The following is a 72,089-nucleotide window of genomic DNA, read 5'->3' as shown; positions in this document are numbered from 1 at the left end:
CCCAGTTTTTAATCAATTTAATTTGTGCCAGGTTACATTTTATATTGTTTCTTTTAATCAAAATGTTGTGAGGTACTAAGTCAAATGCCTCAGAGAAGTCTAAGTACAATACGTGAACACTATTACCTTTATCAAACAAATTTGTAATCTCAGAAAAAAAAATATCAAGTTATTTTGATGGAATCTATTTTCCATAAATCCATGTTGCTTTGCATTAGTTACATTACCCTCCTTTAATTCTTTATTAATCAAGTCATGTATCAGCTGCTCCATTATCTTGCCCAGGATCTATGTCAGACCTATAATTATCTGGGTCATACCATTTATTATTTTTAAAAATTGGCAAAACATTAGCTTTCTTCTAGTCTTCTGGAACTTTTCCAGTGCTCCAAGACTTATTGAAAAAAAAAAAAAACCACAACATTAATGGTCCAGCAATATCCTCTCCCAGCTCTTTTTAAACTCTTGGATGCAAGTTATTTGGGCTTACTGATTTTAAAAAGTTCTAACCTTTAGAGCTTCTATATTACTTTCTCCAGAGGTACTAGTCAAATGGACAAAGATATCAGCACCATATGATACTGACATGGGGTGTCCATCCCACGCAGGACTGAAAGGTGGCCAAGTAGGGTTGGCCAGGCTGAACCTGTAGGAGAAGCAAGGAAGGCTGGGACCTAATTGTTGATGGTGCCCAACTGAGGAGGAAATTTATAAGCCAAGAAGCTGGCAACAGAAGGGGGCTGCAGGAAGGCAAACTGCAGTTATTCCCTGAGAGGAGGGAATTGGGAGGATGGTGAACCCAGAGAGGGATGAATCCAAGAAGGTAGGGAAAGGCTCAGGAGAAAGCAGCATGATAGGATAGTGCACATCTTGACTGCTGACTGGAGGGCCTTTGAGTTGGAACCTGGAGTAGAAGGCAGCCCCAGGTTCCCCTGTCAGCCATTGGGGAAATGGCACAAGCCTGGCAGAGGACAGTGGACTGACTGGGACAGTTGGTCCTGGAAAAAAAAATTGTTATACTACCCCTGGAAGGGAAACATGTATGGTGACCCAGCCTGAGGGCTGAGCCATAAAGAGAAGGCTGCAGTTCCTGGAGCAAGGGAGGTCTGCAGGATGAGAGGAGGACTGGAAAGACACTGCTGGAGGAGGGTGCAACACGTGGCTGGAGTTTATCCCAGGCTGGCCAGGAGGAGGTGCCACTAGTGTTGAGTACACCCCATCACAGATACCAAAAACAGAACAGAAATATTTAACGAACACTTACTTCTGCCTTATTATTAATTCTACCACTTCCATCTAGTAATGGACCAATACCATTGTCAGGATTCTTTTTGTTCCTAATATATTAAAAAACACAAATCTAAAAAAAAAAAACCCAAAAAAACAAACCCACCTCTTTCTTATTGTCCTTAACTCTGATACATGTGGCATCTCTCTCATATAATACTAGCCAGGGAAGAAGCACCAGCGTTGGACTCCTGAATGATATTTGAGATATTACGATATCTTAAAGCAAGTTACAAGTCAGCCATAACAGAGCAAGAATAACAGTTAGATGGCATGCACTGGGTGACAAGATACAGCCACAAATAAAGAATGTTGGGTTGTGTGTGTGTGTGTGTCTTTTGTCAGTTCACTGACGTTCATGATGTAAGCACCAGTAGACGAAGAACAAACTGGTGGCTGAGAAAAGATTTTGGGTTTTTTTATGGTATACACAACATTTACAATATAAACAGTTTACCACATGCTCTTGCTAATTGTATGTATTTGAATGGGTCATCTAAATACTTTTATAGTTGCCCTCTTACCCTTAATAAGTGATTTTCATGTGATTTCACCTTTTGCGTTTCATCTTTATCTTTTTAAAGTCAGCAATGAAAGAATAAAAAAATGTGAATTTCAAAGAGGGTCTGACTAGTTTGTTTTCTGTTACACAAATTGATTTATAATGCCTGCAAAATGCATTTAACTGTGATACTTTATACTGTTTAAATGCCCAGCAGGCTCATTTCATGCTGCTACACTATTCCAGTTTTAAAAGCTTCTGCTTTATTTCAGTAGCTTTGACTGGCTGTATCCTTTGGCAATAGAAGGCTCACAATTATAACTCCTACAGTCTCCCTCAAAGTTATTAAAGAATAAACCAGGACTCAGCATTGTGAAGCATAATTCAAAGTAATATTCTGTCTCCTTGCATTTATAATTTAATAACTGATTAGTTTATTCTTTTATATAACTTCCTTTAGATTGCACATTTTCATTATGAATGCCCTTACACTATACCAATGAACAATTAAGGTAATAAACCTGCAAATATTCAGTGAGTTTTCCATTGAAACTCTATCTCATACATTATTTGTTATAGCTATGTTAAACTGTTTAGATTTTGACTAAGTAATTGGTTGATGCTTAAACTCTAAGTTGCTTAATCAACACACATGCTAATAGTGTTAACATGAAATGATGGTTCAGGCATGTAAATAGCATCAGCAAATAAGGTATATACTGAGGCTTTCTAAAGCATCCTTCACTTAGATGTGTTGGAGTTATGACACAAAAGATAGTCTGTATTATTCCAATGAATAAATAGCATCACTAAATATTATTAATCTTTATTCAAATTGTACTGAGCTGATTCTAGTGATATTTTTCCCATTCTAGTTAAAAGAAAGGAATTTAATCTGTTAGTGCCAGCTATTTTCCAGCCATAAATCCTGGCAAAAGCTATGATTTTCTCTGCTGCTTTAGAATTATGTTACAACAGGTAGGTTTATTTTAATACAGCTTGTAGACCATATCTGACTTTGCTTATGTGCTTGCTTATGTGCATCAGGAGATTGCATGTTCACATCTCAAACCAGAGCAGGACTCTATGGGCCTGATTTTTTCCTCAGGTTCAGCTAACAGAACCCAAGCTATGGGATCCCAGAGGTCAAATGTCCAGTGTCCACCCAGAGTCAGGCTACAGAAAAACAAACCACTCACATCTCCTGCTTGCTGGGGGGCTCTGCATCTTGTTTGCATGGGCCAGAAAGTGGACAGGGATAGCTAAAGAGGAGGTGAGTCTCCTGGGTAGTCTGTGCTTCAGGTGCTACTACAGAGATTTGAATCTTTCCTCAGCAGAGGGTGGCAGAGTTAGGGCTACTTGCTCTTCCCCAGGGGGAATTTCCTTAATCCCAAGAGCAGACTATTGGCTATATTGATATTGTTTCATTTGCACATAATTTCCATACCAACAGGAACTTTGCCACATTACAATTAGATCATACATACTATGTTTCAGATTTGCACTGGCAATTTTTTTCCCCTTTCAAGTGTACCATCCCTGGCCTCCGAAGGATCATTTCCTGGGCAAATTAATGCAGCTTTGCAAAAAACTAATATTTTACTTGCTTATCTATGTCTCCCAGATTAATGGGTACATTTTGCAAGACTAGTGCAAGATACTCTTTATGAGTGCTTTCAGCTCGAGTGCTCAGGTATAATAATGTTTGTAATATTTTCCAAACTGCTTAATATGTAACATTTTGTCTTCATAAAATTTTCTTTAGAGTTTCAGTATGATTTTTTACAAAGATCAAGCATAGTTGCAATTCAAATGAGTTTTCACTTAAGGGAAAACAAGTGAACAAGAAAGAATAAAAGTCAAGGCTTTAAGAGAGAGCACAGAGTCTATCTTCCCTGTAACAGGCCACATCTGAGCTGAACTCAAGATGGTGGCAGCCTCTGGCACACAGCAGACCTCTAGTAATTTAAAGATAAAACACAGATACCAAAGTCATAGCATTTATAGCCACACACACTCACACACACATACTTCATACTATAATAGCCTCAAATAAGCATCATCACATGCTCCCTGTAGGTTTGTTTTCCTATTGTGATATTTCATTTAAACATCATATATTTCCTCTTCCTAGCTCAGCTATTCTAGGTTTCTTTTTCATAATCTTCCTGCACTTATTCTAGGAGATGTTAATCTCTCATATCATTCCAATATTTCCTCCCCAAAAGTAATTTCTGTTTGATTCCTTCTCAAACTGAGCGGAAGGAAAGCAAAACAAAACTTAAACAGGACCAGCAAGAAGGGTTCTTTGCTAACTCATAACCAGGTGATATTATTTTACATTATACTTTCATCCCCTCTTGTTTCTGAGTGTCCTCTTCTATTGTCACAGCACATTTAGATTTTGAGCTCTTTGGCTCTTTTGATTTGGTTACTTTGAAGTGTCAAGCATATCTTAGAGTCTCAGCTATAAAAACAACCCCATCTCATTGTTATCTTGGCATTCCAGAACACCAAAAAGAGATCATTCTTTTTGAGTCAGGTGGATGCATGATCAATTTCCTTTGAATACAGGAGGCCTGGACATAGTTATCCCAGCCCTTCGGATTTTCAGTCATGTTTTGTTTGAGCCACATGCACAGTTACTTTCCTGGCTTTTTTATACTCTCTATGTACACTCTTTCTCACAGCATATCTATTTCTCAACTGGCTACCTGCAGCACTCTTTCATATGTGGCCTCCACCAGACTCCTCACAGTTTTGGGCTTCTCTTTCACTCATGATGCTCCATCTCTTTAACATGAACTACTGGGTCATGTCACTTGCTAAGATGAAAACCCTACCTTGTCTCTTTAATTCCTCTCTTTTTATAAATCATCTTGTGACAGTATACAATAAATGTGGGGTTTTTTTTAAATGTAGAGGGATCTTTGTATTAGGAAAAAAATAAACCTTTCTTCCCACTTAAATCTTCCCTTGTAATGGCATCTTTATGTCATCATCAGAGTCACCATTGATTTGCATTGAAATAGCTTCCTATAATCTCACATTGTGTAATGGCTCTGTAATAGGTGCACCATGGTGTCATATTGAAGCAGTTTCAGAGTAGTAATCTCACATAAGAGCATCATAATTTCACAAGCTAATGGGTAGGCTACGGCTGAAGAGACACTTCAATCTAGTCTTTCTATTTTCTAAATATGAAGTGACACCAATTCACATAAGACAGTCCCCAAAATGTCTTTTTAAAACATGTTTTATTTCTCTTGAACTCTGAAGCTTTGACAATGTATTTAATAAAATTGGGTTTGGATTTTTTAAATAAAGGTCATTGTAGCCCTTGGACACCAGCTCTGTACTGCTATCCTTAACCCTTCTGCTTTTCAGTTGTGTAGATATTCAAAAGGCTTAAACAAGCCAATACAGCCAAAGCACCCCTTTTGGTTTCACTTTTATAAAACCTCCCGCAGCTGAAAAACAGTGAAAACTGGCCAACATTTTTCAAAAGAGGGAAGGGACTGAGACTAAATGGCATCCTCCCTTCCCTCCAGATCTATGGAAGGACATCTGTGCAACTTGCATGTGCCTGGGACTCCGGAAAGCGTGGGGTGGATGGCTGTGAGGGGAACACATGGAACCAGAGAGTGACTATTCTGCAGCGTTATTCCCTAACACCTCAAGGGGTTTCCCTGTGTAAGATCAAGCTGGTGTTCTCTGGCATTACCTTACACAAATTTCCCCTCAGTCTACTGAAACCCACCTATGGTAGAGGGAGAAACTTTGGGTCAACTGCTGGCAAGAAGAAATGCAGCCTCCCTGTCTTAGTTTGCCCCAAGGTTTAATACAGAATCATTAGGTTCCCACATAAATGTTTCAACCATTCTTGGAGGATTCATTCCTGGGCTCCACATTACCTACATATCCCACTTGTGGGGAAACCTTGCCCCCCAAATTATGTTTCAAAGTTATCTCTGTAAATTAAAACATAAGATGTTTCCTGGACATTCTGTGTATTTTTTTTCTTGCAGAAAGAATCATTCTTCCTAGGTTGTGTGTGTTTCTAGTGAATACAAATATTTATTACACATACACACACACACACACACACAGAGTTTAGATTCTTGATTGGATTAAACCACCTGGAGATCAAGTAAAAACAGGTCCTGCATGATGTTTTGGGAGAGTCACATGGTAGCTTTCTCAAGACAGTTTAAGGCTGGATGAAATTCTTTTGCTAAATATTGAACATATTTTAATTCTGTGGGTTCAAATGCTTAACTTGTTCTTCTAAGGAGAGAAGTAATTAAAAGAGCAGAGGAAGTGGAAAAAAAAATCAAAAGACAGAGGATGGAAGATACAAAGTATAGAATAAGCAGAATAAAACAAAAACAAAAAAGAACACAGTTGAGAGAAAGACAATAGATTAGGTATACTAAAGAATAATTAAGAATGAGTGAAAACCAAACTAAGTGAAGCTGAATCTGAAGTTCAGGCCTTAAAAAAAGGAAAAAAAAAAAAAGATAATTACACCATCTTGAACTTCTATAGCAATTTGTACCCGAGGCTCTCATAGTGCTTTATAAATATTAATAATGAATGGGGCATCACAACAACACAGCTGTGAAGTCATCAGATCTTTAGAACAGTGATCGAGAGAGGGTCCTTGCTGAAACCAAAAGTTACCTCTCTCATTCTGGCTGTGGATGTGTAGATTGTAAACTTTGATTTTGAGGCACCATGGTTGTATCCCTCTCGGCTGCCCCAGTTTTTTGGCCTATGTATTTTATCACCATGATATTTAAGCTTCACATAATAGCCCAAGATGGCTCTGTGTGCCTTAAATGGAAGAAGCATCTCAGCTTGCCACAGGCTTTTGGCTTTTAATTTTTCATTTTCCAGTCTCACTAACTATGGGTTGGTTCTAGGAAGACAGCATTACTGGAAAAGACTGTAACAATGAGGTTTTTGAGTTTACACATAAACAAAATCAGATTAGTCTTGTAAGATTCCACAGCTAGTGGCCTGACATTGAAAGAACCTTACTCCTGAGATTCCCTGCCACAGGGCAATGTAGCTGAAGCATTTTGCTGGAACATATTGTCTTCAAGGGTCACAAAGGGATTTGGTGTCTTCAAGGCACATTGGTCCCAGCTCATTAAAAAATGCCTTGCAGATCTGGGCTAGGCCCTTCAGTTCACTTCAGAGAGGGGAAAGCTTCCATGAGAGGCGAGAAGTAGATCCACCACTTCACTGATCATCGTTAATCCTTGGTTTCTGAAATCCCTTCAGTGCTCCTCTGCCTTCCCATCTCTTTCTGCCTTTTGGGGGCAGACAGATGCTTGGCACCGGAACAGGAATCAGTCCAAGCAGAAAGGTAATCTCAATTTGACCCTCCATTTGTTCATTGCACAAGTCAGACAAGAATAGGGGACAAAGAGTGCAAGTATAACCTATCCTTGCAGCAATTTTAAAAGTCTAATGTCATGAGCCAGCACAAATGCCATGTGTAGTCACGATAATTTTCCAAAAGTTACCTTAACCTTTACTGAACCCACATGTGCTTTTCCATTGTATACTCATATATTATAATTCATTTTGCAGTATTCTTTAATATTTTAACTGAAGAACTTGTGGTTTTAGTTCAGAAGGCTTCTGAGAATCTTAAAATAGAAACTTCCTGGAATTTTTTTTACACTTCAAAAGATACCAAACGTAATATTTTATGGGAAAATGAACTTTGAAGTGCTGTCTGCTGAATCACTTCTGTTCATGTTTTGCAATTAGCTAAATATAAAAAATATGTTATTGCCAGCTTTACAGAAGAAGGTTTTCAAAGGGCTCACACTTTGAGTCCTGCATTCATTTCTGCTATTTCACAAAGATCAGAAAATTAAGAGGAATAAAAAGATAACAATGAGCATCCCAAAGGGTCTATATTTGGGGATGAAAAACATAGTACAAAAGTCCTTTAAATCTGACAGATGCTAATTCAAAAGGGTTGATTTAATGTTAGGAAAGTAAAGTCAAGTCAAAACTGTAAGCTGTCACCCATCCATAGCATGTATATTTTTAATAGCTAAAAATGGTTGAAAAAACTACACGATAATACATTAATTTGGTCAATTATTAATATGATTTTTTTATTTTGTGAATTAAATTGTATCAGATCAAGAGACACTCATTTTACATCCTGTATCCCAAAATTGCATAATCTCTGGGACATGTGCCCTTAATTATATCCTTACATCTGATTTTAATGTCACTCTTCTTCAATTGCATTTTAAACAAACAAACAAACGATACGCAACTTTATTTTGGTCACACCACAAACAAAGATGGGAGACTTATGTCTCATCTAATCATACAGACAAGGTAGGTTAGGTAATCTTTTATTGTATCAACTTCTGTGGGTGAGAAAGACTAGCTTAAGAGCTTACACAGAGCTCTTCTTCGGGTCTCAGAAATGTACTCAGAGTGTCACAGCTAAATACAAGTTGGAACAGATTGTTTACCATAAGAAGTTAACATATTTCAAGGGACTATTCAAGGTGAAGTGACCTTTTAACATCTCTCCAGTCATTGAGGGGAAAGGGAAATAAAATTAAAAAGCTGGGGAGGAGGGTTAATGGGTTATAGATTGTTGCAATCAGCCATAAATACAGTGTCTCTATTCAGTTCATGACTTTTAATATCTTGCAACATTATGAATTTAAGCTCCCAGGCTTCTCTTTTGAAAGTGTAGGTTTCCTTTGAGGATGAGGACTGAGAGATCAGATATAGAGTGATTGCTTTGTGATATGCTCTTTTATTCTTCTTCCATGTGAGTTTATTTGAGAGCATAGTGATTGTCTCATTTCACCCACATAGTTGTTGTTGGGGTATTTAGTACACTGGATGAGACACACTTTATCTAGTCATAGGTTTCAGAGTAACAGCCATGTTAGTCTGTATTCGCAAAAAGAAAAGGAGTACTTGTGGCACCTTAGAGACTAACCAATTTATTAGAGCATAAGCTTTCGTGAGCTACAGCTCACTTCCTCAGATGCATATCGTGGAAACTGCAGCAGACTTTATATATACACAGAGAATATGAAACAATACCTCCTCCCACCCCACTGTCCTGCTGGTAATAGCTTATCTAAAGTGATCATCAGGTGGGCCATTTCCAGCACAAATCCAGTTTTTCTCACCCTCCACCCCCCCACACAAATTCACTCTCCTGCTGGTGATAGCCCATCCAAAGTGACAACTCTTTACACAATGTGCATGACAATCAAGTTGGGCTATTTCCTGCACAAATCCAAGTTTTCTCACATTCCCTCCCACCCCCATACACACACAAACTCACTCTCCTGCTGGTAATAGCTCATCCAAACTGACCACTCTTCAAGTTTAAATCTAAGTTAAACCAGAACATCTGGGGGGGGGGTAGGAAAAAACAAGAGGAAACAGGCTACCTTGCATAATGACTTAGCCACTCCCAGTCTCTATTTAAGCCTAAATTAATAGTATCCAATTTGCAAATGAATTCCAATTCAGCAGTTTCTCGCTGGAGTCTGGATTTGAAGTTTTTTTCTTTTAAGATAGCGACCTTCATGTCGGTGATTGCGTGACCAGAGAGATTGAAGTGTTCTCCGACTGGTTTATGAATGTTATAATTCTTGACATCTGATTTGTGTCCATTTATTCTTTTACGTAGAGACTGTCCAGTTTGACCAATGTACATGGCAGAGGGGCATTGCTGGCACATGATGGCGTATATCACATTGGTGGATGTGCAGGTGAACGAGCCTCTGATAGTGTGGCTGATGTTATTAGGCCCTGTGATGGTGTCCCCTGAATAGATATGTGGGCACAATTGGCAACGGGCTTTGTTGCAAGGATAAGTTCCTGGGTTAGTGGTTCTGTTGTGTGGTATGTGGTTGTTGGTGAGTATTTGCTTCAGGTTGCGGGGCTGTCTGTAGGCAAGGACTGGCCTGTCTCCCAAGATTTGTGAGAGTGTTGGGTCATCCTTTAAGATAGGTTGTAGATCCTTAATAATGCGTTGGAGGGGTTTTAGTTGGGGGCTGAAGGTGACGGCTAGTGGCGTTCTGTTATTTTCTTTCTTAGGCCTGTCCTGTAGTAGGTAACTTCTGGGAACTCTTCTGGCTCTATCAATCTGTTTCTTTACTTCTGCAGGTGGGTATTGTAGTTGTAAGAAAGCTTGACAGAGATCTTGTAGGTGTTTGTCTCTGTCTGAGGGGTTGGAGCAAATGCGGTTGTATCGCAGAGCTTGGCTGTAGACGATGGATCGTGTGGTGTGGTCAGGGTGAAAGCTGGAGGCATGCAGGTAGGAATAGCGGTCAGTAGGTTTCCGGTATAGGGTGGTGCTTATGTGACCATTGTTTATTAGCACTGTAGTGTCCAGGAAGTGGATCTCTTGTGTGGACTGGACCAGGCTGAGGTTGGTGGTGGGATGGAAATTGTTGAAATCATGGTGGAATTCCTCAAGGGCTTCTTTTCCATGGGTCCAGATGATGAAGATGTCATCAATATAGCGCAAGTAGAGTAGGGGCTTTAGGGGACGAGAGCTGAGGAAGCGTTGTTCTAAATCAGCCATAAAAATGTTGGCATACTGTGGGGCCATGCGGGTACCCATAGCAGTGCCGCTGATCTGAAGGTATACATTGTCCCCAAATGTGAAGTAGTTATGGGTAAGGACAAAGAACAACGCTTCCTCAGCTCTCGTCCCCTAAAGCCCCTACTCTACTTGCGCTATATTGATGACATCTTCATCATCTGGACCCATGGAAAAGAAGCCCTTGAGGAATTCCACCATGATTTCAACAATTTCCATCCCACCATCAACCTCAGCCTGGTCCAGTCCACACAAGTCCACTCCTTTTCTTTTATCTAGTCATAAATATTCTTAGTTCATGTCAGATATGGAAAGTGCCATTATTATGCCAAAGTCAATAGGATGAAGTCATATGCTCTCTAGTAGACCAAGTGTGGTGTAAGTGTGGTGTGTGTGTGCTGCTATGTGGAACTGAAGCTGCCCAGGTTAAAAACAAAAAAGCTTAGACAGTCTAACTTTTTAATGCACATCCCCAGAAATGCTTTATTTTCAACAACAAAAAGAATCAATAGTTAGAGACTGATTGTTATACCAGGGAAAGGACTCAATCCCTGCTTATTATTGTACATTATTATCATTTGTATTCTAGTAGTGCCTAGAAGTCTCAGCCAAGATCAGAAACCCATTGTGCTAAGCATGGCACAAACAATTAGGAGGTGGTAGTTTGTGCTTCTGATGACTATATCCACTCTATCAATGACTCACTCTATGGTCTTGGTCAACTCACATACCTCTGTTTTTCTTCGTTTAATAGGAGGCTCCTGTTCATCTGTAGTAATACATACCTGTCTCACAGGGATGTTGAGAAGCTCATTTACTTGGTGTTTGTGAGACATTATAATCCACAGGTGAAGTATTAAAAGTGTCATAAGAGAGGACAATAGGATAGTGACATTTGCAGAAAGCCTGTGGACTGGAGCCAAGTAAATCAGCTGCCTTCCTTTTGTTCACATTGTAATATGTAAAATCTTACCCACAGCATTCTGCAGGTTTGTCATAACCTAGCCACATAAGTTATCTAGTGGAAGCTATTCAGTTTTGCCTCAATACAAGCAACAGCAAAACTATTTTCTGGGGTACACAACATACACATATTTTATGTCTATAAATGTTATATATTGTAATATAGTAATTGCACTGTAAGGACATCATTATGAGGTTTATTTATTTAGGAGGGTTAGGGGTTTTTTATACTCAATCTCTTCCAATAGACAGCAAGTACTGCAAAGATTACTGCTTCCAGAAACATTCATCAAGAGCTAACTACTTTTGCCTCCTTCCCACACTTCCTAAATAAATAACTTAGCAAATAGAATACAGCATTTCTACTTAGTTAATCTGCATATCGGCTACAGACTTTTAGACATACTTCTGTCTGATGCATTTGTTGTCTTGTGACAGATACCTACATTTTAACCTGATTAAATCAGTTTGATGCTTATTCCAGCAGCACATTCAGGGGGAGAAGAAATCCAGTCACAACACACCCACCCACCCAATTGCACAATATATTTTTCTCTCTCTCTCTCTCACGCTCACCCCCCCCCTCCCCACCCTATTGCAAGTTATTTTGATCTTCCTCCAAGTGTGAATGCTGGCACAAGACTGCGGTCAAAACATCAGATCCACTTTAAAGGTGTTCAAAATAAACATAAGCCTTCTAAAATATGAATTCAGATAGACTAAAATAGGCTTGTTCAAGAATTCACCAGTTCATCAAAAAAAAAAAATCCTCTTCTTTTGTGAAGACATGTGACATTTCACAGTGCCATAACTTATGATGTATTGTATGTCTTGGTTGCAATCTGGAACAGTCACACATGAGATGAACAAACATGAACAGTGGTGTTTTGGTATTTTTTTGAATCAGAGACATTACAGAGATCTTCACACCAGACAGACACTGCTCATAGATGGATCTCGCAAGCCTTTACTTATGTGAGTGAGGGTTTGCAGGATTGAGCCCAATGCCACCAGAAGTGACAGCTCATTGAATGGATAACCAAAATCACATGGCCAAAAGACAGAAGAGTATTACAGGAGCTGATCAATATGTACATCTGAAATTTTAAAAGTATCTTGATTATGATAGAAAGATATACAATCAGTGGTATTCTGACTCATTCATTTCATTTCCAAGTGGACTTGGTATCACAGAATACGGTATCACAATTCTACTATTTTAATCACAGAACTTGACATACTGATTAAGTATGACTTGCTTCCACCCTCCCCCCTGCTTTATAATGAGATTGCATGATAACAGGGACAAAAATATAGACCACTGCTGTTTCTGTTTTGTGTGAGCATATTAATGCCATCATGACTTGTTCAGGTAAAAAAAAAGTGGTGAAAAAAAGCAAGAAAAGCGAGGGGAAAAATCCAATATTCCTTTTCTACTTCAATGGTTTCATAAAGTCTTTACAGTAAATCTATTTTTTTTTCTTTGCCCAAAGCTATGTTCCTTTCTGCCTTAGGCAATTTTCAAACTATTTACTTTTTTTTCCTCTCCGACTACCTAACATTTAAAATGAAATTGCATTCCATGCACTAAGCCGTTTTATAATTATTGTTAAGATCACATGTGAAAGCAGCTGGAGTGTAAATTACTCGGTAATATTCCAAATAATGATCTCTCTCTGCCCCCTCTGTCCTCCCCCCCCCCCCACACACAGGGGGAATGACAGACTATTCAGTAGCTCTGTTTGCTCAGTTGTGACCCTCTCTGGAGAAGAAAATTGGAACTGAAACAAGTTAGTGACATTGTTTAGTGATGTGGATGACTATTAACTGAATAATAATAATGACACCAACTAAGCTCCACTATGAGAAACCTCTAGGTACAGTTAAGCAATAGGTCAAAGAGGGTGAAAAAGGTGTGTTTTCATCTGAATGTCTAAAGCCACACAGACATTTTTAAGTAAAATGATTTCAAAGACGTAGCAGATTTTACAAAAGAAAAGATATCATGTTGTCTAATGACATTTTTTAAGAGATGTAAAGAGTGAGTGATCTGTCTATTCTCAAGTAAAAATGAAAGCCTGTAATACTTTTTATCACACATATACAAGCTTACATAGGGGAAAATCCTCTGCACAGTCTGAGTAGCTGGATCAGGAACTGGACAGATATAAGACTGGGTGGTGCAATGGAGAGGAGTGATGATGAGAGAATGATTTCTCCTCACACACTAGGCTATTCATTGGTAATGACTTCAGCCCACAAGCTGAAGTAGCATCCACAAGCACTTATGGAGTCTCATCTCCCCAGTACCAGAAGGTAGACAATGTGAAGATCCAGACAACAGCAAGTTCTCTAGGATCTCTTTTGTTCCCTATGCGATACATTGCTAAGGACTTGGCTTGCATGCAGTCTTCTTCCGTTTCACAGTGGAATCACACTAGTACAGCTAACAAAAGGCCTTCTGCATGCACAGTGGCAATATGGGGATTTGCCCCACAGGTCTTCTACTGTAAAGTATTTTAAGTAATGTTGCACTATACTTTTACATCAATTTATTAGATGAAGCTCATATTTCATTCCTACAACACTTTTTTTTAGTTTGACAGATTAAATATTGCCTATCAACATATTATACAGTATAGCATATTAGCCCACAGTAAGAGAACACATGAATTTGTAGAGAGACAAAATTTGGATGGACCTATCAATTAATCCAGGGATTAAAGAGACATTCCAGTTGGTGTGAGAAAATATTAACCTGGCTTATATATTCACAAGTCAATCTGGGACATGAAGGGGTATTTATATATTCATAAACTCATGTCAGAAAGAGAGAAAACCATTGGGGATGAAGAAAGTAGGAACTGTACCTGCCAATTCAAAGGAACTCATGAAGAAAGACAGTGAATGACAGAAGAAAACCAAGCCTGTTTGGCCAGAGAAGCAAATACCATATTGAATAAAACTGGTGTGTACAATCGTTGTTACAACCAAGTCAGTATCATGACCAGGCTGTGGAATTTAAACAATTTCATTAAGAAAAGGAGTACTTGTGGCACCTTAGAGACTAACCAATTTCCTTTTCTTTTTGCGAATACAGAATAACACGGCTGTTACTCTGAAACAATTTCATTGTCATCCTACTAAAGAAGAGATGACTGCAAGACTAAATATAGCAAGAGATCTCCCACCTCCAATTAAAAGACACTCTGAAGCGTAACTGAAGGTGAAGACACTCCACGTAGATAAAGGGGAGCTAAAGGTGACGCTGAAGGTGATTATGACTACAGGTGCTAAATCTCTGAGGAGCTGTAATGCTAAGGATCAGACAAGGATTTTTGACAGTTTAAAGTGGCTCAATTGAACTTGGAAGCTGGTACACTTCTCTACCTCAGTGCCCAGATGGATGCTAGATATGATTTTCTGCTATTTTTCACTTTGTTATATTTCTCACTTTTTCTAAAACCTTTCTTTAAGGTACTTGGGTCTCAGGCTTTCTTGTCTCCCTAAACTTTTCTGTAGCATCTACCACTATAATGTTTAAGTGCTGGAGAAATAGGTGAATACTGTATTGTTTTTCTCTCTGGTCCTAGGGTTTCTTCTAAAGATAAGGAAACAATTTCTGCTTTCTAGTCACAAGTAGTCTGAGTCTTCTCTCACTTACATTAGTGTAAATCAGTTCTAGCTTTATACCACCATCTAACTGATAAAAGTAAAAGGAGAATCAGATCCAAAGAATTTAATATGCATCTTGCCTCAAGTACTCCAAAGTCATAGGGCAAAGTCATAGGCCTATCATCCAGAGGTGTTGCCAAGATCCTGAATTAGGTTGGTATCTTGGTGGGGAAAACCTAGTGAGCACAAAGGGTTAAAGAAATAGGGAATTGAAGGTTATAAAGTCACCCGTTTGATTTCTTAAGATCAGTGAGGCAGAAAATGACTATCATTTGTATCTAGCATTTGAGTCATCATAACTCCAAGTAATTAGAGAATGCAGAAGGAATATGCAACTATTTAATCTGTTTAACTCTAAAATGTTAAGTCCTTGAAACCAAGACACCTTCCAGAGCTGGAGATTTGAAACAGCGTGAACATTTGATTCCACCTAAGTAGCTTTTTGGCTCCTGTACAGCATTGTAGCAGTTGTCATCCCTGCTTTCTGGCTTCTGGGATGTTCTTAATTAGGCTCATTAGTAAGTAAGGCAGACAGGCCCTGAACTAAAAATTCATAAAATATTTAAAATTGAATTACATAATGTTTATGATTTGATCCATGTTTTCTAACATACATTTCTTTTCCATTTGGGAATTGTGTGAGCAGAGACTGATTGCCTCCTTTTTTTTTTGTTTTTTAATGTTACTCACTGAATGTTTTTGGCAAATAATTCTTGGTCTGTATATTGTGTTTGAGTATTGGCTTTAGGATATTAAAAATTCAAAGGCTGTACACTGCTGATTGGATGCAAGAGTCATGATGTATTGGGTCTGTTCTCAGACTGCAAGAGGGTAACTGAGAATAAAGGTTTCTGATGTGAATACTCACAATTGCAATTTCAGAATTTATTTATAAATACTACTTTTCTCCAAAGTGCACTTAACTTGCTCTTTCAGAAACTTTCCTGACAGTAAATTAATTTGGCAGAATATTTGTGGAAATTAAATCCAGAAGAGATATGAAGCCAATCAAAGCAAATGTATTTAATACTATTTGATTTTTATGCATTAGTCTCACAGCTGTCCTCATGGACAGCTAATAGCTTAGCAATGTTATAACTTCTTGAGACCAGGAAGTGATAAAGCAAAGTGTGCTATTAAACAGACTTAATCTGAATTTACTGCAGTCCCTCACCTTGTGAAATCCTGTTTTTTCCTAGTCTAAAGTTTTCCACTAAAACTTTTTTGGGGGAGGAGAGAGAACAAAAAAAACTGGCACTCTCCTCAAACAAACATTCAAGAAATGAAACATTTGGCTGAAATCCCAACAGTTTTCATTTCATCCTCCCACTATGGTGCTTCATTGAAGTTATAGCTCAGGTGCTTCACGCTCCCATTCTCCTCAATAGGCCAGACTGCATATCCCATGATGCATCACAGCAGTTCTGCAAGAGGTGAGAACAAAGGGGCATCATGGGAGATGCAGTTAAGTGAGGGAGCCTCACCCATAGATAAGAATGTGGGTATGATGCACCCAGACTAGAATCGCAAGGATGCACTGCAGAAGCATTTCTGAATAAAAATTTTCAACAGAAGTTTGTTTTGTTTCAGCCAAAAGTTTTCAGTTTTTGATTTTTCATCAAAAAACCCCAACAATTTCCTGAAAGGAAAAAAATTGTCTGACCAGATCAACCCCCCTATATAAATCTCTTCTGCAACAAGTTCCTCCTAGATGCACTGGCTTTTTTTGTTTATTTGTTTGTTTTGTTTTGAGCATGGCCTGCTATCCACTTATCTGAGTTCCAGGTGGGGCTAGAAGACCAATTCCCTTATCTTCTAAGGCATCTTTGGGGAGGGATAGCAGGCCCATTGCATCTCACAGAAACTTGATGGTTCATCATTTCACTCTTTCCTTGTAGAGCAGTTCCATTTTTTTCTTTTTTCAGTCTTTCCCCTATTTCTATTTTCTTTCTATGATTCTCTCTGCTTTCTTCAATCCTTCATTTCTCTCTCTTCACAAAGACCCCTTATTCTTCATCACTCATCATGCAAGTTGTGTGTGTATTTCTTCTGTCCCTCCCAAATAGTGTCTCTGTGTCCCTGGCCCTAATAGTGGTCCTCTCCCCCACTGCAGCATTAAGCCATAAGACGAAAAATACCGATTCTGCCACTCTGATATTCCTGGATAGGAAGACAGCTTTCTACTTTCTGTTCTGCATTCAGACCATGCCCAGAGGTCCTGACTGTAGTATGAGTCTGCCTAAATAAGGACATCAGGATTTAGCCAGTACATTAATGAGAATGTAGCGGCAGAGGGAGCAATCAGACACTGGCTTCCCTCCCGCTCTGCACAGTGGAACTTAGCAGTGGGGGACTGGAATACAAATAAAACACAACCAAAAAATGTAAGTGCCAGCAGCAGCCAACAATCTATCAGGACTGCTTTTTAAAACCCAGGACAATCCCCAGACAGGATTAAAGCAGATATGGCAGAAGTAGCAAAGAAAAATACGTAAGGGTATTCCTGATGTATTTATTGCCCAAGTAGTGAGATGATGAAGGCAGCTTGCTAGGACATGTGTTGCCCTGATATATCTATCCTAGCTCTGTAAGCCCAAGCAGTTCAGAACCCAGCCTTTGGATGAAGTTTGTATAAGCAACCAGACTAAACCTACACCCCTTTGAAGCTCAATTGTCAATACTCAGATCCCATCAAACCAATGCAAAGCTCCAGTACAATTTGCTTATGATGAATAATGGCAATATAATAAACTAATGACAATATTTTTGAAAAGGACCAAAGCACTCGGTAGGTGTTCAGCCCTTTTCAAAATTTGGTCCTACTGGTGTCCGTATTAAATTAAGAATAATAATCTTATAAAATGTTCTAACACTGATCTCTTCAAGCATATACAACAAAATATAATTTGAGATTTACAGAGCTCAGAATCTATCAGACCTTAGCTGTAGAAGACAACACTCTGAATTATCTCTAGCCCTTTTTAAGAAATGGTAGAAGACACAGAATATATGCCCTGGTGCATGCATAGGTGTCATGTGCTAGATCATTATGCAATATTTCCATTGACTTCATCAGGACCAGGATTGTCCCGTTAAAACCAAAGTATAACATCAACTAAATATCTGATCTAGCTACCCCTTCTTTTCCACGTAGATTACCATGTATGGGATGGAGTCAGTGGTCTAATAGGGCTGTTTCCATCTCTAGCTAGTATGATCCCATGAACACCACTGTTTTTCCAAGGAAACAGATTCATTCTTTTGAGCTTAAGAAAAAGGTCAGAAAGAAAGAGGAGAATCTGTTAAAAAAATAGGAACTGACTCAAATCTAAAACTAATCATTTCTGAATCCTCCAGAATTTGGTTAACTTATTTATTTTACTACATATTTCTTGATTTAGTTATCCTGATCCAACTGAAACCAGGCTATACCAAATGCACATCAAACTAGATGTATTCACTGGAGTGGATTATATGAGACCACTGAAATGGGGCAGCAGGTTTTACACTAAAATTTCTCTGAGAGCTTGACAAGCATCTCTTCTTTTGTTAGTTTAATTATTATAGCCAAATTTCCACTGGGCAGTGTCTTGAATGGTTTAGCGTAGCATGCCCTTAAAGTGTTTATTGTGAACAGATGTTAAGAGACATTAACTGTGTAATTAATATGTGAAGTGATATGAAATTTGTTTTTAATTCTGACACTGAAAGAAAAGCTGTGACCTCCCAAATAACAAATGCCTTAAACTAGGCAGTTATTGCAAACGTGTATGTAACTTGAAGGATGTTCTCCAACTTTCTGAAACAAGTGCTCTGTAAATGGTTTCTAAATGAGTAATGTTTGAAGGCTTCATCGAAAGTCTACTGGAAAAGCAAAATCAGTGGAAAGACTGATTGTCTTTAGATCTGGCCTCCAATAACTAATGTATTCTATACATATATTGCATATATACAGTGCATAACTTTGGCAACACAGTCACTTCCTTTTAGCAAGGAATGACTTGTGATCAGTAAAAGAATTGTGTCGTATCATGGAGCTTTATTCATAAATGTACAGATATTCAGCCTCTTACTAACTAACACTGCTCAATTTTTTTTTTTTTTGGTGAGTTGTAAAAGTGGAATTAATTTATTTGTTTCACCAAACCTTAAAATGCTGAAAGCTGATTAGCAGGTCATGTTGATATCACAAGAATGTGTTATGACTTGGGTCTGTTTAAAGACAATGCTTTATCAGTAGTGTGAGGACGAGATCACTTTCTTTTTAGTTGTGTTTACCAACAACACTCTAAGGCTTCATCTATACTTGGAGCTAAGGGTGTGATTCCCTGATCATGTAGACATAGTCATGCTAGCTCTCATTGAGCCGGCATGCTAGGAATAATAGTGTAGCTACTCCACAGTAAGTCAGCTGCAAGCAGTATCATAGTCGCGCTGTTGGAGAGACTGAGCAAATACAAACCATATGAGGCACAAGGAAGGAGGCCCTGAGGTAAGGGTGAAGTGGATCTTGAGGAAGTGGGGGCTGCTGTGGGGAAGTGGCCCAGGGAATTGTACGCATCCTGTTTCTAAAAAGTCAGCTGCCATTGCTGATACTATTAGGGTCCCTGGGCTGGAGCCTGGAGTAGAGGGCAGGCCCGGGCTCCCCCCTCTCCCCCCCCAATTAATCATTGAGACTGGGAGACAACAGAGACTGAACAAGGGAGGATAGCTTCTCCTCACCTCCCTTGCTGGCTTATGATGAAAATGGCTCAGTAAACTGTGATCCTTGCCTCTAGAGAGAGAAGTGGTATGTGAAGGGTCACAGTGAGCCTCTGAGGCTACCAAAACTCACCAGGAAACACGGGACCCATGGAGACAAGGACAGAGCTTTGTCAAAAATGTTAAAGATTAGCACAGATTTGGACAAACTTGAAATCTCTGTGTAAGTCTTGTTTAACCAGCCTGCAATCAGAAAGAAGTCTGTGGAATTTTCCTCATGACTACCACAGAGTGCCAACTGTGCTTTTATCCAGTCTATCTGTGGGATTTCTGTGGGATAGACCCCATTGCCATAATATGTAAGTGATTTCCACATAGATTCAACCTGGTATGGCAAGCACCAAAAATAACTTCAGAGAGGAGTCTGCTCATATATATGCTTTTTAGTATACAGAGGAGGGGGGAAATAAGCTTCTAGATTTGGTGGGAAAACTTTGCCAAATAGAAGACTGATCAGTGTGTTCTGATCAGTTGGTCAAACTTTGGATTAAACTAATAGCTCATTCCAGAGATTAGATCCCCTGACCAAGAAGACTATCTTTATTTCTCACAAGGTTTGCCTTGGGATTTGTTAGTAACATTGTTCTAGTGGGTCATGGATAGAGATGTGATTGCTCATGTAGGTAGATTTTGACCCTTCATCCTTGAAAATCAGGACCAGGGCCTTGAAATGCAATGGAAGTACAGGGATCAGTTCACATAATTGATGTGCTACAGACTGCCACATTGTGCACAAACTGGAGATAAGATAAGTAAAATAGTTAAATTTAGATGCCTAAAGTTAGGCTCCTAAATCTATTTTTAGACATGTAAATATAAATGTCCTGACTGTCAGGTACACTGGGCATCCACAAATCCTACTGAAGGCAATGAAAGTTGCAAGAGCTCCAAATATATATATATATGTCAAGAATAAGAAAGATCCTCAACTGAAGAACATTGCTGTAGCTCCACTGACTTCAATGATACTATTCTGATTTACAGCAGAGAATCTGGTCTAGTGCATTTTTTTATTTAAATATTACAAAAAAAATAGCCCTACACAAGATTCTAGGCACCCTTATTTTATTATGTGTTAGAAAATCCCACAGCAAAAATTTGAATTTCAAACAAGAATTCAACCAGCCTGTCACGTATTAAAAACTCCCTTTCACCCTTTTTGTTCTAGGAAACATTGTATCTATTTGATTATATTGCACAGATCATCCCTTCCCTACCATAGTAATGAGAGGCACTAAAGCACATTAATCACATGCATAGGGAGCTGGGTGCAAGGGAGAAGACATCCATTTTAGTACCACTCCATGGACCCTGATATCCCCCTTTCACGAGCAAAGCTTGTTTGAAGATGTAGGGTGCTAGAGGAGAACTAGATGAGAAGCAGCTATTCTGTGTAGCAAACTCCAGTCAAAAGCAATTATAATGCGTGCTTGCTATCTATGATAAAGTCCATCTTAATAATATGTGACACTTTTATTAACACAACTGTCATACTTGTTTTATTTTATTATTTTCTGGGGGCAGGGGAAGAAGGGGTGTTCAACGATTTCTCCCTAATGCATGGGTAATTAAACACAATGTTTAAGAGCTGTACCTTATAATGGATGTAAAGTATAGATTCAAATGAAATATTTCCTTAAAAAGTTTGTCAGATTTTTGAAGCAATTAATCCAGTGTGTGGAACAAAAAAAAAAAAAGTGCATTTGAACAGGTAGGTGACTAATGTAAAAAAGGGAAGAGAAAAGAAGAATGTTAATGCAAACTCAAGTGATTAGGTTAATTGAGAGAGCAACACACACGCGTGTGCGCACACACACACACACACACAGGATAAAACCCCAAATAAGGCTGACAGACATTTAAGAGTAAAACTTAGAGTTGGATACGGAGAAGCGAAAGATGATTTTTTTACAGTGTACGAATATTTTGAAAAGCAGGATTTCACTTTTCGCAAAGCACTTGCCACCTGACCACGACAGCAGGATTCTTCTCAGCTTTGTGAGCCTGTCTAGCACTGTTATAGATTCAAAATATAGCATAGTAAAGCAACTTCGTTTCCCTTCATGAATTGTTCCCTTTGCCCTGCATCCTCCCAGACATCTCCCTGCACCCAAAAGAGGGAGAGAGTGAGCCAAAGTTGCACAGTTCAGCTCAATTATATTGGTTAATCTGTTTTTGCTTTCATGTATCCAGTGGCGGATACACTGGGCATCATACTGCAGCTGTTGGAACTCAGATAGGTGGAAGAGCAAATCAGTTATCGGTGCATATCATGAAGCAAAAAGACGTCTGATGACTGAAAATACACAATCTGTACAATATGAAGGATGTTAAGTAGTATATATGCGAAACATTTCAGGTCTGTTACACTTACATTATAACTATGCAGGCAGATATCTTGCTAGACCAACATATTCCAACTTTGACCAGACTTTTGCTTTTACTCTACTTACTCCAGCAAAGTGACACCAGACATTATTTTGGTCCAATTTTGGTCCAATTTTCATGCTGTCCTATTCTCTTAAGGTTCCTCTACCACATTCCTCACAATACATCTGGCTTCTTAGTAACTGGCCAAAGAGGGTAAGAGTTCCAACACAAAGGAAAGAATAGTGTCTAACAGTCATGGAATCCTAAACTCATGTAGGTCCAGTATGTGAATTCGTCAGGTCTGACCAACTGCTCACCACATTCAAACGGCACTACTTCTGTAAGAAAGGGTTTGCCAGTATGAGAAGGGATTCATAATTGGGAATTTACACTAGAGGTCCCTCCAAATCCATCAAAGTTATCCTCTGGCACCATCACAGATTAAAGTCTTCCTAAACTATCCCTAATAAATGGGCATCCTGTCTTAATTCTCTCTACATAGGCTCCATTGCCTAATCTATCCTTTTTTACTAGGTGTTCCCCATATATTTTCCTGCTGTAACATGAGCCTGTTACATCTTATTCAGTTATCACTGTTTATGTATACAATTCTCTTTACATATAAAAAAAGTCTACTTTTAAGAAGACAAGACATTCAGAGCTTGAAGGCCCATTCAGACACAAACACGAATAGCATCAGGCAGAGAGGTTTGTATATGTTCCCATCCTAGGCCTCTAAATTTTCTTTCCAATTTGTGCTCTTGATCACCACCCTTATTACCTTCACAAACAATTTAATACAGTTCTTATTAGCAGAGTAATTAAGAATATAGAAAAAGTATGAGTTTGACAGAATGAAACCTGAATGTAAAGTGTAATGTGGTGCAGCTATTGCACAATTTGATGTGCAATGTGAGTTTTCAATTCACAACACAGATATTCATAAAGTAGGTATGTTTAACAGGGTATATCATAAAACATTTTTTCCCCCTTGAGGTACCATTTTGACAGGACATTAGAATGTCTGAGGCACAGCTGCACTAGAGAGTTTATAGCATTGCAGCTGGACCGATGCAACTGTGTCACCATAAGCTCTCTAATGTAGCCACTCTAAGCCAATGGGAGAGAGCTCTCCCATCAGATTAACTACTTCAGCCCCTCACGAGCGGCTGTAGCTACATTTACACCAGTGCTTATGTCAGTGTAATTTATGTGACTCAGGGGCGTGATTTATTCACACACACCCTGAGCGACATAAATTATGCTGACATAAGCTGTAGTGTCTACATAACCTTAGTTCATGATGAGGTACCCAGGAGCATAAAAAGATATTGGGTATGTCTGTAGTGGCACACTCTCATATGAAAGATTTTAAAATACAAGTTTAAAAATAACTAGCTGTTTCTCATTTAAAAGATTTGTGCGCGTTTGTGTCTGTGTTTCCCATCCTCCCCGCATCTGTCAGCCTGTCAAGTTGCAATATGCACTTGGAACATATGCCTCAGCCATTACTTTGAGAATTTAGAGTATATTACTGTCAAAGACACAGCATGAACTTCTGAGAAAAAACAAATGTTTCTTATTGAAACAGGTTACAGTTTGCAACACAATTAAAATGTTTTAATTTACATAGTGTGAAAAACATAATTTACTTTTCTTTCTCTCACTTTGTCAGCATGTTCTCCCCAGAAGAATTCAGGAGGCCTCTATAAAGATGACTTGAATGATTATGAGAGAAGGGTAAATGTCCTGAAACATTTTTACTGGAATGTTAGGGAGGAAAGATCACATCTAAAGCCATGTCTACACTGCACAGTTAAGTCAACATAAGTCAATTTACGTCAACCTCACTGTGGAGGTGTGCATGCTGGAATGCTCCTCCCATAGATTTAATTCTCCTGCTATGCTGACATAATAATACCATGTCGACGAGAAGCATAGGGCGATGTAGTTGGAGCAATGAAGTGCACATGAAGACACTGCGTTACTTATGTTGCCCTATGTGGCCTCCAGGAGGTATCTCACATTGCCCATGGTAACTGCTCTGGTCATCAGTTTGAACTTTGCTGCCAGGTACAAGGCATGTGATCCTTCCCCTTTAAAGCCCCAGAATTTTTTAAATTCCTCTTCACTCCTCATGGAGAGCTCACATTGCATCTACCTATAGGACAATGCCAGCTCCCTGCAGCAAATACACTCCTGCCTTGACTACACTGGAATTGTTGATCTCCTGGGTCTGTGGGGAGAGGAGGCTGTGCAGTTACAGCCCCTCTTCAGCCTTAGGAACTTTGATACCTATGGGTAGATTGCTTGTGGCAAGGAGAAGAAAGGGTGTGATAGGGACAAGCACCAGTGCAATGCAAAGATCAAGTGGATGGCTTTGCAGCAATGGGATTCCCTAACAACAGCGGGGCGATAGATGGCATGCATATCCTCATTTTGGCCCCAGGCCACTTTGCAATGGAGTACATCAACAGAAAGGGCTACTGTTCTAGGGTATTTCAAGGTCTGGTGGATCACTAGGTTCATTTCACTGACACCAATGCGGGGTGGTCAGAGAAGGTGCATGATGCATGCATCTTCAAGAATGCTGGCTTGTATAGGAAGCTGAATCGGGGACTTTTCCAGACCAGAAGATCCCAGCTGGGGACGTGGAAATGCCAGTAGTGATCCTTGGAGACTACTCCTTACTCCTGTGGCTCATGAAGCCTTACTCGAGAAACCTTGATTGTACCAAGGAACACTTCAACAACAGGCACCACAAGTAGAATGATTGCTGAATGTGCCTTTGGTATGATCATCAACATAACTAAAGTTGACTTAACTTTGTCATGTAGACATAGCTTAAATCTAAGAACAGGTTTAATGCCTCTGACAATTGAGGAGATAGTGAACAAGAATGGATCACAATATAGGAGGATGGGTAATAATTTAATTGTTCTGTTGCTTAATGTAGGGGTCAGGAGAAAGCAAGATGCAACCAGTAAAGTCCTATTCTCTAAGGCTGGCTCTGAAGATGATGTTTTAAATTTATTTATCAGAACATATCTTAGGCATAAAAAGACCCACAACTTTCTTTGCACAAATATTTATTTTTAAAGGGGAGAAGCTCTCAACCATGTGAACACTAGTTACAGTGACTGTGGATTGTGTGAACTCACATTATCATAATGAATCATAGATGTTATTTTTGTTTGGTTAGAGAACTGTTTTATACAATGAAAGTCCAAAATACTTTTTAATAATCAACTTTAATTAGGGTAAAGTAAAATGGGTAAAATCTCTGGGACTCGACAACAGTTGTTTGCATCCTTAAGGGAAAAAATAACACACACGCACCTATAGAATTTAGAGAATAACATATCTATTGATTGATTATACTAACCCACAAGATTATTCATCTCTATTAAATTCTGCAGAATTTCAGATTACTTTTTCTAGAAGCCTCTTGTTTTAATGTTGCATTCTATTTCGGATATTTTAAAAGACCTTAGAAATGTTTCCCTTCCTTAAATTATCTTTTTATTAATACTTTCCATGGTGACAGGCTTCAGAGTGGTAGCCGTGTTAGTCTGTATCAACAAAAACAACAAGGAGTCCTTGTGGCACCTTAGAGACTAACAAATGTATTTGGTCATAAGCCATAACCAGTAGAAGAACACTTCAATCTCTCTGGTCACTCAATAACAGACCTAAAAGTGGCAATTCTTCAACAACAACAACAACAAAAATTCAAAAACAGACTCCAATGTGAAGCTGCAGAACTGGAATTAATTTGCAAACTGGATGCCATCAGATTAGGCCTGAATAGAGACTGGGAGTGGTTGGGTCATTACAAAACCTAAACTTAATTTCGCCAATACTAATTTATCCTTACTGTTACTCACACCTTCTTGTCAACTGTCTGTAATGGGACACTCTCTTACCCTTCAAAAGGTATTTTTCCTCCCTTGGTATCCTGCTGTTAATTGATTTAACTCGTTAGACTGACCTCACACTTGGTAAAGCAACCCCCCATCCTTTCATGTATTTATACCTGCTCCTGTATTTTCACTCCATGCATCCGATGAAGTGGGTTCTAGCCCATGAAGGCTTATGCCCAAATAAATTTGTTAGTCTCTAAGGTGCCAAAAGGACTCCTTGTTGTTTTTATTAATACTGTTACAATTATGAAAGTGCTGTAAGTAAACACAGCAATGCACAATAGACACACTATGCCAAACAATTTAAATGAATCATTCTATTCCCACAGCCAAAGTGCATGGTAAACACCCGTGTCACATGGTTCTCCAATTTACCAAGACTACCCCACAATGATTGCTTCTATTTTCTTTACTACAAATATGGATGTCCTGACTAGACCATATTTGTGTGACAAGCCTTTCTGGTAAATGTGTTCTTTAAGAAAGATTGTACCCTTATGCATATTTAAAAGACAAGCATTTTTTATTCTCTGCATTATCAGAACATTTATTTCATCTTTCCTCTGATGTTTATATCTTGCCAGCATAATAAAGAAAGCAGAAGCTTTCCTTTATTCTAAGAGTTAGGCAAGCAGTGTGTCTTTCAAATATTAGGAGCTGAAGTGATACCTATCTTGGGCTGTGTTGGTTTTGGATGTATTGTAAACATGCATGAAAATACATTGTTATGAATAAAATTAACTGTATATTGTAGAGCAAAAACCTGATGTTAATCTCTGTGCAGAATTCCCTTTTCAAAACAATGGCAGGACATGGCCCTTTAAATATAAATATTTCATCTAAATGTATAGGTTTCTCTAGACAACTTAGCCATAAAATAAATAACTTCTGAATATTCTGAAAGGTTTGAATTGCAATTACTCTGTTTGGCACTTTTATTCTAAAATATTGTGAGCTGCATGTTTGTTTTGTTTTTTAATTGATTGTTTACTCGAGTTAGTGTTGGAAATGTTATGAAATATATTTGAAAAAAGTAAATGTTTTATATCACCTTCACAAAGATACAAACATAGAATTTTCTTTTCTGGGTCAACTCTTTTTTTAAGGTTCAATTATGGAGTCTTCCACTTCTTAAATATTAATCTGTCAATTTCAATTTAAGATAAAATCTTGAATTATTTACTTAGAAAAAAGAAATATGTCATTTAGCATAAAATATTTTGTGCTTTAACTTCAGTATAATCTTTCACCCCTCTCTCATCCAAGTTAATATTTGAGTCCTGTTTCTTCCCCCTTTATCACCCAAATCCATTCTTGCAGCTTCAATCCCCAGCCTTAAATGCTTGCTCACACCTTGCTCATTTCTTGGCTTGACTAATACTTTCAATCTGGTCTCTTTACATAGAACATCTCTGTAGTTTGGTCTGTCCAAAAAAAGAATTAACCAACCAAAAACTGCCTGTTGCTTAAGTTATCTTTTGCTCTCATCATTCTGAACCCATCTTATCCCCTTTCAATCCTCTCAGTAGGTTCATGTTTTATCAAAACAAGTGAAAGCCTTCTAGGCCTTACACAATCTTTGTATACTAATATTAATAGTAACTCATAAGAACTCACTCTGTTCACCATTAAATAGTCAATATTTATCAGTAGTTTTTCAATTGTATGTGAAGCATCATTGTTATTTCCTATTCTAGGTAAAGGAATGTCTAGATATTGCTGATACTGTCAAGTAATGGCATCTTTGTAATGTGACTATTGTTTTAATTGTCTATACCATTTGATACATGTAAAGCCCTGTAAGAAGAGTGGTTAATTCTCAGCTCGTTTTGGAGACAGGAAGTTGTATTATCCTTATTTTACAAAGAGGGGAAAAGATGCAAAAGTTAGTGACTTGCTGTAAGCTAAACAGTGAGCTACTGGCAAAGTTGGAACTACAGTTCAAGAGGCCCTGGATTCCATTCCCATTTTCAGTCCACTAGACAATACCAGGTTTCAGAGTAACAGCTGTGTTAGTCTGTATTCACAAAAAGAAAAGGAGTACTTGTGGCTAGTCTCTAAGGTGCCACAAGTACTCCTTTTCTTTTTAGATAATACTATTTACAACTCTGTTTGTGTTTCCTCCTCCTTTTCTGTAGTCCATGTTCTATTCCTCTATCCGCCTCTCCTTGGTATCCCTTTATATGCCCCCCCGACCCCCGCCTTTGCTTCATAGTCCTGCTGCTTTTTCATACAGCCCCAATGGGAAAAAAAAAAAAAAAACCCTTAGTCCTTAAAAGCCACTTCTTTAATTAATTATTCCTAAATGGATTTCCTTCACAATATTTTTTCGTCAGCTTTCCATTCCTGAACTATTGTCCTGTGGAGATTTTTTTGTGTGTTTGACCGGGTTTGATAAGACGGTTAGGACAGGGGACATTTCTTCTTGTTCTGCAAGCTGCAATCTACACTATGTAAATCATTATGAATAATGGAATTCCTTAATGCATTTCCCATTTTTGTACATCTTTTCTCCAAACTAGCTTTCCTTCAATACCTTTAAGGGTTAGATGGGATGATGGTGGGGGGTGGGAAATATTGTATAGCTGTTTCTCTGTCTAGTTTAAACCCAACCATACCTTTCAGAGATCAGCATCTCAATAAGGGTTGAACTGACAATCAGACTAGACTGGTGTTGGCAAAGGCAATTATACTGTTTGCTAATCAGCAATTCACCAGAACCATATAGGATAACCGGTTAGGGTGTTGCTGATGTCCCTTCACCATTAAAGGATTAGAAATATTCCTTCATTACCTGAAGGAGGCCAACACATTGGTAAAAGATAAAATACTTAAAAAGATATATTAGGCACTATTTGCATTAAAATTAATAATTATTTGTATTCTACTAGAGTCTCCTGGTACTAGATGCTGTACAAGTACATATTTCAAGACAGCCACTGCCCTAAAGAGCTTGCAGTCTGAATAAACAAGACACACAAAAAATAGGGAGGGAAAAGAGGCACAGAGGGAAATGGGGAGAGTTGGGAATAGTGTTCCCATGGCAGAGTGGGGAATAAAACAGAGGTCTCCTGACTCCATTCTAGAGAGCCATTAGCGCACACTGTCACTCCTTTTGCACACTTCTGAATTTTGCCCAACACTTTTAATTAACTAAAATTTGCTTATTTTTACATACATACACACAAACACACACAAAAGCTGACAGATTTTTGAAAGAGGACAACAAAAATACACACACCCCTCCTTCAGGAACAAAACAAAGTTTTATAAAAAGAGGAGGAAGAGGTTACTAGGATCATGTTAATGACTTTACTGCTCGAGATCTCATTGATGCTAATATGGCATGAATATAATCCTATTAGCAACAATACAGTTTGTCATACTACTGAAAATGAATACTAATAAGATATATTACAGTGATGTATAATTGCAAATTCAATAAGGCTGTCATAACTTCTCCAGCACTTTATTTAAGGCTTCCACCATTAATATCTTTGGTACCCGCTCTAATAACAGCTGATCAGAATGAATTCATTTGGTAATACTGTGCCTGTCTATCCCTGGCTAGAGGGCAGTGGAAAGATAGACTTCTATGTTTGATATTCTACACAGATTTCATATGGAAACATGTTTACAGTATGGTACATTTTACAGCTGGGGCTTTCAAATTATGCAGTGTGACTCTCCTTAGGTAATGGGATAACAACTAACTCTTTGATGTCTTAGTTAAAAAATAGGGCATGATCCTGCAAGGTGCTGAGCACTCCAGCCCAGATACAGCAGAGCACTTCAAGTGACTTCAAGTCACTAAATGCTCTAGACAATCATTTATACCACTCTTGCAGGATAAAGGGGCCTTTTAAGTGGAAATAAAATAAGTCTGCACCCACGTTAAGGCCCCTTAAATTTGACAGTGCATTCTTACATTGCATGTTATATTCAGATATGGTCACCTCATGTCAAGAGGACAGAAATGTAACAAACAGACTAAAGAAAGTGAAATACACAATCAGTCTAAAAAGGGTCAAGCAAAATTAACAGACATGAGGGGAGAGGGGCTTTCTTAGTAAGACAGTCTAAAGAGACTTAGTTTGAAAAGGAGGTTAATAAGAGGAAATTTAACAGACATTTATAGTGACATTGAAGATCAACTGGGTGATCCTAGTTATCCTTGTAAGACACACAATTAAGTTAAACATAACAGTTTTTTCTCCAATGTAAACAATTGTGGAACTCCCTGCCACAGAATATTGAGGCAAATAGCATATTAAGAATCTTAGAGGATAGGATACATGACCAATACTTTCTGAATGATTGAGCCACGTAAACTGCACTTTAGGTATTTAAACTAGTATTTACCTAGACTCTGCAGGAATTTTCATAGGGATACTTAGCAGTCAGACTCTTTAGGCTGCCAGAGCTAGTTGTGCCTGAAATTTAGGCATTCTGGGCATGGGAAACGTTTGGGTAGCCAAAGGGAAATTTCAAAATGAGGAAGGATAGGCCTGGAAAGCATCAGGAATATGAAAGTCATGTGTTGTATGGACAGGTCTAACTCATTAGGTACAAATGAAATTGCATAGGGAACCACCATACACTCTTTGGTAGTGTGTGGCTTGAATCCTCCCATGCGATTGGAATTTATATTTTTAATTTTGCCCACCACTATAGTATTGAGACCTTTGTTCTAAATGTATTGTGTGCTTATTATCTCAGAGATACCGGAGAACTCTGAAAACAGAATCTAGCGCACCAGATTACAAAACGTGATGAGTTACTGCAGTTAAACTTGGTAGATTCCAATAAAGTAGCCTGCTGAAGGATATAAATGAGACTTTGGGATGAGGATGGAGCTCACTCATCAATACATATTCTCCAAAAAGCTTTGGTTTAATTTTCCTCAGTGTTGGATGAAATTCAGGTCAGCCCTTTCCTCCCCCCACGCCCCTTTGACTGAGTTCCTCATTTGTAATTCTCAAATCAGTATTCAGCACTATGGCCATATGGAGAAAGACAGAGAAACATTAAGAGAAGGGGTTAAAATGGGTAGGGGAAGAGAAATGCTTTTTGTTTGTATATCCAGTACATAGAGGAGCCACAGGGTAATGTCAAAGCATGGAGCTCTGTCAAGATTCCTCCCCCACTCTGAACTCTAGGATACAGATGTGGGGACCTGCATGAAAACCTCCTAAGCTTACTTTTACCAGCTTAGGTTAAAACTTCCCCAAGGTACAAATTAATTTTATCCCTTGTCCCTGGATCTCCACTGCCACCACCAAACTCTAATTGGGTTTACTGGGAAACGTAATTTGGACACGTTTTTCCCCCCCAAAATCCTCCCAACCCTTGTACCCCACTTCCTGGGAAAGGTTTGGTAAAAATCCTCACCAATTTGCATAGGTGACCACAGACCCAAACCCTTGGATCTGAGAACAATGAAAAAGCATTCAGTTTTCTTACAAGAAGATTTTTAATAGAAGTAAAAAAATCCCCTCTGTAAAATCAGGATGATAGATACCTTACAGGGTAATTAGATTCAAAACATAGAGAATCCCTCTAGGCAAAACCTTAAGTTACAAAAAAGACACACAGACAGGAATAGTCATTCTATTCAGCACAGTTCTTTTCTCAGCCATTTAAAGAAATCATAATTTAACACATACCTAGCTAGCTTACTTACTAAAGGTCTAGGACTCCATTCCTGGTCTATCCCCAGCAAAGCAGCATACAGACAGACACAGACCCTTTGTTTCTCTCCCTCCTCCCAGCTTTTGAAAGTATCTTGTCTCCTCATTGGTCATTTTGGTCAGGTGCCAGCGAGGTTACCTTTAGCTTCTTAACCTTTTACAGGTGAGAGGATTTTTCCTCTGGCCAGGAGGGATTTTAAAGGGGTTTACCCTTCCCTTTATATTTATGACAAGCTCTTTTGTTTATTAGTACATGATTTCTCTTACTGGGGAGGATGTAAAGTACTGCCCTTAATACATCATTGGCATTCTTCTTAACATTCAGAAAATTACTGATGATTTTCAGTAACATTATGTAGTATTCAGGCCTTGCAATTTCCATGGATTATATCAACTGTTAGTTGGCACAGTGAATTTAGTGATGAAATAAAAAATAATAAAAGAACTGGAGGAAACATTTTCCACATTCATGCTGCAGGTCTCTATAGCAGTTTTCACTTTTCGTTTTAACACTTAGCAAACAGAAGCCAGTAAACCAGATGAGAACTTGGCCTTCTGTCTTTTGCATGTATATAACACCTTCCACCCAAGAATGGAACAAATTCGTACACCTACATTTAGATATCTCTGTAGAAAATGTGCTCTAGAAATCTATTGTAAGAATACTTTTAGTTGTCTAGTCCAACTCACTCTACAAAGTCATTACAACCTCAAAGTGGATGTCCAAATGTATGTACAAACCTTAATTTCATAATTTAAGGGAAAACTCAGAAAAATAGAGCCAGATTACTAGGATCTTCTGGCTACTTTGTGCCACAATATAAAAGGTCCATGGCTTAAGTGTCCAGCTAAGCTAGGTATATAACTGCTTTGCTTCACCAGAGCAACACATTGCAGCTAGAATAAACTAGCTCAAACTCTATTATCTTAGATGCCGAGAGACAAAAACTTTCCTATTGACTGACTGTCTCTCTCTCTCTCTCTCTCCAAGAGACAAGCGTTACCTTTCTGACCCTAAAACATGTCCAGCAAAAATAGCTCTCCTGTGCTTATTGCTCTGTCTCTCAGTGCTAGTCTGTGATGTTAGAGGGAGAGTGTCTACTTCTGGAAACAGTGGACGAAATTTATCCTTGTTACAATTTTCATGAACTCAGTAGGTTTACAGCAGGGATGCATTTGCTCCAGTGGTGGTTATTTACTGAAGCTGTCTCTGCAGAGCATCTGGATTGAGATTATGCTTTCCATTTCACTCTAGCAAATTAGATCTTGCTTTATTTCTCAGTGATAAAGTGATGATTTTCAACGAATATCAAGACATTGGTATAGAATCTGGTGGACATTAACCATGCCATTTTATCCTTTCAATTATCACATTATATACCTATCACCTTTCAGAAGCACACCCTAAAAAAAAATAAACTGACCTTGGGTCATGTTTTCTTTGCACAAGCAAATCAAGTTAATTGTGCTATGTAATTCAGTAAAAATCTTGTTACTTATTATTACATTTTCAGGATATTTGCACTGGGATTAATTGAGTGGAAGATAGGCTTCCATGTAATTTAATTTAAAATATTCAGGCTATTAAAGCCCAATAGCTGAAGGACTATTTTAATGGCAAAGCCACCTTAGCACTAATTGAAATGGTACACTGTTGGTCTAATACACAAGCATGTTGGTTTGCTTCTGTTATTGATGGCTCAGATGTAAGCCCCATGCTAGCAAAAATTGGGATAATGAGGTGACATCTTGGCTGCAGTATTTTCTTTTGACAGAAACGTCAAGTCCAAAAAATAAACTGAAACCTAACTACCAGGTTTACATAAACACAGCTATAGTTGTCCCCTTAGCCAGGGGAGACTCAAGAAGTCTACTGCAGTTTACATATTCAAGGATGATCCTCCTTTTTAATATCTGTATCTTGTTGACAGAGACTACTTGCTTAGGCAGAAAGTACATGAAACCATCAGGAAATGGTATTTTATTTCTCAGTAAGGAGGTAAAGCACATGGATTTTCAGTGAAAATTAGCATTTCCATTACAATAGTTTCCAGAAGCCCAGTCATGATTGGGGCCTTATTGTACCAGTCATTATTCACACAGTTAGTGAGAAACAGCTCTCGACAGGAAGGGGCTTCTGATCTAACTAGTCAAAACAGGATAGAAAGGGGAGAGAGTGAAATGTTTTGCCCAAGATCACACAGCAGGTTTGTGGTAGAGCTAGCATTAAAACCCAGGTCTCCTGACTCCCAACTCAAAGTCTTAGCCATTAAACCAGTAGTTACCAAACTTTTCTTCTCCCTATCAAGGACCCCTTTGGCATCGAACTCCTTTTTCTGTTTTATACACAAGTTTCATGTTGTTATTATTCTATTAGTTAGGTTAGTTTATTATTTAAAATATATATTTGTAATTCAAATAAGTTCCTCACAAAGGAACCAAAACAGTCTGCAGTTACAACAAGTTATCATACGACCCTCATATTCACTTTAACATAGAGGTGTAGTTCTGAATAGGCAAGTACCAGTACTAGCAGAACTCCCCCCCTCAGTGACCTCTCATACACAACATGTGAGAGGACACACTGTGCAGAGGACACTGTAGAGATATGTTTTCAGAAGATAATCATTTAGAGACGCTCCCTCATAAGGGACAGTGTTGTGTGAGTAAAAGGAACAGGAGTACTTGTGGCACCTTAGAGACTAACAAATTTATTTGAGCATTCTCCTCAAGTACTCCTGTTCTTTTTGCGGATACAGACTAACACAGCTGCTACTCTGAAAGCTGTTGTGTGAGTGTGGCAATTTGGAGATGTGCCTTGGAGGCAGAGATTGGCAACACCGCATGGTTGTGTGCAGCAGTTCACCAGAGACGCTCTGGAGTTTGTTTTATTAAAGTTTTATTCCTTTCTCATTCGCTGGTTTATTTAATGAACCTCAAGATCATTACAGACATTTTCATAACAAAATAGTGTCCTGCATGTGGCAAGAGTGCTGTAATGCCAATCTAGCACATTCTGGTCCCAATGCAATACGTCTCAACAGGTGGACCCCTGCATAACCCACCACAGACCCCCAGGAGAGCAGGGACCCCCACTTTGTGAACCACTGCATTAAACCACAATACACTCTCAATTAAAGATCTAGGGTATGATCCTTAACCCATTCTGGCCCATTTAAGTAGGTGAGAGAACCAGAGCAGCATACAGAGGCTTTAAATACCTGGTTCACGCTTTGGGAGAATTTCCACAACTCAGGTACTGCAAAAGACAGTCATAAAGCTATCTTTCAAGGCTTGGCGGATAGGGTATGCTGGAATGAGAGGGTCATGTTAGGGACATTATTGTAGCCCACAGCATGGTAGAGATTCGGCATAGTCCTGTCACCCATAGGGAAGCCCGTGGAAACTGCTGAAACTTAGACAGAACTTAAGGGTCAATGTGCTGTTTTCACCTGTTTTTTATGGTAAAAAGTGGACAAAAATATAAACAAACAATAACTTGGATTTTTTCTTAGGTTCTCTAATAGTGTAAGCTATTTTGCATGGCTCCACCAGCCCCAACTTAAACTTTGTAGAACAGGAGAAGATGCTAATTCTCATACCCTTGCTGCTTTCTCTTCTAAATTACCTCAGACAGTATTCCCTCACTGGTCCACAACTCTCCGCTGTCATTGACAATCTGTCTCAATCGAAAAGTAGAAAAAAAATTGACAAAATTTTCACAAGTGTTCACATTTTTAAACCAGTTCTATTCCTGCAACACAATTCCCAGCACTACAGAACAGAAGGCAGAGAGCCTCCATCAGAAGCAGTGCAAAGTTGGTGCTGTACATATAGACATGGCCTAAGGTTCTTTTAACATTGTGCTCCATGAGTATTACTAATGTCTTGGTGTAGCGGGGTGGTTACCCTGCTCTGGCCCTGAAGGGGTTAAAGCAGCCCTGGAGAGGGCTGCAGCTGGGGAAAAGCTAGGCTGATTGGGGGAAGCAGCCACAGCTGGGGCCACACACTAATCAGGCCACAGCTGGCCCTATAAGAGGGCTGAGGGCCAGAAGCTTGAGGAGTCTCACTCTAGCCTGGGAGTGTGGAGAGCTAGCTGCCTGGGAGAAAGGTGCTTGAGGCCAGCAGTGCTGGGGAAGGGTAAAGGGAGCTGGGGAGCTCCAGCTTGGTAAAACCCCAGGCTGTAGGCCTTAATAAAGGCCCAGAAAGGTACTGGGCAGCCTGAGGATAGGCAAAGGCAGCAGGTCCTAACCTCCTTGCCAATGATGAGTGGCCTTTACAGAAAGCAGTCTGTGATTGCGTGACTAGAGAGATTGAAGTGTTCTCCTACTGGTTTATCTGGTCACGCAATCACAGACACGAAGGTCGCTATCTTAAAACAAAAAAAACTTCAAATCCAGACTCCCGTGAGAAACTGCCGAATTGGAATTCATTTGCAAATTGGATACTATTAATTTAGGCTTAAATAGAGACTGGGAGTGGCTAAGTCATTATGCAAGGTAGCCTATTTCCTCTTGTTTTTTCCTACCCTTCCCCCGCAGATGTTCTGGTTTAACTTGGATTTAAACTTGGAGAGTGGTCAGTTTGGATGAGCTATTACCAGCAGGAGAGTGAGTTTGTGTGTGTATGGGGGTGGGGGGGTGTGAGAAAACCTGGATTTGTGCTGGAAATAGCCCACCTTGATTATCATGCACATTGTAGGGAGAATGGTCACTTTGGATGAGCTATTACCAGCAGGATAGTGAGTTTGTGTGTGTGGTTTTTGGGGAGGGGGTGAGAGAACCTGGATTTGTGCAGGAAATGGCCCAACCTGATGATCACTTTAGATAAGCTATTACCAGCAGGACAGTGGGGTGGGAGGAGGTATTGTTTCATATTCTCTGTGTGTATATAAAGTCTGCTGCAGTTTCCATGGTATGCATCCGATGAAGTGAGCTGTAGCTCACGAAAGCTCATGCTCAAATAAATTGGTTAGTCTCTAAGGTGCCACAAGTACTCCTTTTCTTTTTGCGAATACAGACTAACACGGCTGTTACTCTGAAAACTTTTCTAATGCTAGATGTTCATCTTTGTTGATACTTTTAAATTAATCCTTGAGGAGTGTTCTTTCCTAAAGTTATCCTAAACCTCTCTGTAACAGCTTCACAGTAAAGCCAGCTAGGAAAGCCAACTGCATATTTTATATTATAAAACAGATTTGTAAGCAGATTTGTTACATAAATCTTGTGTGTGAATTAAAAGAAAACATGCTTTAAAAATGGCCCCGAGAGCTCCTTTGTAGTGCAGTAGCTTCTAGATCCCCCAGATGGATCACTGACCCATTGGGCTAGACATAGTACAAACCCTGTCCTAAAGAGCTTACTATCCAAATGGACGAGACAAAACAAATAGGAAAGTTAGGCACAGAAAGGCAGACCCCAAAAGAGAAAACAAGTTACTGTGTACCAGTCAAGCACACGACTGACTGGGCTTCACTGATGTGAATACTCTAATACAATAATAGTTTTGCTTTCCGAGAACATTTTTGCAAGTGACAAAACCTCACTTGCCCCAGTGTTTGCAAGTCAGCAAATAAAAAGGGTTGCAAATACAAGCAAAGTGAATTAACTCTACAAGGAGAAGAATTTATTGTGAATAAAACATGTTATTTGAGCTACTAATTATCTGAAGAAAATATTGGAGTGAATGTTTGCTTTCCATGTTGTCTGCTAGAGCATATTTGGCAAGGTATTCAGAAGGCATGCAGGCAGTATGATAAACATTAATAGGAGCAGCTCACCGTGCAAGATCATTTCAAGAACTCTAGATGCATTTCCCCATTTAAAATCTATATGACTACTTCTGGACAAGAAAAACAAATAGGCAGATGAGCAGGCCAGGAAAAAAGGGTTTGCTCTGCATGCTTGATTTGAAAATAATGGTGCCTAACCTGTGTTAAACTAATTGTTAGGCAGAAGTATTGCAGATGGATCATAGTACAAATCTAGCTCTGATGTATTCATCTCTTCCCTAATACCCTGTTAAAAAAAAATCTGTATGTGCTCTTTTCTATTAAGAGATAAATTGGGAAAACAAAACACACTTTGGATTTTAAATCACATACAGTAACTCCAATGCCCCATAGAATTGCTAGTAACTGGAAACTTTTTTTAATGTTTAGAATATAGATTTACAGAAGGTGTTTTTAGTCTTATAGATGACCCACGGTCTAAAGATTGTTGCAAGTATTTATTTATATTCACATATGTATTATTTTTGTTTCAATATTCTTTAACTGATCTAATGGAAGTGATGGGGGGTTGTTTACAGAAGCAATGCAAACTTACCTAAAACTAGTTTTGACCTAAGAAATCGGGGGATAAATCTCTCTAGGGGTCTATTTAAAACACCTAATGGATTATACCCAGAGACACTGTGTCAGGCCTGAAGATACAGTGGAGAACTGAAGCAGAAATTAGACATGGTATTTGAATTAGGTACAGGCATGGCCAGAGAATTTATTAATACCTGAATTCTCACAATGCTTAAATAAGTGTAATTTTCAGGTTTTAGCTTTTAGCTTACATGGCACTTTAGAAAGCTGTTGGAAGTGGCATTAAATCAGCAGCTGCCAGGTATTTCCATGTTTGCAATTTTACCATGAATGACATTGTTATGGAAGGGGATTTTTATAGGTCAGCATCTGCCATGTATTACAAAACCATTTAACAGTGAAAAATGAGGGTTTTTTACTAAAAAAAACCAAAAATCAGTTATTGAAATGACTGAATACTTATTCTGGTGATTAAGCATTGTAAAATATGCTGAAATTATACAAAATAGCAGACAGTTGCAAAAAAGCCAGATGTAATTGTCAGACAGGAAGACTGGAAATCAGAACATGTTTTTAAATTTGTTTTTTTTTTTACTTCAACAGGATTTAAGACTATGATAAGATTTTGCTGAACAGGAACCAACTTGCTCATGTGCTTTGCTAAACAATGGTCTCTGTCTATTCGCAAGTTTTTGCAGGCTTGAGCCTCCACACATCATAGGATTACAATATGATGCTGTCCCATTGGATGAATGGCAAAGCGGGGATAGCTGGGAGATTCAGATTCTCAATCCAGCAGCATACTGTCCCTTAATTTTATTTTTATGTATCCTCTATAATAGACAATGATAAAGAAATGGCTTTCAAAATGTAAATTTCTAGAAATTTGTCAGTCACTTAACACATTTTGTTAACAGATACAGCTGAAATTGGTACAGTGTGTAAAACATTGTCATGAGCTGGGTAAAACCTTGTTATGGGATTGATGTTGGGGTTTATGCTTACAGTTATGTTAATTGTAGGGTGAGTTCACACCTAAGACAAAAAGCTGTGTGTGATCTGCCCAGCAATGTTGGCTGTGTATTTTTGGGGGGGAGGAGAGGGAGACATGCAAAACATAGAAACTGAAGACAAGACTGAGAGAGAGCACCAGTGAGCCTAAAGGATCAGCTGAAAGCACAGTGGCTGACTATGGAAGAAACTTGGGGAGAGGTTTTTTGGGTCGGGATGAAGGCGGAAACAAGTACTCCTAGTGCTGTGAACAAAAGAAGCTGTTTCCTGCTATTCAATTCATTCTGCATTCAGAAGAAAATAAAACAAAACTTCAAACAAATATTGCCAATATCTACCCTCAATTGGAAAACCCACAAGGTGCCAAATTTGACTAGCTGCTCAGGGCAAAACTAATACTTATATATTTAGAGATAAGGCCCCAAACTAAGAAATTCCATTCTAGATCCAGATCCAAACTTCCTCAAATTCAAGGGAACTCAGATCTAGTGTTCTGATGTTTGACTACACTTAATAGGACAGAGTTGCTGCAGATTAGTCCTAAAAACTTTACTCATATGAGTAATGATTTGTAAGATCTGGCCCTAACTTATCTCACATTGTTACTTTTGAGTTCTGAAGATCTAGGAATCTAGATCCCTTAAGTAGGTCAGTTACATAATTTGAAAAATCACTTCTTGATTTCAAATAAGGTTTTTAAAAAAGACTTTTTAGTACTGATAAGTGCTACATTCTGGCTTAAGTACAGTCAGTGGTGTTCTATTTATCTACATTAGAGGTAGCATGGATGGCAATCCTGAAAACATTACCCCTGCCCAATATTCTTCAGTTTAGTTCTGGAAGATCTCTAGAGTAAAATAGAGTGTATATTCGGGGTCAACATCTTACATATAGTACATTTTTAAAAAGAAAAAAAAAACCTATTGAACATTTTCAGTTCCAAAACTAATCACTTTAAAGTTAGCAAGTGCCAGATTTAAAGTAGCCAGTGCAGAATTAATTCTGCTCCTTGGTGCATCCATTCTGTATATTGAATGAATGAGGGATCCTGAGGGAGTTATGATACACTCCTTAATTACATGGTAACACAAAAAGGAGCAGAATTAATGTTGCATGGGCAACCGTTAATCTATGATTTTCTGACTTTCGAGTGCGTGATTCTGCAACCTAAACCCTACATTTAAAAAACATTATTTTTGTATGCAATTTTCCAGTGGTCTGGCAAAGTTTAAACCCTGAACCTTCCGCACTGTAGCACAGATGACTTCTAGCAGTTGAGATAATGGACTAACTACACTGGGAAGCAGCAGCAGTTATGCAGGGGAACCTATGGGCTCCTGGGACCAAGTGTTAGGGGATGATCAGGAAGATGCCAGCCAGCCCATCCTCCTGCCTATTACAGCAGATCAGGGAGCACCCAGTGCAATGACAGTATTAACAAACCCTATATTTGGGTGGCAGCCCCCACATCCCTATATCACACATTCTCTTCTGGAGCCCTCTACTTATACATTAAAGATTGTGAAGCGCTTTGAGAGCCACTGATGAAAGCGCTGTATAAGGCTATGTATTACTATCACAGTCAAACCATGGTCTATTCTCTACCATGTTGTCTTCTCTGGTGGATAGGCTTATTGTTTACCAGTTGCTAGACTCACCAAAAGCTAATCCACAAAGAAGAAATGCCATGAAGAGTATAGGTGAATGAGGTAATACTTTTTATTGAACCAACTTCTGTGGTGAGAGAGACAAGCTTTCCCAGCCAAACAACTCTTCTTCAGCATCACAGCAAAATGCAAGGTGGAGCAGATTCATTAGCATAAGTGAACAACAACTACACTGCACACATGAAGAGTATAGGCTGACAAATAATAGAAACCTGATATGCAATAAAATACAAATGGATATCAAAATAACCTCTTACAAGAGAAAATGATTTCAAGGTTGCTGATCAAAGCTATACATTATGCTAATCCCCATCATAAAACATTTAACAATTAGGAAAACAGTGGATAATTTAGATAAATAACTAAATAGCATTACATTACAACAACATTAAGAGAGTGAAGTGTTCCCTTTCTCTTATCATAAATCACTCATGATTAGGCAGCAAACAAAACAAGGGGAAAAGTTGGCAATTGAAAGAAAAAGTACCGCACATAAGTGGTAGTATAGACATAGCCAATCTCAGTATAATTTACGTTGTCCAGTGTGGACAGCGCTCTGTCAGCGGGAGAGCTTCTGCGGACACAGCTACTGCCATTTGTCGGGGTGGATTAATTAAAGCAACAGGAGAGCTCTCCCGTCGGCTTATGACAGCTACACTAGAGAGCTTACAGCCTAGGTGCAGCTGCACCACGGTAAGCTCTCTGGCGCAGTCATAGCCTTGGCACCATTACCATTTGTTTAAAATTCTAAGCACAAGTGTGTTTATTTCAGTGCAAGTTAAAACTACGTACTTGCTTATATTCCAAATTCATATTAGATGGTAATTTTATCTGTAGTTATATAGTTTGTACTGCCCCTTTGCTGCTTTTACAGCTCCACTAGAAGATTACAATATTAGCTAACACATTTATTTACATATGTTAATTCTAGGCAAGCCATCGACCTGGCAATGAGTGATATTTTGTTTATGAGAACTGTAGATCAGGAATATTGTGATTTGGCTAATTTGAAGGGCAGGATATAGGGGATTAATTTATTTGAAGGATTCTGGATGATTGTGGAAATGAAGGAAAAACATTGAAATTGGCAAGTTGCTGTTGTATTCATTTTGAGAAGTGAGAGGGTATAATCACAGGGCGAGCCAGAGGGCAAGCCAGGAGGTGCCAATGGGGAAATTGCAAGTATAAAGTATTGCCTTTTTTCTTTTAAAAATTATATAAGGAGGTCATATCATCCAAAACTTATTTTCTTCAGAAACACCACAGTTAAAGATAGGTTTCAGAGAAACAGCCGTGTTAGTCTGTATTCGCAAAAAGAAAAGGAGTACTTGTGGCACCTTAGAGACTAACCAATTTATTTGAGCATAAGCTTTCATGAGCTACAGCTTACTCACGAAAGCTTATGCTCAAATAAATTGGTTAATCTCTAAGGTGCCACAAGTACTCCTTTTCTTTTCACAGTTAAAGATAGGAGTGCATAGGAATTTTATTTGAGGTCTCACAGCAGAGTTGGATATTATACAGAAAAGGACTTCTATCTTTCCCATCACTCCTTCTCAAATCCCATGATTTACAATGAAAGATTTCTGACCTCCAAAAAAATTAATTTGGAAAAGAATAGTACTCTGAAGAGCTGACTGCCTAAATAGTTAAAACAAAAAGGGCAGGAGAAGAAACCAATTTGTCTACACCATGCAGCTTTTAGCAACAAGGCTGTGTCGACACAAGTCAGCATGTGTAAACGCTCTTTGTTGATACTTTGTCGGCACTTTTACCGACAAAATACTTCCAGCCCCACGAGTGGTGTCAGCTTTGTTGGCAGGACAAGCTGTCCATCTCTCTATGTTGGGGTGACAGAATTAAGATAAATTTAGTTACACTACTTTCTTAAAAAGAACTTAAGTGATCTCTACTGCATATGAATTAATGAATAGAAATTAATCAGGAAACAGCCTGTAAATGAAGAGTGGTAGAGTGGTAAGCAATACATTAATTAAACTACCAGTGAATGAGAGATAATGTAAGTATTCTTTATATATTGGGGGAGGGGGTTAAGGGGGTAATAGGAGTTTCAGGGCTCAGCATTTGCTAGGCTAGGTTACCCATTTTCATACAAAGACATTTCTATCTTTACCAGAATTGCAATATATAAAAGGAAATTATATATATATATATACACACACACACACACACAGAAGTATCAGGCTTTACACAGTAATTTTCCTAATAACTGTAGTGTAGTTAAGTATTTTCACACTATAGATGAACTTAACTGAAATGGAGAGTAGAACAGACAGGACTCACAAAGCAATGATTTGTATCTACAAAATTTTACTTTACGTAATCAGACCCTTGACTGCTGACTTACTATATACTAAATCTCTCATGTTTTAAACTACTATTCAAATCATCTAAGTTCTAAATAAAGAGAGATAAAAAAGAATGTATGTGGATTTGTGAAACTCTGTACCTAAAGCAGCACCCTGGAACCCCCATATTCACCACTGTCCTATAATTATGATATATTTTGTACAAAGTATGCCTTGTGAGGCATCATTTTAAAAGTCTTGATCTGTTGAACATTAATATCCTGTTAGATTGTATGTGCTATCATTGTATATGAGGTATTACTGTATATGTTACTGAAATACGTTGTGAGGTTCGGAACACACAACCAGCCTTTCAGTGCACAAACAGCTGATGGTACATTAAATGGAAGCTACTCTCCCAGTCCCAATGGCCATCCCAGAAGACTTCTCAGAGACAACACACAGACAATGGAAACTGCTAGACCAAAGGGGGTGGACCCTCATGTCACACCATCGATCTTTCCAGCAAGCTGGAAGAAACTATAAAAGAGGGGAAGTGACATCATGACTTGGCCTCACTCCCCTCACACCACCATACCTGGAAAAACAATCGGCGGACAAAGACTTTGAACTGGGGGAGGGTGGTCCCATGCCGGGAAAGAGTCCCATCCTGTGTATTGAGGATCTGTGACCTGTTTATACCATCTGTCAGGGTGAGACATTGCTTGATTCAAATCCTGTTTACTTTGTGTAACTCAGACTGCAAATTAATTTTTTTCTTAAGTAACCAACTTTGATCTCTGTTTGCTACTTATAGTAACGTAAAATATCTCTCTTTTTCATAAGTTAATAAACCTGGTTTATATTTTACCTAAAACAGTGTGTTTGGTTGAAGTGCTTGGAAAATCTCAGCTCAATTTGCAAGGCTAGCATGTGTCCTCTCCACATCAAGAGATAGTCGGACAGGGTAATAAACTTGCACTTGTGACAAGTGCAAGACAGTACAGGTCTGGGGTGCAAGGCTGGGGAGCTAGGGGGAATTGGCTGGTGCCTCCCTATTGACGGTTCATGAGCGCCTGAGAGATCATTCATATAACACAGTTGGGTGTGTCCCTGCCTGTGGATGTCTGCATAAGTGCAGTACCTGCCAGAGGTTTGTGGCATGACAAATCATCACAAGGTGAAAGGGATACCCCAGGTTAGTGGAACAGAGAGCTCAGTGCTCCCACTGTCCAGGTTGCACCCGAGGGACCCAGTAATAGGATTTTCCTCTATATAGAATTTCTGCTGAAAGCATGGACAGCTGAGTGAATGTATGCTTAGAAAAATAGTTAAAATGTTATCCTAGAGGATTTAAATGTCTCATTTTAGCTTTATGGAGTTTCAGTATACATTTACTTTCTCAGAGCCATATGTCTGTTCTGATTTGAAAGTCAGAGGAATTTATTGAATAAAAGGTTTTGGCATTTAGAGGGCTAACTGCATGTAAATTAATTTGTTAATTATACTCATGAGTTGCACATAATGAGATTTGCAGATGATAGTTAATGTTGGATTTGGATACTGATTGCGTAGAGTTCACAAAAGTTCATTCTTTAAAAATATTGTTCATTGACAGTTGCAAACCACAAAAAAAGTTACCTTATTGTTATGACAATTCATTTTTAAAGGAATAATTTCTTGGGAACATTACTAATGATCTGCAGATACTTCAATGTCTGATCAAGTGCGTGAACAAAATAAAGACAGATGGCAGTGGAATAGATTTGACAGTAGGTTAATACCATGCAGTCATAACACTCTCCCATATTTTTTCTAGCTAGAATGTCTCCACCTTAATTTCCCCCCATAAGAGACTTCTGCTGTGCCTTCCGACCCACCCTACAATTTATTAAATTAAAAGAGACTTTTAGATTTTGTTGAAACTAAACTCAAAGGAAAGGAGTGGCTAGTTTATGCTAACTGCATATTCCTCACACTCTATTGGACTATGCATGTTTCTTAGTGGTTGTTTTTATGGAATGTCAATTCAAAGGACTAGAATGAGCAGATACAAATCAGAAATTGTACCTTGGACCATTATACATTATTATGCATCGGACATATTCAAAAAACTTACAAGTATTTTTAAATTGGTAATTAACAATGCTTGCTTCATTTTTCTTTTGGAATCCTATAACAATAATACCTAGTTTTTATAAGGCACTTTTCATCCACTGACAATTGTTAGGCTTTCCCTCCACCCTCCCACTTCCCTGGTTCTTGTCATGCAGACAGCGAGCAGCAAAAGACCAGATGTCCGAAGTGCAGACAATGCAATGTTTATTGGGGTTAATTTCCAGCAAGCAAGATTCCAATTTTTCCCACCCTCTTCCTTTTTGACCCTAGTTTATATAGTAATATTCTCAGCTATACATTAACCAATCATTTTACTGAAATTTAACTAACCAATCCTAACATATTGTAACATAATTCTCTAACCAATTATATCCCACTACCCTAATTAACTTACACCTAACAAAATTAATTATACAGCAGACAGAAACAATTAGAGAACCAGACAGATTAACAATAGAAAAGTGGGGGCCATAAAGATAAAACAATACAGAAATGAGAGTTTCACAACCATAACCATTGATAAGTGATTTCTTGCCAGACAGGATGCTATCAAACTAAGTTTTCTTTAACCATCTTAAGATCTGTTTTTTTATCTGGTGGTGATGGGCATTATCAGGATAGGATCATCTTCCTAACAGCCCAGTACCACCTTATTTCAAAGTGACTAGTTTGGAATGTGAGGATGTGACCATACACTTCCCAGCTTATGGCTGCCCCTGCTGCTTAGCCAAAGGCCTTAGCCTACGAACAAGGCCTCAGACTATCCTAGTGAGAGAAGGCCCATACACAGGCGGACTTGTGACTGATTCTTTATTTTATACCTCTATAACTAGCTAAGTGATAAAAATACAGGCAGGCCTAAATATATATATATATATATATATATATATATATATATATATATATATATATATATATTCTAACAACAATCTAGTTGTATTGGAACTGAATATAATCAAGTTATTTATGGGCATTGTGAACAAAGGAATAAACTACTTAATTGACTCATTTTCCAAATTTCAAGTTCTTTCACATATTCTTTGTGTTACTGTACCTTGAAAGGAAATTACTTGGGGGGGGGGGGAGATGAGAACCACATAACATAAAAAATAAAGATATCTGGTATGATTCCTTTTAATGTTGCAGTTCTGTGTCACTTTCTCTAGACTTTAACATAGTGATCCAAATTGTGCTCTAAGTTACATTTAGACTAATTCATCAAAAATCTATTGGACAGCATGGGTGTAGCTGAAAGTAGAATTTAGTCTAACTGATTTTGTCACCATCTCCTGGGCACATCCTCTCTTACTAATGTTCATGCATGCGGGATGCTGTGGCTCAGATTCAGTCCTGATATAAGCAGGCCCATCTCTAAATGAAATTAAAAGATTTGTGCTTGCTTATTTGGATGGATGCCCCTCTATCTGTCTCTTGGGGATGGGGTGGGGCAGTCATTTAGACTTAATATTACTTTATTTTCTGCATTGGCAAATGTTGCATGAGATGCAGTGAGGTTTTAAAACTTCACACAAATTGTGTGGGAAGATGGATACAATGTTCAATGCACGGTAGCAATGTGTAGAGGCAGCTTTTTCCACTACTTTCTGTGACATGCTTGTGCTCTCTCTCCAATTCCAGAGCTTTGAGAGAGAGAGAGAGAAAGAGAGAGAGAGATCCGCAGAATAGTGATCCTATTTTGAATCTGACCTTCAGTTTTAGTTTCTCTTAGCTCTCATGTCTGCAGTTAAACTGACTTCTTTGCTAAAGGAGGTCCAGAGTTGTGTGGTGTTTTTTTTTAATTAAGAATTTAGATAGACTTGCTTTTCATAGTGAATTTAGACAACCAATTCCAACTTAGCAATGAAGGCCAAGCTTATACTATGGTCAAACTTAAATTTGTAAGCATGAGGGGCCTTTTAGATAGAGCAGAAAACTCCTAAGCATGGCTTGTTGCAGATTTAATATCTGGTAGAGCTAGCTGGAAATTTCCAATAAAACCTTTTTCCATTGGAATTTGCAGATTCAAAGTCACTGTACATCAAAAATCATTCAGATATTTTCTAAAATTATATAAATGAAATAGGTTCTGGTAAACCAGCTCTAATATCAAGTTGTGTCCCAGGGAGAGCCCCTCGTGTGAAGGAAGGCACTTCACTTACCTTGTACATCATTCCCTGTGAAAGCATTCTTGTGGTCCAACCCAGCTGAACCCCTTAACAAGTCTGCTCTCTGTTTGCAGGGTATAAAATAGTCCAGACAAAAAAGGAAACTAGTTTGACACCCTTAAGGGGACAGGCTCCTTTCGCTCCCACAAAGGAAATTAAAGGGTCTTTTCAGACTCCATGGGAAGTCTCTGCTCCCTCCCTCCTCCATAGCAAAAACCAAAAGTTAGTTCTGGGGTTTTCAACAAAGGAAACAAACTGGCCCATTTTCTTTTCCCAAAAGACACAGGCTGGCAGCACTCTCCAGCTGTTCTAGTCATAACCCAGTGACAGTCTGGGAGCTCAAGCTTCTTTTCAGGGCTCATCCCAGGCCTGCCAAGCCACACAGGTGTGGTGGATTGGGGCTGATTGGGAGCACAGGAGTTCTTTAATCCCTCCTTGACTGGATTGCCCCACTGCTGTTACACAGAGACAGGAGTACTATCATGTAAAAAATAAGAGATTGTTCAGAAAGAGCTCTCAAGATAGTATGTGGTCTTTTCCATGTGTGTGCACATGTGCAGAAAATAGTAAAGGTGAAGAAATCCATTCATTCACTGATAAGCTCTTACAGAACTTTTCATCCATAGATTGCAAAGGAGGGCATTAGAATTATGGGGAAATCAAGGCACAGAGAAATGAAGCAGCTTGCCTTAGGTCAACCAACAGGTCAATAGCAGCACCGGGACTACAACCCAGATCTCTTGGGTGCCAGTTCAGTGTTCTATCCACTAAACCACACTGCCTCATAGAAAAAGATACCATTTCTGCTCATTAGGATCCTAAAACATTCTCATTTCCAAGGTACTTTGTTGTTTAATTTGTACCTCAAATCTGAAAAAAATATGTACAAAGACAGTTACCACACGTCTCTGCTATACTGATCATATTTGATCCTTACTGTCCATGTTGGAGAGTGAGAAAGATTAGTATAATAGGAAAGTCAAACACTTTATTCTTCTATAGATAATTTTATTACTGTTAAAGAATATTAAGAAACATTACATTAGATACGTTATCAAATTTTCTGATAATGGACATGAATTTCATGTAGCATTGCTTTCTCCCCCTTTTTGTAACTGAAAAAAGTTATCTACATGATTTTAAAATAAAATATTCCTTGTATCATACCTAACATGGACAATCATGATAGTCAGTCAGGATTGCATTTCCATTGACATAATTTACTAAATATCTGAAAGTAAGAGACATCCTGGATCTGAGAAACTTTCCAAACAAACGTTTAGTTCAAACAGTCTTGTCTGCAGAAAAAGCCTTGGGTATGATAAATCGTTGAAAGAAAACTGAACAAAAACTATTTAGTCAACAATTTCCTGATCAGCTCTAGTTTTTCCAATTCAAAATGGCTGTTTCAAGATTGAAAGTTCCTTTAGAGAAAGTGTTTTGATTATGACCTTTGCTTTTTCTTTAAAAAAGTGTTTTGATGGACCGGAACTGACTTTTTCCTCCCAGATTTAGGTTCACAAAAGTGAGATTGATTTTTCATCCTCATATGGGACTGGAAATGTTTTCAAAATCTCAAAACTTTTGTGGGATAGGGAAAATATCCTGAGCAACTATACCTGTAACGTTCATTTGATCATAATTAAAAAGTATTATGCGGTTTTATGTTTGGGTCAAGATTTTCAAAAGTGATAAGGGAATATACTTTAAAGTGGGCTAATTTTCACTGGATGGATGCACTGTACTTTCTGAAAAATCAAGTCCCTTTAATGTAACTAGTTAGGTGACTAAAAATTGAGAAACTCAAATCACTTGTCATTTTTAAAACATTGACCTTAATTTATACCTATTTATATGACATCCACGCTCTTCATTATGTATTTCTCAGTATCTAACAAAACAAGGGAAATTGCAGTACACATTCAGAAGGGGAGGAGTGAATAATTCATAAACGCCTGATGGAATAGCCTATCAGTAACAAGGCAACTCCAATTTATAAATAGATCCTAAGTATGCTGTAAAGTAACAGTGCAACTCAAGGTGAATCAGCCAGTGAGCAGATTCAGTTATGTGAAGGGAATTAATGCACTGATAGAGCTCCTCCACCAAATTGTCATCAGTCTATATACTGTACATATGCACTCACTGGTATTCACTGAAATATTCTCATCCAAGAACTATTATCTGAAATCACTATAGGAATACCACCATCTAGATTATATACAGCACTGTTCATCAGTAGATCTCAAAATGCTCAAAGGCCAGAATCATCTCCATTTTATGGAAGTGGAAACTGAGGCAAAGAGAGGTTAAAGTGTCTTGCCAAGGTCATCCAGCAGGCCCATGGCAGAAACAGGAATAAAACCCACATCTCCAGAGTCCCAGGCTAGTGCCATATCCCCAAGGCAACACAGCAAACTATTATATATATATATATATATATATATATATATATATATATATATATATATATATATATATATATATAAAAGGTGCTTAATTTCTGATTGACTTTCTATGAATGATGGCCCCATAAACCACACATACAATAATTAGCTGAGTAGAGAGAGTCCCTACCCTCTCTTCTCAGCATTTCTGAAGCATTTCTTTGTTGTATGTCTTGCTGTGAAAACAGCTCTGCCTACATAAGCAATAAAGCGTGAGATCCTCAAATAAGGCTCACTACAACAAAAATGAAAAAATGATTCTAAAGGCTGAGATTGATCTGTCCAGTATAGTCTAGGTTTCTTCTAACATGCTGTAGTAATGAACTTGGCTTTCCCCATATAGTATCTACAGTAATCCTTCAACTGCACAAGGAGGGGGAGTATGCTGAAGTATGGGGAAGGAAGCTTGTAAAGAGCTTCCTATTTCTGAAGCCAAGCTGTTTTCTATATGATCTCTTATGAAACTCCAGCACTGCTTGGAACAAATTCAATTTGTCTGTCTGTGAGAAAAGCAACAGTGTGTCCATTCTTCCGAATGGATAAAGAGGACAAAACACTCTTTTCAAAAATTATTATAAATAACTTCTTAAAATTTTCTTTGTAGAGTGAATATTAGTGCCAAATGCACAATAAGGGATGAGGGTGGAATAACTATTCTAAATGCTCTAGATAAGTGGCTGAGCGGGGGAAACAAAAAATAAAATTGAAAACTAGGTTCATGATCCCCATTTCCTCTGAGATTTCTGTTCTTGGTGTATGTTGTGTATTTGGTTGTCGTGGTAATAGAACCTTGTTGCTATGGCAACTGAGTTAGATTATTACAGGATAGACCAGCCAGTTTGGGCTGTTTTTTGGTAAGTTCTGTGCGTGGCAATAAATGGCTGCTTTTAAGGTTAACAGCTCCCTTGTCTCCAGTGATTTCTTCCTAAAACTGTTGCCCCCAAGGATATAACAACGTGGCAACGAGGATGGGATGTCTGTGCTGCCCCAGCAACAGAAGGAAGTAGAAGTCAAGGTACCAAAAAAACAAAAACAAAACCAACTTTTTGCTGCTAGAAGGGGGTTAGAACTGGCATGTTTGCACTGATTGTGCAAACTGAAACTAAAACCCATGTTCACTTACAGGGCCACTGGAACCTTTTGAGGAGATTATAGTGCAATGGCATGTGTATACTGAACGTTTTGAGCTTTTTGTTATTGCAAATGACATTACAGAAGAGAAGAAGGTGCCAATATTCTTAAGTGTTGTAGGGGCTAAGACCTACTCCCTGCTATGCAGCTTACTACACCCTCTTAAGCCAGAGACTAAATCTTACAGTGACATTGTGGAAATCCTGCGGTCCCATTTTTCTCCAAAACCACTGATAATTGCTGAAAGATATAGGTTCCACAAAAAGAGACCAGAAAGAAGATGAAACAGTTGTACAATTTGTAGCAACTTTAAAAAAGCTTGCAGAACACTGTGAATTTAAGGAGATATGAAATGACGCCCTAACGTGACAGGTTAGCGTGTGGCCTGCACAGTGAAGCTATATGGAAGCGTCTATTGACAGAGGCTCAGCTTACTTTACAGAAAGCTGTTGATATTGCAGTCTCCATGGAACTGGCAACAAAAGAGGCACAATCCATCAGTGCAGCCCCTAGGTTGCATAAGGTGTCACAAGAACCTACCCACAAAACTGTGGGGAATTAGGAATGTTAGTGCTGTGGTAAGCCAGGTCACCATGCATCAGAATGCTGGTGTAAGGACCTGGTGTGTCGACACTGTGGCAAAAAGGGACACATTGAGTGTGCCTGTAAACAAAAGAAAAAGAGGCCTGTGGTCTGGCAGACCAAAGAGGGAAATCTGCATACCCTAGAGCAGACCCAGGATGACCAAGGAGACACCTCATTGCAAGAAGAAGTGCCACTCCATGTTTTGTCTTTGGCAGTAGGCTCACGTGAATACAGGGTAACCCTGTTGTTCGATGGCAGACCTATACGCATGGAACTGGACACCAGTGCAGCCGTCTCGCTGGTCCCCGAGACAGTGTATAAAGAAAAGCTTCCGCTTAAGGCAACAAAAACAGTTCTGAAGACATATACGGGAGAAGCTGTGCCCATGTTGGGCACTACTGATGTTAAGGTGGAGCTCATTGGACAGGCTGCTAAATTGCCACTGTTTGTGGTGAGAGGTAATTACCCAGCCTTAATGAGTAGGTCTTCGCTTAGGAGGATCCAGCTGAACTGGGGAGAAGTGCACTGAATGACCAAAGAAGAAACCGGTCTGCCCTCTATACTAAGGAAACATGCTGCTGTTTTTGGAGAGGATCTGGGAAGTATGAAGGGAATCACTGTGACATTGAACATTAAACCTGACAGTCAACCAAAATATCTGAAAGCCAGAACTGTGCCATATTCCATCAGGCCAAAGGTTGAAGCGGACCTGGAGAGCCGGGTCACAAATGGAGTCCTAATACCAGTTACCCATAGCCCATGAGCAATTCCTATCATTCCAATAGTGCAGAAAGATGGCTCCCTCCAGAGTTGCGGTGATTTTAAAGACACTGTCAACCTAGTGTTGTGTGCAGAGCAATACCCGCTTTCCTGCATCGATGACCTCTTCACAGGCCTGGCTGGGGGACAAAAGTTCAGTAAGATTGATCTGAGTCAAGCGTATTTACAGATGCACATTGATGAAAAGTCCCAAGAGCTGTTGACTATTGTGATGCATAAGGGGCTTTATTGATACTGCCGTCTACCCTTCGGAATAACATCTGCTTCCACCCTGTTTCAGAGGGCTACGGATCAGACCTTGTGTGGCTTGCCAGCAGTCCAGTGCTATCTGGATGACATTCTGGTCACTGGAAGGAATGACGAGAATCACCTAAAGAATTTAGAGGTGACCCTACAAAGACTGGAAGAGTATGGCCTACGAGTCTGCAAAGACACTTGTGAATTCTTCCAGCCCTCTGTTGAATATTTGGGACACATCATTGATGCTACAGGTCTTCTTCGTAGGGCCTCTGCCAAAGTTAAGGCCATTGTGGAGGCTCCCCCTCCTCGAAATGTTAGCCAGCTTCGCTTCTTTCTAGGACTAATAAACTATTATGGAAAGTTCATCTCACAGTTAGCCACACTACTAAAACCACTTCACGAACTCCTTGGGCCGAACAAGGCCTGGACGTGGACTGAACCCTGTGATGTTGCATTTAACAAAGCTAAGGATGCATTGCTAAATTCTGAAGTTCTGACGCACTTTGATCCATTTTTACCCCTACAGTTGGTCTGCGATGCCTCCCCTTATGGAGTGGGAGTGATCCTGTCACACATTATGCCTTCAGGAGAAGAGAGACCTATTGCTTTTGCTTCAAGCACTTTAAGCAAAGCAGAAACTAACTATGCCCAAATCGAACGTGAGGCATTGGGAATCACTTTCGGAATTCAGAAGTTTAATCAGTACCGGTTTGGACAGAAGTTCACTCTTTTCACAGACCATCGACCTCTGACTTCAATTTTTGGACCCCACACAGGCATTCCCCCATTAGCTGCTAGTCGTATGCAACATTGGGCATTGTGGCTTTCCGCGTGCACACATGAAATAAAATATTGGAAATCACTCTGCACGGCAATGCGGATGGTCTCTCAAGGCTGTCTTTGCCAGTCAAGATATTGTCCAGAAGGAAATCTTTCTCTTTGAACAGGTAGAGAATACACCCATCACGATACTCAGGTAAAGAAGGCAACTCGAGTTGACCCAGTATTGTCCCAAGTTATGGACCTGGTGATGCATGGAACATCTCAACGAACCTTCTGGTCTCACCCGACCTTGTTACCTACATGTCCAGGAGGATGGAGTTATCGATCCAATCTGGTTGTTTGTTGTGGGGGAGATGTGTCATTATCCCACCTCCACTGAGATCACAGATGTTAGAACAGCTACATTCCGGTCACTGTGGAATAGTGCGCACGAAGGAAATTGCACAAAGCTATTTTTGGTGGCCTGAATTGGACAGCGCTATTGAAGAGAAGGCAAGAGCTTGCATGTCATGTCAGGGTGTGAGGAATGCACCCCAGTGGGCACCCGTACACCGATGGGACTGGCCTGAAAACCCATAGCAAAGGTATTCATGTTGACTTTGCTGGCCCTCTTGAAAGAAGCATGTTCTTGGCGGTGGTAGATGCCCATTCTAAATGGCCAGAAGTCTCTATAATGCAGTCCACTACTGCAGAGAGTACTATCCAAAAACTACGAGGACTCTTCAGTCATTTCGGTCTGCGAGAACAACTTGTGAGCGACAACAGACCACAGTTCGTCTCTCAGTAATTTCAAAATTTTATGAAGGCAAATGGGATACACCACATCACTTCAGCACCATATCATACATCCACCAATGGATGAGCTGAAAGATTTGTGCAGACAATGAAACAAGCTTTGAAATCAGCAAGGGGACAATTATCCATTCAAAAGTGTCTGGACACCTTCTTACTATCCTACAGAAACATACCTCATGCTACTACCAAGGCATCCCTGACCTTTCTAATGATGGGACGACAGCTGCATACTTGCTTTGATCTGTTGAAACCTTCTGAACCCCAACAAATTGTGCAACGTCAGCAGCAAGATCAAGTCATCAGGAATGCACCCAGAGCAAAAGACTGAACCTTTAGCCCGGGACAGCCGGTTTTGGCTCGTAATTATACTTCTGGAGCTAAATGGGTCCCTGCCACTGTCATCGCTCAAACAGGGCCTGTTTCCTACACAGTCCAGACTGCGGAGGATCTCACCAGGCGACATGTAGATCAGCTGCTGCCAGGTCATACCAGTCCTCAGGACACATCTTCAGTTGTGTTGCCTGACTTTATCACTTCCGGCGAGACACTGAATCAAGCGTCACATCTTCCTGAGTTTCCCCCTCCATTACTGCCAGTGGCAGAGATACACCCCTGCCCAGAACGAGCTGATACCACATCCTCACCCATTCGCCCTACGAACCCTAAGCCCATTGTCAGGCCTGCGCCCAAGACACTTTTGGGAGCAACACCAGAAGTCCACTGTGATCCACCTAGAGACAGAAGGCCTCCTCAATGGCTGAATCTTCAGCTAGGGTGAATCCATGGTTATGGGGCAAAATAATCCCTGGGGTTTAGCCAGGAACGGAGGCAGTCTACCTCCCTCTCTAGTTTAGTGTTTGTTTTATTTAGGGGACGTTCTCATTAAGGGGGGAGGAATATGTTGTGTATTTGGTTGTCGTGGTAATAGAATCTTGTTGTTGCTATGGCAACTGAGTTAGATTATTAGGGGATAGCCCGTCCAGTTTTGGCTGGTTTTTGGTTAGTTCTGTGTGTGGCAATAAATGGCTGCTTTTAAGGTTAACAGCTCTCTGTATCTCCAGTGATTTCTTCCTAAATCTGTTGCCCCCAAGGATATAACAGTGTATTTCTGTGACTGCATCTTATCTGATAATTAGAGAAAATGAGGCAGCACATTAATGATTTCACAGCACTGAATGTATTCTCACTCAGCACCATGCAGAAATGTATGGTTCATTTCATACATCATTTACAGTGGTTCTAGAAATTCAGCATGTAATATTAGCCTGAACAAAAGAAAAATGTTCATATTTGTGTGTATTTATGTATATATGTGGACTTACAATAGTGGAAATGACCGATACCATGACCTGCTAAATTATGAGTGGCATAACAGGTCATTGTGTAGTGATGAGCTGAGGTTCACTTTTGAATTACCTTTGCTTATAAAATATGTGGGTTTTTTAAACGAGGCCTTTGGGAGAACTGCACAAAAATGTTGTTCGTTTAGGCTATTACAACCCTCAAGTATTATCTGTACACGTAGTGTATAGAGAGCATACACTGTATCCCAGAATGCTTATTTTCACTGTGCTATATCACAGGCTGACAGGATTCCATGTATGGAACCAGAAGGGGATAAGCTACAAGTCAAGACATGTATCCTCTTGATCATTTTCTGGTTGTATAACTTTTCTGAACCAGCAATTGATGTCAGAGAAGGCAGTAATCTGATCACGTTTTAAAAACATATTTCTGCATACACTAGGCCTGACAATTTTCACTACTGGCACATAAAATATAATTAAGGGGAAAGAAGTGGACAGCTGTTAAAACAAGCAATACATTGAGAGGTAGAATACAAACAGCAATAAAAGTCGAGGGTGCTATGAAACAGAGGCCCAGTATGAAGGAGAAATGAACATTGCCACTGCTAAGTCCTTGAACATTGGTGGAGTTTTCTTCTTTGTCAACCTTCATTCCACACATGCATGCCTGGGTGCAGTATCCCCAAAAGTCAGTGTCAACCCCAGACTAACTAAAACAAAGATGTTCAAGAAGTAGAGAGAAATTTCCAGACCTGTGCTCCTCCTGGAAGGTGGTAATAGTATTGTTTTGCCTTCATACTGTGCTGATGACCTCAAAGTGCTCTTTAATATTAACTAGTTAAGCTCCCCTTCCCCCAACTGCTTTGTGTGGCAGTTAAGTATTGCTTTATTCCTCTCTCTCTCGCTCTCTCTCTTTTTTTTTTTTAAATACAAAGAGAGAAAATAACTTTACTTAGTTCATCAAGTCCAGAAAATCTTCTGCCTCGGTCCCAGGAAGGAATTAATTTGCCGAAACATTAGCTCGGGTCCAAGGTTCCGACTCATTAGGTTAGGTAACTCTAATATTCTTTTTACACTAATTTCCACTTACAGCGATTTAGTTTGTAGCAACAAAGATGAAAAACTGTTAAAGTGGAAGCTGAGCCTATTACATTGTGGACCAGATCCTCAGCTGGTGTAAAATCAGCACGGGTGCAGTAGATATGCCACTACCTAACAACATAGAAAGCTAAATACAATGTCATATCTGTTCAGTGTAAATGGTATCTAGTAATTGCATTTTCCTTTTTGTAGTTAATATTTCAAGTAAAATCTCGCCTTCTGGGTATTGTTTGTAGTCCACCAATAGGGGAGTTGCGCTACCATGAAAATTTAATTTCAGAGGTTTAAGACTTTATGCTATGTAGGTTAACAGATGAACATATACTTTAGGGATTAAACATTGCCCATTCAACACTAGCAGTGAAATCCTCAACTCATTGAAATCATTGACAAAACTCCACAAAAGTGCACATGGTGAAACATACAGATGTTAAGGACTACAGCCACACCTGGTATAAATTGCTGAAGTTCAATTGATTTCAATGGAATTTTAGCAATTTGCACCAGATGAGGATCTGTTTCTAAAATACCTGTTAACACTTTCAAAGGCTCTCTTTCCCACACTAACTCCATTTAAAAATCAATATAGACTGTGACATTGCACTCCATAATTTTTTATGGAAACATGCTCATGAACATGAATATGATGTAACTGGAATATGCTTTATTCAAAAGGTCTCTTGTAAGGTATCATTACAAAGTTTATAATCCACCGAGTGTGTTCATCCTATTTGTATGTATCATTCTTGTATCTGAAGCTAGAAATATGAAGTATAACTTTGAGGTCCTATTGTAATTATGCAAAGTGTGGGCCATTAATGGTGGTTTAGAATCTTGATTGACTAGGACAGTTGGTTGTGGTTGGTTTATTTACCTGCAAGCCTTCCTGTGTGCGGTGTGGGCCAGCCCATTGGTAATGAAGAATGAAGTCCTACAGTGACATGTGACCATGTAACGAATGGTAATGAAATCCATCTCAAATCTGGTACTTTTCCATTTAGAAGGAGGGGTGAGGACCCAGAGAGACAAAAGATTCCCATCTTGTGCAAAACTATAAAAGGGGGTGGAAGAGAACAAGGGAGGTTTCCAGTCATGAAAACAGCCCTGCTTTCCACCAGAGATGTCTGCTGGAACTAACAATTATTATACCAGGGGAAAGGATTGGGCCCAGAGTAGGAAGGAGTCTAATCTGTGAAAGAAGCTTATTGGAACATCTCTGAGGGTGAGATTTTACCTGTACTCAGTTTCTTAACATATTAGGCTTAGACTTGCATGTTTTTGCTTTATTTTGCTTGGTGACTTACTTTGTTGTGTCTGTTATTACTTGAAACCTCTTAAATCCTACTTTTTATACTTAATAAAACCACTTTTGTTTATTAATTAACCCAAAGTGATTAGTACCTGGGGCAGCAAACAGCTGTGCATCTCTCTCTAGCAGTGTTGGACAATTTAGGAGTTTACCCTGTATAAGCTTTATACAGAGTAAAATGGATTTTTTGGGGGTTTGGATCCCATTGGGAACTGGGTGTCTGGAGGCAGGTAACCTGCTGAGTGGTTTTCAGCTAATTCTGCAGCTTTGGGGGCATAGACCAGACCTGGGTCTGTGTTACAGCAGGCTGGTGTGTCTGGCTCAACAAGACAGGGTACTAGAGTCCCAAGCTGGCAGGGAAAATGGGCTCAGAGGTAACTTCAGCATGTCAGGTGACAGTCCCAAGGGGTTCTCTGTGACTGAACCCATCACATATACATTAATCTGAAGGATTGTTTGCAGTATATATTAGCAATGGCTTGGCAAATATAAAATTCTTGATCCTTAGGGTGCTGTGAATCAGTGAACTCAACCGAGCTATGCCCATTTATAGTAGACAAGGATCTGGCTCACTATTAATTGTAAAATATGTTATTTGAAAAATTTCACAAAATATAGTAATTTATTAATTCAGATCTAAATATTAGATGAAAATGTAAAGCAGGGGTCGGCAACCTTTGGCACCCGGCCCGTCAGGGTAAAGCCACTTGCAGGCCAGGCCAGTTTTTTTTTATCTGGAGCGTCCACAGGCATGGAGTCCCGCAGCTCCCACGGGCTGCAGTTCACTGTTCCCAGCCAGTGGGAGCTGTGGGAAGCAGTGGCTAGCACATCTCTCGGCCCGCACCGCTTCCTGCAGTGCCCATTGGCCAGGAACCGCGGCCAGTGGGAGCTGCAGAGCTCCGTGCCTGTGGACGCTGCAGATAAACAAACCGGCCCAGCCCACCAGTGGCTTTACCCTGACGGGCCGGGTGCCAAAGGTTGCCAACACCTGATGTAAAGCAATACTTTACTGCTAGTAAGATTACAATATTTTTCTAATTGGAATAATTTATTTAAAAGAGCATTGCAACCTTCAAATGATTTATTCAATGAATATTGTTAGATGGTCTTTTGTTGTAGGAAGGGATGCTGAGCATGTGATTTTCATATATAAATAAAGCCAGGTTACTGGGTTATCCAGGAAGATTTTATAGGCATAGTTGGGTAGTAGGTATTTCAGCTGTAGCTTTGAACCAGATCACAAAACAAAAGTTAAAAAGGTATTTTTTTAAAAGCGTTAAATATAAAGTTCTAAAGTTTTCCTTAAAAGCAGCTCACAAATCTCAGAGAACACCACAGCACTTTGATGAGTAACATTTTATATAACAAAGTTGATAGAATGACTTGAATGAAATGTGTACACAACTGTGATTTAATAAGCACTGTATCCTCAAAGGTTCAGGTATAGTATATGCTAATCAAATTCTTTTGATGAACTGGAAAAACACAAGAGCCTTCATAAAAGCAAATTTCAAAGCAAAACATCCTCTTACTATTTTCTTTAATAGACAGTTTTAAACATTCAGAAACACAAAACACTATATGGAAATTAAAATCTTTGAAAAAAAATCTCAAAAAGTGGTTTCTTCCTTTATTTATTTTAGAATAAAGATTGACATATCTGGTACCTGCATTTTTTAAAAACAAAAATACAGTTTCAAGTGGGGCAAAGGGTTTATACCAATAGCCAAAAAATATTTCTAAAGTTGTTTTCTTTCAATAAAATATTCAGAAAGACAACAAGGTGTACGAGGTAATATATTTTATTGGAGCAACTTCTGGAGGTGAAAGAGACAAGCTTTTGAGCTCCAGCTCTGTGTCTCCTATTTCCTGGGAACAACACAGCTACACCAGCACTGCAAATATAATATTGTGTAACTTCCCTCAATCCCACCAGCCTCTAAGGGCATGATCCTGCACCATTGGATTTTATAGGAGTTTTTCCATTGACCAGCATGGGAGCATGATCAGCCCCAATTATCTGATCCAAATCTCATTGCAATGGGAGGTTATTTACTTCAATGAGTTTTGAATTAGGCCCTAAATACAAAGGGTGGAATCCTGGACCCATTGAAGTCAGTGGCAAGTCTCCCAGGATTCTACCCAAAAGGTTAATGTGCTCTCTATTTATACTACCTAGCTTTCTTTCCCCCTCCCCCATCCCAACTATCACCTTGATCTCATTCAGTCTGGTTTCTACCCTCAGTCCCCTCTGAGACGGCCTTTGACTAAATCACTAACGACAGCTCTTATTCAAAAGGTAAGAGGCACCTGCCCATTCATATTCTTTGTTCTGTTTTCACATAGTTCAACTTTCACTTTGTTAATTTATGACAGAGTGCTTGGTGCTGTACAAGAAGTTATCACTATATATTTTCTTGACACTTTGTTAGATAAATTTACTCTATGAGATGTGGCTCCTAATCACATCCCACGTCACATGAGAAAAATCAGTATGCCTGCATGTTTTCATTTTTTCAATGCCTGGATGAATACACTTATCTATTTCTTCCTCTTTGGCATATATACTGCATTGTGAGTTTATGAATTCTCTTACAGTTTTCAGCAAGGACATGCTTATTTTTCTGCTCACATAGCTGCCCTCACCACACATAAAATATTGTTACAATTAATTTTAATAATTCATTTAGTATTCACAGTAACTGTGCAGATCATTATGAATTCATGTGGTTTTATGTGAATGCCATAGGTATTTCCACATGAGTTGTAATCCATTGTAATCCAGCATATTTAAGATCCAGTTGGATTAATAGCCTGAAGTATATTACTGATAATACCGTAGGGAAGTTGCATGTGCCTTTTTCATGTGCCCTTGTTTTGAGACAGCACAGTTAGAACATCACATGATGTGAAATCTAGGTTTCCATACAAATAAACATTCTGGTCAGGACGGCACGAGTATGAAGCAGATGTACGAGCTGAATTTTTCCCTAAATCTTCATCCCAAGAAATATTTGGGCAAGGATCTGACTTACAGTACCATGATAATGAACAATGAAGGGTACCATCCTACAGGTATTTTGGTTGTTTATCACATTTGTACAGCAGACTGATTTGTAGTCCCTTTTTTTCAAATACACTATACTCCTGTTTATCCAAAACTGTATTATCTGAATCCCATCCTTGTCCCTCATCTATCTCATGCTGGGGGACAAGGAAAGGATTCAGATACTAGAGCAGGGGTTCCCAGCCAAGATTGTATGGCAGAAGAGGAAGATGAGCCTCTGGTCACATGAAAGCCACGCTGCTATCAAATGGCTTCTGTGGCAGTGCAGGGAGACCTCTGAGCCTCACTGTCATGGGAGTGCATGAGCAGGTCATTCAGCAGGGGGGTGGCCTCCCCTGTCACTCATCCAACTCTTTGCAGTCCTGTCAGGGGGACTGTGCTTTGCTCTGCCCCTTACACCTGCAATGAGTCACTATCCCTGCAGCAGTGCAGAGCTTTCTGCAGCCTCTCTATCATAGAAGTGAATCAGCAGGGCAGAGCAGAGACCCCAGACAGGACCGCAAGAACCAAGAGAAGGACAAGACCCTGGCCACAGGAGAGGCCACCCCACTGCTGAATGACTCCTGCCCTCTCAATTATATGAACAAAATTGATGTGCCCCATACTATTCAGATAATCAGGCATATACAGTATGCATAACCACAAAAGGGTTTAAAATAGTGCCATATTTATGAATAGTGTGCCAGATTCCCCCTCTATTCATATACACTAATGTCATGCCTTTGGCTTCAGAGGAATTACTTCTGATTTACACTAGTGCAAGTGAGAGGACGACCAGGCTGGAGGAATATATATCCACAGCAATGTTAAATCAGTCATTCTAAATATTGTTTTCCTGGGAACATTCAAACTAACATGTAAACAGTTGCATTGGCCTGCAAAAAGCTGAATCATTCATGGATATGTGACTTGTCCAGATGGCTACAAACTACATCTTGTTGCTGTGGCTTTGCACAGAAGAACAAAGGGTTTCCACCCACAAGAGAGAGAATATAAAAGGCATTGGAAGCCTCTCCATGTTGTCTCCAGCTGCCTCAAGAGATGGCCTCTCCACCCAACAAGGGATGCCTGAAAGAAACTGGAACAAAGGACAGTAACTACGGGGGTGGGAGTGATTGCTGGACCCAGACTAGAAAGGAGTCCAGTCTGTGAAAGAAGCGTATTGGAACATCTGAGGGTGAGATTTACCTGTATTCAGTTTCCTACTGTATTAGGCTTAGACTTGTGTGTTCTGTTTTATTTTGCTTGGTAACTTACTTTGTTCTGTCTGCTATTACTTGGAACCACTTAAATCCTACTTTTTATATTTAATAAAATCACTTTTTGCTTATTAATTAACCCAGAGTAAGTAAGTAATACCTGGGGAGCAAACAGCTGTGCACATCTCTCTATCAGTGTTGTAGAGGGTGGACAATTTATGCGTTTACCCCATATAAGCTTTATAAAGAGTAAAACAGATTTATTTGGGGTTTGGATCCCATTGGGAGCTGGGTGTCTCAGTGCTAGAGACAGGAGCACTTCTTAAGCTATTTTCAGTTAAGTCTGCAGCTTTGGAGAGAGTGGTTCAGACCCTGGGTCTATGTTGGAGCAGACTGGCATGTCTGGTTCAACAAGGCAGGGTTGTAGAGGCCCAAACTGGCACAGAAAATGGGCTCAGAGGTAGTCTCAGCACATCAGGTCAATCCATCAGAAGACCATCCTTAGTAAGCAGCCTCTCTTGAGACTTCTCCAAAACATCCTCAAAATGTATTGGGTATATTTCTGATCTACCATAACTAGATGATCTCTAACTCTGTTTTGTTGTACCTTAAATGCTCACTTACAGTGAAAACTGTAGTAAGATCAGATTACTGGTAGAACAGCAGTTTCAAAGTTGGAGCCTTTTATATGTTACACACATATCAACATTTGAGTTAGACAGACATTTAGGGCTTGTCCTATCTCAAATTCACCTCTCTGGTGCTTGGCACATTAGAGATACACAGGCTTCATGAGGCATAAAGTCCAAGAGCGTACTCTAGGGGTACTTAAAATTGCTATTGTATAACGGTGGTTTAGGCATCACAAGGCCACCCAAAACTTCCCTATTCCCAGAAGTACAGTCCCTCCATCCAGCCCACTAGTACCTATAAATGCTCCCATAAGAGCCTGGGAGTACATGTACAATCATATATATGAGAGAGAGAGAGAGAGAAACATTAGCCAACGATTTTTTCAGCCACTTTTTGGACCACACAAGCCTTGAAAAACTGCAATTGTTGGCTGAACAGCAGGATGACTTATTCAGGGGAGAGGTAACCCTGCTTCAACAGGCCACCAAAGGGCCCTGCTTGTGGCCCTGCTAGCATGGTGGTGAGGGTCACAATGGTTTTCTTGAGGCAAATGTGTTTTCTGCTCTACTGACTGTTAAATCTGTGTTTGTAATATCTGTAAGGATCACTTCAAGCAATGGTAGGTGAGTCTTCATTTTCATATACAAATGTAAAGAAATAAAAATTAAAAAAACAACAAAAAAAACCACCCTAACCAAACAATTATTATACCTGCCTAACTTTGCCCACTGACAAGATTCAACCCAGAGCAAAATTCTTGTATTATATTATAATCATTAAAAAAAATATCATTTCAGGTACCCAGAGGGTAGTACTCAATGCCACCAGAACACCTGGATAGTGCATTGACAATTCCATTGCAAGATTAGGTTTGTTTTGTTTTCATTCTTACCATATGAATGGGCTCAATATGGAGTACCTGGGTGAAATTTAATGGCCCGTGATATACAGGAGGTCATACTAGATGTGCTAATGATACCGTGTGGCTTTTGAATCTATGAATATATCCCCCAAATGGTAAACAATTAACTTATCATAATAGGTTTTCTTTAGTATTTTAAAAGCATGTTTACACAGTCCTCATTTAAAATGGCTGAGTAGCAAGTATTTAAAACCAGCTTCTGCGTATTCATCCTTTTTTTCTTATACTATATATAAATAAGATCATGATGCTCTAGAAAGCAGAAAGATTCATTAGAATATAGACTTGCATGCTAAATTGTAATGCATCTTGATTTCACAAGGGCCAGTTTATTTTTATTTTATGTATTTTATTTAGATTTGTACAAATGCTAATAAAAAGCACTTTTCCATAAAACCACTTACTTCCACTGAGGTTTTATTATTTTACCCCAGTTACAAAGGCTGGGATGATGCCAAGTGAATCTCTGTGACTGGCAGCCAGTGTGATTCTGACAGTTTCAAAGTGAATTTAAAAATTTGTTTAGAAACGTTAGTTTCTCCTACCTTGTGTTTGCCATAGTGAAATATACAGCGATAACACAACGTTCTGACAAATATAGACACATTCTCTCCGGGACATACTGATCCTCTGTGGTTGTTGATATACTTAAGCAGGCCCACACACTTGCTTTATAGCAGGTCTGAGGGGTAATTCTGTTGCTTGAGGGCACAGAAATCTATGACCCAGCATACATCAGGGCTGTCTGTGTAGCATCTCCATCGCCATGACCCATTCCCTTCTATTCATTGCCTCTAACACTGGATTTATAGTTCTCTGTATATGCACTTTTCAGATCTCTAGAGTCAGCTACAGTGTTTTCTCAGGGCCAGATCCTGTGAAGTTGTAAGCAATTGAGTCAATGGGTGCCTAGTATTTATAAATCCTCAGCACCTTGCTGCATCACTATTGCTTCACTTACCATTTTTTCTACTTACAGCTACATGGATTTCCAACTAGAACATATTCTCTTGGTTTTATTCTAATTAGTGAATCATTGTTTGTAATGAATATTTATACGCATGTTTCTCATTCACCAGAGCAAAGTACCACAACCCATCAATACTTCCTTTAACTAGCAGATTGGTGGTTCCTGCTAGTTTAGCCTCTAGCAATGAATGAAGTTTTATTTTTCCTTTCCATGGGTTTTGGATCTTAGAAAGATTATGCTCAATGGCAATGCTTGAGAGTTTAAATAGACACTGAAATAGTATTTAATACTTGGTATTTATCACTTTGCCAGCGAACAACAAGAAAAACAGTCCTCGGTCTCACATTTACTTATTACTTTTCAACTTAACTATTGGTAAAATTCTCAATAAATTGTGTTGTTATTTATGCAACAGTAAGTGAAACAGCAAAGACCTTAGTGTCAAATTTTCAAAATGTGGCCGTTGTTTGTAGGTGTAATTACTGGCATGTGATTTTTTTTCCATGTGTGAAGTTATCTGATTAAAATATGACAGCGGAGATCATTGTTGCTACCACTGTTATATAATCGCAACAAATCTTGTACAAAGCGCGTCAAGTAAGGTATCAATGGAAAAGTTATGATTTGCTTAGTATTATCTTATTTGTATGTATGTATGTATCATTTTGGTATCTGAAGTTATGAATATTAACTATGTATCTATATTTCAAATGTGTTTGCTCATGTGGTAACACCTGCAAGGTGCATCATGAAGGGACTATTCAAGCTGAATGTCCCATCAAGGTACACTTCACTCACAATGGACCCAGAAGACGCTCATCCACACCTGATGGACTTTCATGTTAACGTTCTAACTAGAGTACGGGTAGTGGCCTCTACTGTGACTAAGCAAAGAATGCATGGACATGTGACTTGCCCATGACTCAAAATGCCATCTTGTTAACTGTAATTTCCCACAAACTAGAACAATAGGTTTCCCGTCACTTGGTAGAAGCTATAAAAGGCCCTGGAAATTTTGCCTCTTTCTTTCTCAAACCTCTGGATTTGTACTAATGTAAGCATTCTAACCAAGGGACTAGGTTAGATTTGGAAGCAAGCAAAGATGTAACAAGCCAGCAGTTTATTCCATCACTGCTACAAGCCTGATCCAAGAACTTTGCAATTGTTGTATGTAGTTGATTCTTTAACCAATTTCCACTCTCACCTTTTTCTTTTTTTATAAATAAACCTTTAGATTTTGGATACTAAAGGATTGGAAACAGCATGATTATTGGGTAAGATCTGAATTGTATATTGGCCTGGGTAAGTGGCTGGTCCTTTTATTTGGTGAAATTGGTTTTAAATAACAACTCATCATTAAGTCTACTGTCTGAGTGTGGAATCCAGGAATGGAATACTTAAGAAGGCATTTCTGACTTCTTGTTAGCCAGTGTGGTGAGAGAAAAGTTTAATTTTGTTGTTGGATTGGTAGATCTCATGGAAGCATAACCACCTCTTTTTGGGTGTGTCTGCTCTTTTCCCCACCAGCTTGTCCTGAATTTGGTATTCTCAGTTGTGACCCACAGTGACATCATGTAACCAAATCACGGCATCTTGTTCATACAAAACACCAGCCTGGTCACTGAAGAATCAAACTCAAGACTATGAGCACTAAAAGCACAAGTCTTTCACTTCATCTAAAGGACAACACCTGAGAAAATAACAAGATATATAGACATTTGACCACCCACATGCACTAGACTGCTTATGTAACTTAATGTGTGAAGTTTTAGACACACAAATAGAGGATGGAGTAAGGTCTCTATAGAAATGTGTCCCTACCGTGTCTTCCATTCTGTTACTTAAGATTTTATAGCCCATATACCTAAAGTATATTTTCAAAGAATTGAAAAATATACACATATTCAGCTGCAAATATGTAGATATCATAACATTAAGAGTGGGGAACTATAGAACACAACTTCCTTCAATATAACTATTCAGTCTCTCCTGGAGCCAATTTTTGGCTAACAAAACACTAATTCAATATTTTAAAAATCGACCACAATTTCATAAGTAGTATGGGAATCCATGATAGCTTAGCTACTCCCAATATTCCTATATAAATACAGTTTCAGTGGCTTTTCACTGGACTGTTAATATTTGCTCCAGTCTGAAAATGGGCATGTTTCCAGGAGTAAATTCTTTGGACATTAAAAATTAGTCCTTTTGGTGAACCATAAGTTGTACAAGTGCAGACAAATAAAACTATCCCATTTAGATGCCATTTTCCTCACTCCATATCTTTTCTACTATTTGAATAGCATTGCAAGAGATGAAAGAGCACATAAATAACGTATTAACTTATGACGCAAAACATGTTCATTTTTTATTGGTATAAAAAGATACCACCCATTTTACTCTGAATAGGAAAATCCAAGACAACAAGTCTGAAAACCTACTAAAATTGAGCTTTGTTTGTTTGCCTACAGAAAATGTGGGCGCCATACTTTCTGCATTTGTAGGGGAAATGTTTTGTTGTGTTTTCCTTTGAATGTTACCTAATGTTCTAGGAGATGGTATAATGTCAGTGCTGAAACACAAAGTATTGAAGAAGACCCATTATTTTGGTCCCATAGTGTTGCTCGCCATCTATCTTGTCTTGTATTAGGCTTATATACCACCACATGTTTTGTTTAAGCTGGTGCATTTGTTTGAATATCACTGGAGGATAGCTGAAGCCTTATACATAAGTAGAAGATATTCTGAATTAATTTTTAGGGTAATAATAACAGAATTAGAACAAATAAAGCCTGGTCCTAAACTGGCATAGCCCCATAGACATATGCCAGCTGAGAACTGGGTCCAGAATTTACACTGCAACATGCCAATTTATTGTGTAATTTAATAGATTTCCTAGTGCAGATTTTTCAGTGATGTAGTGACAAGAATTGGGTGTTTCCAAAGAAGCATTTAAAAAAAAAAAAGGTTTGGGAGAAGGGGAAAATGGTTTGAAACTTTTCATTCATCTTCTTTAATGGGGGAGATTTCTCCCTTTCTCTCCATGTTGCAGCACCAATTAACTAAGGTAAGTGAATTGTTGTTGAAGTACTCAGTTTGAGAAAAGGGAGCTTCTAAAGGCTGTGCAGATCAACCCAAGGGATGCATGTGCAGGGCAAGAGGAAAATTGTTGAGGGGGAAGCAATATGGACATGGGAAACTAACCCTTTACCCCTCTAAGCACTGTTGAACTGTTCAGTGCTGAACTTGTGTCATATCATCACTTATTAATAGCTTAACAAAGCCCTTAGCAGTACTGATCTGTAATAAAACTCTGAAGAAAATAATAGAATTAGAAGCAGGAGCACTTTGAAAGACTACTTTGTTCTTATTTACAAAGGAGGAAATAAGAACCATATCAGAAGAAAGGTTGTCATAGAGACCCACCTCCATTGGACTGTCTTCCTATCTCAATTTTAGCCTCTGGGCCTCATCCAGCATCCACTGAAGCCAATAGGAGTCATTCCATCAGAAGCATTAACACATCTGTAGCTACGATTATTCGCCACAAGACAATGTGGAATGAATGAGAATGAGACAATGAGAAAGAAATAAGTGGAATATTTATCACACAGTAACTAGAGGGCCATAAATAAGCTATTGTTGTGCACCAACGGAGTGGAGTTTCTCACAATGTAGGGCACTGGATACTGGCTACTGATGGACAATCACTCCTCTGCTATCAGAGGGTGAGTAAAAAAGTTACTTTAACCATATTTTAGAACTGAAACACTGCACACCAGACTGATCACTAGCTATCCGCAAATACATATACAATCTAAAAAAAAAGGAGTACTTGTGGCACCTTAGAGACGAACCAATTTATTTGAGCATGAGCTTTCGTGAGCTACAGCTCGCTTCATCGGATGCATACGGTGGAAACTGCAGAAGACATTATATACACACAGAGACCATGAAACAATACCTCCTCCCACCCCACTCTCCTGCTGGTAATAGCTGATCTAAAGTGATCATCAAGTTGGGCCATTTCCAGCACAAATCCAGGTTCTCTCACCCTCCGCCCCCCCCCCCCCCACACACACACACAAACTCACTCTCCTGCTGGTAATAGCCCATCCAAAGTGACCACTCTCTTCACAAATGTGTATGATAATCAAGGTGGGTCATTTTCTGCACAAATCCAGGTTCTCTCACCCCTTCACCCCCCTCCAAAAACCACACACACACAAACTCACTCTCCTGCTAGTAATAGCTCATCGAAAGTGACCACTCTCCCTACAGTGTGCATGATAATCAAGGTTGGTCATTTCCAGCACAGATCCAGGCTCTCTCACCCCCCCCCCCCGGGGGAACACACACACACACAAACTCACTCTCCTGCTGGCAATAGCTCATCCAAACCGACCACTCTCCAAGTTTAAATCCAAGTTTAACCAGAATGTCTGGGGTGGGGGGGTTGGGAAAAAGCAAGGGGAAATAGGCTACCTTGCATAATGACTTAGCCACTCCCAGTCTCTATTTAAGCCTAAATTAATAGTATCCAATTTGCAAATGAATTCCAATTCAGCAGTTTCTCACTGGAGTCTGGATTTGAAGTTTTTTTGTTTTAAGATAGCGACCTTCATGTCGGTGATTGCGTGACCAGAGAGATTGATGTGTTCTCCGACTGGTTTATGAATGTTATAATTCTTGACATCTGAATTGTGTCCATTTATTCTTTTACGTAGAGACTGTCCAGTTTGACCAATGTACATGGCAGAGGGGCATTGCTGGCACATGATGGCATATATCACATTGGTGGATGTGCAGGTGAACGAGCCTCTGATAGTGTGCCTGATGTTATTAGGCCCTGTGATGGTGTCCCCTGAATAGGTATGTGGGCACAGTTGGCAACGGGCTTTGTTGCAAGGATAGGTTCCTGGGCTAGTGGTTCTGTTGTGTGGTATGTGGTTGTTGGTGAGTATTTGCTTCAGGTTGCGGGGCTGTCTGTAGGCAAGGACTGGCCTGTCTCCCAAGATTTGTGAGAGTGTTGGGTCATCCTTCAGGATAGGTTGTAGATCCTTAATAATGCGTTGGAGGGGTTTTAGTTGGGGGCTGAAGGTGACGGCTAGTGGCGTTCTGTTATTTTCTTTGTTAGGCCTGTCCTGTAGTAGGTGACTTCTGGGAACTCTTCTGGCTCTATCAATCTGTTTCTTCACTTCCGCAGGTGGGTATTGTAGTTGTAAGAAAGCTTGATAGAGATCTTGTAGATGTTTGTCTCTGTCTGAGACAAAGAAACTGCGGAATCACCTGATCAGTATCCTCTAGAGCAAACAGGGAAAGATTAAGAATGAGCTCTCAAAAATGGATACTCTCATAAAAAACCAACCTTCCACACAAACTTCCTCGTGGCTGGATTTTACTAAAACTAGACAAGCCATTTACAACGCACACTTTGCTTCTCTACAAAAGAAAAAGGACACTAAACTTTCTAAACTACTACATGCTACAAGGGGGCACAGCAATGGTTCCCTCAACCCACCCAGCAATATTGTTAACCTATCCAACTATACTCTCAGCCCAGCAGAAGCAGCTGTCCTATCTCGGGGCCTCTCCTTCTGCCCCTCCACCCCCACAAACATGATACAGTTCTGTGGTGACCTAGAATCCTATTTTCGACATCTCCGACTCAAGGAATATTTCCAAAATACCTCTGAACAACATACTAATCCACAGAGGTCTCCCTACCAACACTACAAAAAGAAGGATTCTAGGTGGACTCCTCCAAAAGGTCCAAACAGCAGACTGGACTTCTACATAGAGTGCTTCCGCCGACGTGCACGGGCTGAAATTGTGGAAAAGCAGCATCACTTGCCCCATAACCTCAGCCGTGCAGCACACAATGCCATTCACAGCCTCAGAAACAACTCTGACATCATAATCAAAAAGGCTGACAAAGGAGGTGCTGTTGTCATCATGAATAGGTCGGAATATGAACAAGAGGCTGCTCGGCAGCTCTCCAACACGAGTTTCTACAAGCCATTACCCTCTGATCCCACTGAGAGTTACCAAAAGCAACTACAGCATTTGCTCAAGAAACTTCCTGAAAAAGCACAAGATCAAATCCACACAAACACACCCCTGGAACCCCGACCTGGGATATTCTATCTACTACCCAAGATTCATAAACCTGGAAATCCTGGGCGCCCCATCATCTCAGGCATTGGCACCCTGATAGCAGGATTGTCTGGCTATGTAGACTCCCTCCTCAGGCCCTACGCTACCAGCACTCCCAGCTACCTTCGAGACACCACTGACTTCCTGAGGAAACTTCAATCCATCGGCGATCTTCCTGATAACACCATCCTGGCCACTATGGATGTACAAGCCCTCTACACCAACATTCCACACAAAGATGGACTACAAGCCGTCAAGAACACTATCCCTGATAATGTCTTGGCTAACCTGGTGGCTGAACTTTGTGACTTTGTCCTTACCCATAACTATTTTACATTTGGGGACAATGTATACCTTCAGATCAGCGGCACTGCTATGGGTACCCGCATGGCCCCACAGTATGCCAACATTTTTATGGCTGATTTAGAACAACGCTTCCTCAGCTCTCGTCCCCTAAAGCCCCTACTCTACTTGCGCTATATTGATGACATCTTCATCATCTGGACCCATGGAAAAGAAGCCCTTGAGGAATTCCACCATGATTTCAACAATTTCCATCCCACCATCAACCTCAGCCTGGTCCAGTCCACACAAGAGATCCACTTTCTGGACACTACAGTGCTAATAAACAATGGTCACATAAACACCACCCTATACCGGAAACCTACTGACCGCTATTCCTACCTACATGCCTCCAGCTTTCACCCTGACCACACCACACGATCCATCGTCTACAGCCAAGCTCTGCGATACAACCGCATTTGCTCCAACCGGCTGTTACTCTGAAACATATACAATCTAGGGGCTCAACTGAGTGCAAGTGAAAATGCCATAGAAACAAGTGTATATGATTTATAATTCCTGTGTGAATAAAGGTTTGGATTTTCTAGACTAGACATTCTTAAAGCACATGCTTGGCTGGTATGTAACAATGCATCTGTTACCAATAGGTAAAAAGTGACCCATATGTATTGGAATTTCTCATAAGTCACATGAAACTATCAGATCTGACCCAGTCAGAATAATAAGTGAGATATTTTTAATGAATATTTAAAACACACATACACCCCTACCTTATTTTCTGAAAGCACAGATAGCAAATGACAGGTAACTTACCTCCTGCAGGCATGATCGAAAGGCCAATGCTGTCAGTTGAAAGACTTCCATTGACTCCACTGGGCTTTGGTAAAAAGTGTCTCTGCACTGCAATGTTCAAACATACCTATATTATTATTACTGACTATGGCAAATCACTGCTCTAGGACAATCCCATCGCAATATCAGCTATTTTGC

The sequence above is a fragment of the Lepidochelys kempii genome, chromosome 8, assembly GCF_965140265.1.
Source record: "Lepidochelys kempii isolate rLepKem1 chromosome 8, rLepKem1.hap2, whole genome shotgun sequence".
Taxonomy (NCBI): Eukaryota; Metazoa; Chordata; order Testudines; family Cheloniidae; genus Lepidochelys; species Lepidochelys kempii.
The sequence above is the reverse complement of the archived record's forward strand: the minus strand, read 5'-3'. Positions refer to the sequence as shown.